Genomic DNA, 67,179 nt, shown 5'->3' on the forward strand with positions numbered 1-67,179 from the left:
AATTTGAGAAGGACATGAACATTCAGTCCACAACATCTGTTTTGTAATAAATAAAATCTCCTTTGAAGACTTCCCATTGCTAATAGGATAAAGTCCAGAATTCTTAATATGCCAGATCTACCCTAGGCTTTCTTCTTACCTCACCCTTCCTCATATTCTCTCTGCTCCCTCTGCCCTGCCAGGCTGCCTTCCTGCTTCGAATTTTCTCCCATGCTGTTTCCTCTGCCAGAAATCTTTTTTGCTCTGCACGCCTTTCTCCCCTCCCATCCTTGCCCGGTCCTCTCTCATCCTTCATGTCCGAGGTATTTCTCTGGGAACGGTTCCTCTGCCGCACGCTCTCATGGCTTCCTGTGCTGTTTTCTCCCCTGTCCAGGACTCATCACAAGTATTTGTATGATGTTTGTCTTTAACACTGGATTTTAAAGTCTATGAGGGCCAGGACTGTATCTGTCTTATTCATTGCTGAACTGCCGGCATCCGGCAGTGTCTGTGACAAAGTAAACACTTGATAATTTTGGCATGAGCCAAGAAAAGGGGTTCCTCCCTGGAATGTGAGTTTAGAAACTCGGAATTGGGGCAGAAGCTCAAGGCTTCCCTGAAGAGGAACCAACATTGAGGTCAGAGGTGATTCAGACAGGAGGGGAAAGAAATTCTGCTATAACCAGCTGAGACATGGTTTTTCTCAGAACCATGACACGGGCTGACTTAAGAGAAGGTAAAGCATTCAGGCAGTGAGTGTACTTAACCTTCTCCCCAGAGATGGCAAGTGACTTGCCCAAGGTCTCCAGCCATGGGAGTGGCGATGGGAGTGAGAACCTTTTCTGGCCTTTTCAGCATTGCAGCTGTCGCCTCCAACCTCAGGAAGAGAAAGTTGTGACCAGAAGTTGTAGGCCTCTGACACAGGGTGGTGACAAACTATGACGAGGATCTGAAGGTTCAGGCTTGTGAGACCACAAGCAAGAAATTTCTCCTCTCGGGTCTTTATTTTCACCATCTGTAATAAGAGTGTCTTAGGATCCTTGGTGAGCAGACTCAGATGGAAATTTGCATACGGGAGGTTTAGTGGGGATCAGTATCATAGGACAGTGAGAAGCAGGACTGGGCAGAAGTTGGGCTGCAATGCAGCTGCAACATTGGCCTCAGCTGATCATGAAGGGAGCAGTACAGCTGGGACAATCCTTGAGTTGTTTTGAATGGAAGCAAAGGGGTCAGGTCTTTGCATACTCCTCTCCCATCAACGAGTCACTGGAGGCGGACCAGAGTGCCTGGAGGGGCATAACCGTGAGCTTGGCTGCTCCCTTCAACTGGGCAGTTCCCAGAGAGCCACTCAGCTGAGATCCTTCAGCAACCAACACTCCCAGTGGAGTGGGGGTGTGGGAAGGAATGCGTGCTACAGTCTGGGTTGCACACGACAGAATCTGTTACAGAGGAATGTAGATTAGCAGTTTTCTAACTGTTCCATGGAGGCTTCAGGTTCCAAGAAGGTGCTTCAGTGGGTGGGAAACTGCTCTTCTTCGATGTGTTTTAGTTTCTGCAGAAGCCCAACGTATTTCTTTGGAAGAAAAGCCTCTGATGATGCTACATTGTAAATACTCTGACAGCACCTCACGTCTCTCCTTTGAGGTGCTGATCACAATTATAATTGCAATAATTAGTTGTATAATGATCTAATGTCTGACTCCTTTACTAGATAATAAATCCCAAGAAGGCAGGAGCCATGCCTGTCATGTTCACTGTTCTGTATTCAGGGCATTTACATATTAGGAGCACAACATCTGGTGTTAAATGGAAGAATGACCTTGGCATCAGAACAGCAGGGAAGCTGTTGAAGTTGCACGTTTCTGAGCTCTACTCCTAAACACGGGTCCTCTAGGAGATTCTAAAGCACAAAAAGTTTGTGAGCAACTTCTCCGTTCCACTTGTCCTAGGGCTCTGGTGAATGTTCGAAACCTGATGGAGGAGACTCACTCACCCAGCTCCTGTTTCTACCCACTCTCAGCAGCCCTCAATCCAAGCATGGCTTCAAATGTCAAACCAACCAAGAATCAAGTCACCAGAAACTTCTACTAACTCCAACCTGGGTAGACATGCCCAGGTCCTGGATTGCAGGTTGCAGAAGTCTAAAACAGATTCACTGGATCCAAACTGGAGCCAAGAGTTTTCAATTCCACATGCAAATCAGCTTGAACATGATTTTTAGAAATACAGACTGAGGGCATAGGGAGTTTGGGGACAAGAGTAATGCTCTGGATGGGACTTCCCTGGCAGTCCAGCAGTTAAGACTCTGTGCTTCCACTGCAGGGGGCATGGGTTCAATCCCTGGTTGGAGAACTAAGATCCCGCATCCTGTGCGGCATGTCCAAAAAAAAAAAAAAAAGAGTAATGCTCTGGAGTCAGACTAACAAGGATTCAAGTTCTATCTCACCTTCATGATGTTGGGCAGATGTCTGAATACCGAATGGCTCACTAGTTCAAGGTACCTGAACTGTGCGAGGTGCTTTTCATGCATTATTTAATCCACACAACTCTCCTGTGACCCTAAGTATTAATTCTGTTGCATAGATAAGGAAATTGAGGAAGGAGAATTGAAGTAACTTGCTTACGGTCAAACATTAAATGTCAAAGTTGGAATTTGAACCTGGGTCTGTCTGTTATGTTAGTGTTCCCTAGACTCTCACTTGAGGTTCCTTTTCCACATCTGTAAAATGGGACCAACACGCTTTTCTCACAGGGTTGCTGTGAAGATGGAGAGATTACTTTTGAAAACATCTGGCAACAGTCACTCAATGATGCTACCTGGAAAAGAAAATGTTTTGCCCTCGTTTTTATTTTTGGCAAACTTGAGACACAGTGAAATTAATCAACCCTCCCCCTCCCAGGGATAATAAATGACTAAGTCAGGACCAGAATCTAAGGGGAAGGGTACAGGAGAGTCAATCAGGGGAGGCTTCCTGGAGGAGACCCAGTTTTCATTTTATGACGGCAGTACTTAGAGGAAGTGGGAAGCCAGCAGGAGAGGTCTTAGCTCTTAGTCATGATGTGGTTTTTCTGATAAGCTTGCTAGAGTTCCTAGTGCCCAGAGAAGCTAAGAAGCTTGACCAAGGTCACACAGCTACTAAATGGTACTGGCACCAACTTGGAGTCACATCTAACTCCTTATGCCTGGATCTGTCTCCTTGGTGCTGGGGAGGGAAGGATGAGAAGCAAGTAAGAGTAATGTGATGAGGCAGGAGAAACAAATGGTCCCCCAGAAAGTCTCAAACATCCTCCCTCTGCCACAGGCCAAGGCCTCAGGATCAAGTTGACCCCAGTTGTAATCCTGGTTCCACCATGGACCACTGATGTGGCCTCAGCAATGTCACTTGGCCTCTGAGTCTCAATTCCCTTACAGGATTTTGCTGCGGATTCAGAGAAATGACTCCAAGTACCCAGCCCGGGGCCAGGCATAATGAGAAAAATAAGATGGCCATTATTATTCCACAATGCCAGGCCAGCCACAGATGAGTGGCAGGGCTGGACACCCAAGGGACAAAAGTAGACCTTTAGTGCCAACCACTCCCAACCCTACGGTTGTGGGCACAAGTGCTTAGCAGGGTAAGGGCTGGCAGGTCAGGTCCATGATGCAATCACAGCTCCCTGCTTATGCCAAGAGGTGAACTATGACCCTTAGGAAATGGGAAAAACAGCCCATTAACAAGAAGTACAAAACAAAACCTCAGTGAACTTTTATTTCTCATCATACAGAACTGGTAGCAAAGGCAAAGATTTCTGCACTTGAACACTGAATACTCCTCCCCACCCACCCGGGGACACGTACAGTCATCTTGTCCCCTCTGGAATCCAAACCCCAATGCTGGGGCCTCTTCTCTCCTGCCCAGCTTCATTGCAGGGAGGGCTTTGAGGCCTGAAGGGGGTGCCAGCTGCTTGCCCATGCCTGCACGGGTATGAAATGTGGCACAATGACCAGGCTCCTCTCCTGCCCCACCCCAGAGGGGAGGGTCAGAAGCAGCAGCAGCTTGGCCCTTGCCTTTCTTCAGTCACCTCCCAACTGGTCAGAGGGGAGGCACATACTGCCGGAAGAAGGGCAAGGGAAGTCATAATTCACAGCTCGTTTGCTACAGAAAGTGCCTGGGATCAGTCCTCGGCTGCTTCTGCCTTCAAGCAATCCACCTAAAACCGAGGAGAAGGGACAGAAATTGGGATGGGGGTGGGGAGGTCCTTGGTAGGTAGCCCGGAGAGACTGACTACAAGAGGGGGGGGCTCCCCAGAAGCCCTCAAGATCCTGCAAGGATTGCAGTTGGCTGCTGGCCTCAGAATCTGAGTGAAGGCTCAAATATCTCAGAAACTACCCCTCAGTCTGCAACTGTGGAAATGGAGGTTACCTGGCCAGTGCCAGGGGCCACACAAGAACCCTGGGGTCTCCTGCCTCTCCCCCTGAGCCATGTACCACCTAAACCACCTAGAAAGGCTTGCTTTTTTGGCAATGTTTGTGGCAGAGCCATGGGAGATAGCAAAGTGGGATGCCAGCTTCTGCAGGGCAGGTGCAGCTCTGAGGAGGACAGATTTTTCCCTGTCCTTCTCTCAGACACTGACTATGGCTCTAGGGTTGAGGCCCTGAAGAACCTCACCCATAAAAAACCGAAATACAGAGAATGTATAATATAATACTCCCTCTTCTAAAGGCAAAGTGACCAACAGAGAGTCCAGACTCTCTAGAGATAATCTGCTTGTTTGATGTGCTTGGTCTTTCTCCTGGGGCCTCATACCACCAGGTGTGGGAGAAAAGGGTAAAAGGGCAAACAAAGGAGGTCAAAGGAACTGAACTAGGACTGGGGCAACCAGGGGACGAGAGGCCTGCAGGCTGCCTAACACAACAGGCTTTTGGGGAGCCAGACGCACAAACCAGCTGTGACCCTGACTTTCACATTGATGGATGAATGGCAGGTGGGAGGTAATGAAGTCTGAGAATGAGGAAGCAGGAGGAAAGGCAAAGCCGCTTGGAGTGTCAGTCCCTGGAGGTGTTTGCCCCTCTCCCTTGGGGGCCAGCCAGGGACTTCCCAGGCCAGGAAGGCCAAAGTACTTGTGCTGCCCGGGCCCCTGCCTGCTGGCACACAAGTCTGAGCTCAGCCCATTTTCCTTCCTGTGCCCTTGGCCTCTGGGGGTAGGGGCAGGAAGAAGGGCCTTGGCGCCTGGAGATTTGCTAGTCCTCTTCCAGCTCCCAGGGGCAGAGCTGAGATCCCAGAGTCAGTGCAATGATCCTGTCCATTCCAGTGAGAAGGAGGGTGTGGCTCAGGGGCTGCACATCACACACAGGCCCACCACCAGAATAGGGTGGGTGGGCGTGGGACAGGCAGGCTTAGGGTCTGTCTCCAGACAGAGAAGTCCTTGCAGGGAGAAGGATGCCTCCAGGGTCAGCTGCTCCAGGCCCAGGTCCTGCACACGAGTCAGGTCATGTAGCGGGTGATGGCACGGAGGGCATAGAGCAGGGCGGCTTGCATGCGGGCCTCCAGAAGCAGCAAGTTCACGTGGACCTGGGGCGCAGAACAAGGGCTTGTTGGCAACTGATGTCACTCCTCGCCAGCCCCTTCCCTCCCAGACTGCCACTATCCCTGACCACTCATCCTTCCCCATTCTTTTTTTTTTTTTTTTTTTTGGCCATGCTGTGTGGCATGCAGGATCTTAGTTCCCTGACCAGGGATTGAACCTGTGCCCCCTGCCTTGGGAGCACAGAGTCTTAACCAACTGACTGTCACGGAAGTCCCTCATCCTCCCCTTTCCTACAGAGATGCCTTGACCTTTCCTAAGGCTCTAAGCAACTTGGTGCAAGGACTGTGTTAGAATTTCAAGCACATTTATCCCTATCACGGCTAATCTCTTCATCCCCCGAAACTAAAAACAATAGCTACCCCTGACATCTATTTGGGATCAGAGGTTTACATTCATTTTCTTATTTCATCCTCCCAGCAACCTTGAAAGGCAGGCAGTTTTTATTCCTATTGTAAAGAAAACAAGCTCAGAGAGGCAAAATGACCTGCCCAAGGTCACATGACTACCAGGTAACAGGGTTATGATTTGAACCCAGGTCCTTCTGGCTGCCACTGAGAACCCTGGGAAGCACACTCCTGCTTTACAGGTGAGTAAATGGAGTCTGAAACCACACAGTGGAGTAGGACATGAACCCAGGACAATACACCCAGGTGCCCCATCTGGCAGAACAGACTTAGTCTGGGGCACCTCACTGGGTCCCGACCCCTTGCCTCCTCCATGGGCCAGGCTGTCTGCTTCCGTCCTGCTCCTACCCTGAGAGCCTCACCTTCTCTGAGTGGCGGAAGTGCCTCCAGAAGTGGTTGTACATTCTTCGGGTGGTCTTCTCTGGATAGCAGGCCACTGTCTTGATATAGACCTTGAGGTTCCGCTCCAGGAGCTGGTTCACCTCTCCGTAGTCATAGTCATCGTATCTGGATGGAAAGGCCCCAGTAGCATCACTTACCCTCTGCTCCCACAAGTATCTCCTCTCCCCAGTCCCACCCTGCAGAAGGAGGAACAGAGAGTGGCGAGAAAAGGCAGAAGGTAGGAAGCAACTAGAAACTTCATTCCTCTTAGAAAAACAGCTGATGTCATATTATCACAGCCCACTGGACTCGTAGGGGAATGCACAGAGGGTGAGCATGCTGTACTGACCATGTGAACATGTATTCATGGCATCCTCAAAACTACTGTACACTACTGTATACAAAACTATTGTATATAATTTATTGTATTTCATCAGCCTCAATTTTACAGATGAAACTGAGGTTCAGAGAAGTGAAGTCACCTAGGTCACACATCTGGGAATGGGATTCAAACTCAGCTCTGCCTGACTCCAAGGTCATAGTCACTACTTTACAGCTGAGGCCATGCATGGAAGATGGGGCAGGAGATCAATGCAAATATTTACCCTGGAGAAGGAAGAGGGAAAGAGAAAAAGGAGCCGGTAGTCATTTTACAGATGGGCAAACTAAGGCCTGGGGAAGGCAATTAGCTTGTTCAAAGTCAAAGAGCAAGTTGGTGACAAGTCTAGAAGCCACTTTGCCACTCCCTAGTCCAGTGAGCCAGTGAGTCATCACAGATCAATGTGGATGAGGAAGACTGGTTTAATTTTTCTTTACTTTTTTTTAAATTAAAAAAAAAATTTTCTTTTTTTGGCCACGCCACGCGGCACGTGGGCCCTTAGTTCCCCGACCAGGGATCGAACCCGTGCCCCCTGCGGTAGAAGCACAGTTTTAACTACTGGACCGCCAGGGAAGTCCCAGAAGACCAGTTTTAGACTAGAGGACAGATTTGGTAGACAAAGGTTTAGCAGTGAGGGCCATGTTGGAGAGTGGAGGAGCCTGGACCTGGCAGCTGGGCAGGAACTAGCCTGTGCCGCACACACCCTAAGATGCCCGTCCATCCTTGGCCTTCGCTGACTTAGAAACCTGCCAAGGAGGTTGGCCAGAAGGAGGCTGGCCAATTAAGCACAGCTCAACCCACTCAGTGAAATATGATTTACAGCTAGTAATGCACAGAAATGCACATTTTTCTACAAGGAACATGTACCTTTTTAAAACTTTGGGGATTTTTTTTTTTGATGCTTGGAGTAATAGCTAAACTAGAAAAGCAAGAAAAAAAAATCACGTGTTCTCTAAAATATGCTCTCACTTGATTAAACTGAGTAAAATAAATACAGTAGACAAGAAAGTCTTTATTTTTGTAAAATTATATGTGTTTTGGTCATTTGTGCATGGAAAAAAGACAGGAAAGAAATATTTGACAATAATAAGAGCAGGTGGGATTATGGATGATTTTTAGTTTCTTCTTTTTGTTATCTGTTTCCTAAATTTACTAAAAATCTGGCTCTTTACAGACATCAAGCATATCTTTTAAAAAACGAAATAACAATTATAATTTCAACTATACAAAAGCAACTACATAAGAAAGAAAAAAAGCAATGGAGGAAAACATCTCAGAATGTGGATGTGGTTGTGGAGCAGTAGAATTTTGGGAAATTGTTTCTTTCTTTAATTCTTTAAATTTACCACAACATTATCAGAGTGAGGTTTGTAAAAATAAAAAAATTGTTCTGTGTATATATATATATATTTTTTTTGCAGTACGCGGGCCTCTCACTGTTGTGGCCTCTCCCGTTGCGGAGCACAGGCTCCGGACGCGCAGGCTCAGCGGCCATGGCTCACAGGCCCAGCCGCTCCACGGCATGTGGGATCTTCCCGGACCGGGGCACGAACCCGTGTCCCCTGCATCGGCAGGCGGACTGTCAACCACTGCGCCACCAGGGAAGCCCCTGTGTATATTTTTGACAAGTAATTTCACATCTAGGGTTTACCTACAAGGACTTAGGTATAGGGCTTCCCTGGTGGCACAGTGGTTAAGAATCCGCCTGCCAATGCAGGGGACATGGGTTCGAGCCCTGGTCCAGGAAGATCCCACATGCCACGGAGCAACTAAGCCCGTGCGTCACAACTACTGAGCTTGAGCTCTAGAGCCCGCGAGCCCCAACTACTTAGCCCACATGCCGCAATTACTGAGCCCGTGTTCCGCAACAAGAGAAGCCACCACAGTGAGAAGCCAGCACATCGCAACAAAGAATGGCTCCCACTCGCTGCAACTAGAGAAAGCCGACGTGCAGCAACGAAGACCCAACGCAGCCAAAATAAATAAATTAATTAATTTTTTTTAAAAAAAGGACTTAGGTATAAAACTAGTCATTGCACATGGTATTTGTAATAGTGAAAAACTGCAAACCACCTAAATATCCAACAATAGGGAAATGGTTGGATAGTTACACTTCATCCACAACAACACTATACAGTGGCTAAAAAGCATGCAAGATCTATTCACACCAACAAGGAAGGTGGTTCACAATAGATTATTAGGTAAAAAAAGCAAGTTGCAGAATATATCAAGTATGATTCCATCAATTAAAAAAAAAACTTACTAAAAAAAGATCAGAAAATACTTAGGTAACAGAATGAAAATGTAATTCATCATATACTATACAGAGACAGCCATTATCAAATAACATTTTACGGTACAGCCTTCCACACATTTTCCATGCATGTACACGCTTTTAGTTTAAAGAAAAAAAAAAGGAACAAAAAGAAGATTCTGGTTGGTAGCCAGCTTTCTTTTCTTTCAATACATTTTGACCATTTTCCCATGGCAATATAAATAAGCCATTATTATAATTTTTAATAGCTGCATAATATTTCACTGAATGGATATGTCATTATTTAAAATCCCCTACTGTTGGCATTTCTGTTGTTTTATTTATTATGAGAAGAAATGCTACTTGGAATGAAAATACAAATATAACTCTCTCTCTCTCTCTCTATATATATATATATACACACACACATACACATACACATACACACACACACATATATAAAATCTCCCTAGTTATCTCTGGGGGTCGGATTAAAGAGTTTCAAAAGGTGAGCATGGCTATTATCTTTTATAATCAGCAAAGAAATACATTTGCTTTGAAAAACAATATAGGCAGGAAGAAAGGGAAAGAAAAACAAACAGAAAAAGGAAGCAATTGTGAGCTCAGATTGAGGGCTTGCAATACACTCATGCCCTGGTCTTGCCCTCACCTGATGCCAAAGACGCAGTGGATGTAATTCCAGATGGCCCTGCGGAGCATGGAGGTATCTACTCCGCTGTGCATGGCAATGGTGTTGTAGGTGAGGCTATAGGCTGCCTGGAACTTCTCATCCAGCAGCTGCCCACCCTCGGGGTAGAGCCGCTGGATCAGTGAATAGCCATGGTCCTCCCAGGTATAATCCTGAGGAACGTGGGAAGGGGTCAGTGCTGAGAATGTTTGGGGCCCAAGGCTAGCCGGAGAGACGCCATCCTCTGGAGCACACCTTGGCTCTCCATAATGTGTCTCTCCACCCCACAGATCTAACCCGCTGCTTGGTCTGGACCTGAGAAGCTGAGGAGGATGCAGCTTGGTGGTGACTTCCTCCTTGTGATCAGGACCCCCTGAGCGTAGGGCACAGGTGGGTCCCTTCACATCCAGGGTCTCCCACTTCCCTCGTGGGATCCTGAGGGAGAGAAGGTACCCAAATCTCTAACTACACAAACCACCCACCCCTGCTTGTTTGCAAAGCAATAGTAAGACCAGTGGGGAGAGCCTACCTGGGCGCGGAAGGTGGGGGGCGCCTGAGTCCCCCGCCGGGTGAAGTCCTCGTATCCGAAAGTGGGGTCTTCCACAAAGCACAGCATGTCTGAGTTTGGAGAGGGCTCCAGGATGTCCGCTGAGGACGTCAGAAAGAGGTCACGGTGAGGCCAAGGCATGGAGCACAGTGGCCTTCACTCCTGGTTAATCACCATTAGGGGGCTGGGAAATGCAGAGTAGGGGGCCAGAGAAAGCCCCTCACCACATCGAGTGGGACCAGGACTTCGGCAGGAGCCAGGCCTGGGGGAGGAGGTAAATCAGGCCTGTGGTGGCTGGGATGTGGCTGCAGAGGTGCAGCGCATGGAGGTACCTGCTTCCCAGCAGAGGTGATGTAAGGAGGGGGCGGCCCCTGAACCTGGACACCTGTGACCCTGTACCTGAGGGGGTCACCAGCAGGCTCTCTGACTTCTCCAGCTCAAAGCGGCTCTCCATCTCCTCCTGGGAGGCCCCCTCATCCCGCAGCAGGCTCTCCTGCAGCTGCCTCATGCGCTCCATCAAAGCTTCCACGTCGCGGGCAGCCTCAAAGCCCTGCGGGAGAGACCTGGTGGTGGCCATCTACTCTTCCTCCCTGGGCCCCAGAAACCCCACACGTCTTTCCCACATGCCGGGCCTTCCTGAACGACCGTAAAGGCCCCGTGCCTCCTCTGTGACAGCCACTGCACTGGACAGCTCACATGGCCTGTGCTTCCCAAAGTGATGTTTAAGAGCTAGAGAATAGACACGGCTTCTCTGAGCATCAACTTCCCTCACAGGAAAGGGCTTTTTAAAGTATCTGTATTTTTAAAATACAAACAAATAAGCCACTTTATAGAATGAGAGGCAAACTTCGTATTTTTAAAGTTCTAAAAGCCAGTGACTTTAAGCCCACGGGGCTCCATGCTGAGGCCAGTCACATGGTTATTTCTTCTCATCCTCACAACCCTTTATGAAGTGCAAGTCTTTATCCTCATTTCCCAGATGAGGAAACTGGGTTTCAAAATCAAATAACTTTTCTAAGGCCTCTCAGCGTGCGATAGGGAAGCAGCTTCAGATAGGGAGGCGCTGTCTTCTACCCAAGGACCAGGGGCCATGCCAGCTTCCTCTCCCACCAAGACTGAAGCCCGTGACTTACCCCAGAGTGATTCAGTGGGTCCCTGCTGGGGGGTGTGCTCTGCTCACTGGGGGGTGAAGGGGCCTGGGGTGCGGGGCTTCCCTCGGGGTCCCCCTCAGGGAGGATGCCACAGCCGAACACGAAGGAGGCTAGTGAGTGGCAGTGGGTGAGGAGGACCAGGGCCTGGATGAGCTCGGCCAGGGACCAGCTGTGCTCGCCTGTCTTCAGCAAGGCCTGGAGAGAAAAGGAAAGGCCAGACCTGCTCAGTGCCTGCCCTGGGCTGCCTGCCATGCCCCAGCCCGGCCCCCGTGCTCCCTCGGGGACCCGCCTCTCTGCCCACCGCACCTGGATGTGCTCCTTGGTGATGAGCCACGGCCGATGAGCCAGCAGCTTGTTGATCTCGCTGAGCTTGCGCAGCTTCTCGGGGGCACGGTGGAGGCCAAGCAGCCACTCAGGGTCACCGCCAGTCTGCAGAAACTCAGCCATGTGGGAGCCCACCAGGTAGGAGCACTGGTGGCGGGCGGCGGCCTGGAGGTGGTGGACAGAGCCCAGGTCACCCTCTGCTTTCTGTGCCCTGCTCGGGTGGGTACCCCGTGGAGGGAACACCACAAGCCTCACTGTCACCTGAGAGGCAGGAAACTTAGGTTCTAACCCCAGCTTTGCCCCTGGCTTGTTGTCCTCCCTTGGGCAGGTCACCTGACTCCTATGTGCCTCAGTTTCCCAATCTGCAAAGCAGGCATTAAATAGGCCTCTCTTCAAAATCTAAAATTCGATGGATGGTCAGATAAAGCCAGGGCTTTGCTTTATGCTGCCTCTCCTCCTTGTTCGTGGAATCAAGCCCCCAGCAGAGAGATCTGAGCACCGAATCCCCCAATGTGTCCACCCCTACAAAAGTCAGGCTCAGACAGGCTCACCATGATGGCGATGTAGTGGCGCCAGGAATTGGCCAAGGGCCCATCCGTGTGCAGCAGCAGGTAGTGCAGGCGCCAAAAGCTGGTAAAGTAGTCGGGGTGCAGGCCCATCACCACTGCCAGGTTGTCCACCCTCCCGGAGGACATCAGCGCCTCCAGCCCCAGGTGTTGCTCGAGGCTCTCGGCTCCCTCCCGAAGGACCTGCCAAGCAGAGGTGAGGAAGGGATGGCTTCCCCTCCTGCCCTCCCCACCAAAGAGACCAACATATTCATTGCATTCATTGGGATTTTAATAGCAAGGAACTGAAGACAACCGCCATGTCCAAAAAAAGGAGAACAGGGGAGGAAAAGATATTGCATTAAATGATTAAACAAATACTTATTAGACACTTTATATAATACTGGTTGATACTTATATAATGCTCGCTAAGTGCCAAGCACTGTTCAAACACTTTACATATATTAACTCATTTACTGCTCACAACTATGAAATTAGAGACCTGTTTTCTCCAATTTTAGATAGGAGGCACAGAGATTAAAGTACGGCTTCTCCTGCTTTCGTAGAGCTTCTATTCTTTTATTGGCTGTGCCGGGTGGCTTGCGGGCTCTTAGTTCCCCAACCAGGGATTGAACCCAGGCCCTCAGCAATGAAAGCGCAGGATCCTAACCACTGGACTGCCAGGGAATTCCCCACAGAGCTTCTATTCTAATAGTGCAAATCCATGCAGTCATTGGAGGTGGGTACAAAATAGTTTACATTTCCTGAGTGATCTCTCCGTGCCAGGTCTGAGTTAGGAGCGTTCCCCGCCTGCATTATCTCACTGATTCTTCCCAGTTACCCTGTGAGGTGAATACTATTATTTTCCCCCACTGACACATGAGGGAATCAAGACCCAGAGAGATTTCATTCTGTGCTCAAGGTTACAGACCTGGTAAATGACAGAACCAGGATTCAATTCCTGATTAAGCCCAAAGCCTATTTCTTTCCTTTACTACAGAAGAGGAGTGGTTATTTATAAATGAAAAAATAAAAGATAAGAACAATATTTGAGCTTAAAATTCTGGGCTACGTAAATAATCAGCGGGTGGTTGTGTGTTTTCCACTTACAAAGGGTGGAAGGAACTGAAGGGTTTAGACGTTTGTTAACAGCTCATTAACTGCTTGGCCTACACATTTAGGAGAACAAGGAGGACAAGGAAACATTTGTCTTTGTTCACTGAAGGCCAAAGAAAAAGAAGGAAACTATTATTTTTTAATTTGTCTGTTCATGGGTTTTGAAGTTTCCCCCCCCACCAGGCACACACTGGAGTGTCAGTTCCATGATGGCAAGGATTTTTGTCTTTCTTGTTCTCTGCTGTATCCCCAGCACCTAGAACAGTGCCTGACACACATTAATCATTCAATAGATATCTGTTAAATAAATGAATGGATGACCTGACTCAGTAGATGAAAGGTGTCTCTGTTGCATTAAGTGAAAAAATAAAACATAACAACCAAAAAAAAACCACACCAAAAACCCAAATAAACAACAACAACAGAACCATGTTATAAACTATGACCTTGGCTCCGTATGAAAAAAAGTCTGGAAAACAGTGGCAAATGGTTAACAGCGATTATCTCTGTGGGAGTGGGATTGTAAGAGACTAAAGCTTTCTGAAACGTTGGAAATTTAAAAATAATGAACACATATTACTTTTGAAGTCGAAAAAAACTTTAATACACGCACAGTCAAGGATGAGAAGATAAACATGCATAGTTCTATCTTCTTAAGGAAATGCAAGTCTTGTTCTGGGAATCACAAGTTTGCTCATTACCTGGCTGTGTTATTATCACTTTATCTCTTTGAGCATGTTTCTTCCCAGCAAGATGGGGTTGACATGCTTGCCTCAAAGAGCTGTTTTGTGGATTAAATGGGTCAAGAACCTGAAGGGGTAGTTTCAAACCTGCAATTTCAAGAGACCAGCAAAGCCCCACACACACTCAACGCCCCATGTCCTTTCTTCCCAGGGACCCACAACAATTCCTAACCCCTTCCAAGCTTACCTCCTCCACTGGAATGAAGGCGCTGGGCCCTCGAGGGCCTCGCCGAACCCGGCTCTCCCTCTGCTCCTAGAAGGAAGCACATGATGGTTAGATGGAGGTAAAAGCGAGGACTAAGAAGATGGTTCTCTCTCCAGTTTTCTCCTCCTATCCGAGGGGTCACACTAAGTTTTTTTTTTTTTAGGCTGCACCATGCGAAATCCAGGATCTTAGCTCCTCAACCAGGGATCGAACCCGGGCCCCCTGCACTGGGGGCACAGAGTCTTCACCACTGGACCACCAGAGAAGTCCCCCACACTGAGCTTTTAAAATCACCTTTCTGGCTCACCTTGCATGAAGCAGTCAGGTGGAAATATATACCAGTTTGGTGGGTGAAGAAAGGGTAAAGCGACCAAGAGAGCTTACCCCACAGGCTGAGTTCTTCAGGAACTGGGAAGGGACACAGGAGCCCACTATAGAGCCCTAAGGGAAATATACAGCCACCGTGTTGCACATTTCCAGGAGGCCACCTTCTCGGCAGCCCTGGAGAACCTATAGAAGAAGCCCCCTTGTTCGTACCCTGAAGCCAGGTTACCAAGTCCCCTAGACTCCTACGATGCAGCTTCAACCTCTCTCAAACCCACAGCCTCACCGATGGTCTCCCTGCCTCCACAGCCCCGCCCTCTCCTATCCATCCTCTACCAAGTTAACAGAACGAATGAATAAATAAAACATTCTCCCCCAACCCCACCTCTGGGACCAGGAGCAGATCTAGTGAGTACATGACACTGGTGGTTTCTAAAGAGGACAAACTTGCTGTAGCCAGAGGGAACTTCCTCAAGTGCAAATCTCATTACTGGCTTAAAACCCCGCCTCTGCCTCCTGTAGCCTCCCAGACCATTAGTGGCTCAGGCCCGCCGTGCTCACACTGGTCACACCTTTTGCAGAGCTAGCTCTGTCTTCCAGGGTCTAAGAACCTTTCTTCTGATCCTCATCTGTGACCCCCCAATTCCCAACGCTTTTGCTTCTGAAAACGTTGCCTTCTAATTGTCTGAGATAGGTCTCCCTACTACCAGATCACATTCTGTGGAGAACGGTACCAGGTAATTCACACTAGTCTGTGAATGAAGAAAACAGAGAAAGCAGAGAGGCGTGGAGGGCAGGGCGGTACAACGCTGATGGCAGCAGCTATTCTGACGTGGCTGTATTGGAGCCTCTATGGAAACCACCAGTTTTATTTATCCATTTGTTTTGCTACCTGGGAGGGGGCTCTCAGCACTGGCCTTAGAAACAGTTTATCCAAACCAGAGTCATACCCTCACTGGACAGAGACGGTGTCCTCCTAACTCTCCCCTCCTCATTCAAATTTAGACTTCCTGCTAATCCTCAAGTGTCCAGGGACTAAAGATTATAATTGAACCTTCCTTTTCACATAGCCAAAAACCCCCTGAGGGAGGCAGAGCTCTGGGGCTCTGAAAGACCACAAAGGAAGGAACAAGGGTACAAAAGTCCCAGGCATGAGTACCAATTCTGCTGCCACTAACTTGCTGTGTGACTCTGAGAAAGTAACCTAAGCTCTCTGGGCCTTAATCTTGGACAAAGAAGGTAGCTGGGCTGACTGCTTAGGCCCCTTTCAGCCCATACTTCTGGGATCTACCAGGCCAGCCTGGTCCAAGTCCAGCATAGAAACCACCACAGTCCCCAAGCACTCCCGTTTCACCTTCCCTCCTCCCTCACCAAAGAGAAAAAAAACCTAACAGCTCTGTCTGGGAGATAAGGATTGCTGACTCCACAAACTGGGCCTCCCCCTCAGGGGACCTAAGGACAGATAGAAAACCACAGCCAGGTGTGGTGGGGAAAGGCAGGAAGGAACTGGGGGAGTTGGGGGGTGTGGGACAGGGAGGGCCCACCAGGGTACTAGCGAGGGACAGTGAACAGCTTTGGGAATCCCTTCCCACTCTAAAATCTGCCCCAGGAGCTGTCAAGGGAAGAAACTGATGCCTGTGGGTCTCTAAATGATAGGTCTGGATCTACCAACATTATCAGCCCTGATGAAGAAGATGATGATGATGATAGAATACTGTTAAAAGATAGGGGCTCTTGACACAAGCTGCCTGGGCTCAGATGACAACTCCACCACCTATTATCTGCTAGCTCTGTGAGCCTCAGTTTCCTCACCAGATTACGGGGTAATAGTACCTACTGTCACTGGGTAGTCATGAGGATGTAATGAGGTACTGCCTGTATAGGCCTTAGCTCAGTACATCTGTCACAGCAAGCACTTAACAAGTCAGAGATCATTAACCTCATTGTTATTTCAAACAAGGGCCTCTCAACCCAAGCTGCACATTTAGAATCCCTTTGAGAAGCTTTTTAAAAAATACCAATGCCAAGGCCCAGCAATTCTAATTTAATTGGGTGCGGCCCAGCATAATTTGCCGGGGAGGGAGGGCCATTGTTTCACACCACTTATTGATCACTTTCTCAATTATAAGGCACTGTGTTAAGTGCTTTCCAGGCGAAACCAGAATTAATCTGTTCACTCAACAAATATTTTTGATGACTACATGGCAGGTAGCAAGAGTACAGGAGTGAAAAGACAAAATCTTAGCTTTCCCAGAATTTACGATCTACAGGAGAAAGACAATAAAACAAATGATGAATAGGATGCCAAATCCTAGACTATATGGAGGGGCGGGGGAGTGTGTGCAATACTTCAGCCCTAGTAGACAGGCAAAGCCACTGAGGAGACAACCTTCAAGTTGATATCTAAATATCAAATATCTAAATGAGTTGATGGGCCTGTAAAGGGCCTGTAAAGATCTAGGGAACCAGCATTCCAGTCAGATGTAACAGAAAGTGCAAAGCCCTGAAGGCAAGATCAAGCAGATTCTACTCCAGAGCTCCAGTACCCTGAATGCCTCCCCAACCTAGACACCCAAAACTTGAGAGGAAGCAGACGGGGCAGGGGCCCACCACCAAGAGATGACACCTCCGAATCAGCCCTCCCCTACTTCCTGGGGTAGGAAGGCAATAATGATAATGGTGGGTAACAACGCTGATTACCAGTGGCGAAGCATTTATTTCATGTGCACTTTAAGGGAGTTCTACTACCAGAGCTCCCATTTTACAGATGGGGAATAAGGTTCAGAGAGGTCAAGTCACTTCCGGTCACTCAGCCAGGAAGGAGGTAGCAGAGTTAGGATACAAATCAGGTTTCCTCAACTGCAGAAACTTCCTATTCTCTAAACTTCTCAAGGTCTCAGAAGCCCCAAGGCTTTGCCTCTGAGGTTCACCAGGAATGAGAAGCTCCTTCTCCGTCTACGTTCCCAGGGGATCCACTGCCCCAATCACAGCCCTTGTCATCCTGCCTTGTTTCTTACCTTGAGAGCACACACTGGATCTAGTTCTCTGTTGTTATCCCAGAGTTTAGCACAGTGAGTCCAATAAAACTTTGTGCTATGATGAAATATTCTTTATCTGCGCTGTCCAATAAATATGGTAGCCCCTAGCCACAGTGGCTGAGCATTTGAAGTATGACTAGTGCAACTAAAAAACTGAATTTTTAATTTTAAAAAATCTGATTTATCTACATTTCAATAGCCACATGTGGCTAAGGGCTACCATATAGGACAGTGCAGGTTCAGCACACCTGATAAAGGCAAGATCCCCGCCCTGACTACGTGGATAAAGAAAGGAAAACCAGAGGGGGCGGGTGACCTACCCAAGGCAACACAGCTAGGATGGGGCAGAGGGAAAACCAATGAGTTCCAACTGAGGGGACCACACAGGGCAGCAGGAACACTGAGGTCAGAGCCGTCTGGGTGGCCACTCAACTGCGAGGGCTTCAGGCAAGTTGTAAAGAGAGGATAATCACCTCAGAGCTCAGTGCCTGGCTCTTGACTTAAGCGCTCACTAAAAGTTACCTTTCATATCAACTTCCATATTACGTTTCACTAGCACACTGGTTGCATCTAATCTTCATCAGTTTGGGGGTGGGGGTGGGGGTCTCTTCTGCACACAAGGAAAGATTAAGGTTCCAAAGGTTAAGCACCAGCTGACAAGAGGCCAACCTGAGATTTGAATTCAGCTCAGTCTGGCTTGCAAGGGTCCTGTCCACCACCCAGATCAGCCTCTTGGAGTAGCCCCAGCCTTTATTCTTGGTATCCTATCCAGAGCCTGCAACCTCCAGGACTCAGCTATGGAGACCTTCGAAGTCACTCTGCCAGCTGGGAAGGGGCAGAGACTCCCCTCCCCGTGGGCTGCTGAACTCAAGATTCTTGCCTGGGTTTACACCTGAGAGGGAGACAGAGCCGAAGCAACCTCTGATCTCCAGCCTTGCAGGGAGGGGTGTGTGAGTGGTGCATATAAACTCATATGCCCACCATGATCTGGCCGCTTTCTCACAACCAGCTGGAGGGAAATACGTCTTCTTATCCCTTCTTCAGAGACAGCTCACTGAGGTTCTTTTGGAGCTCAGATCTGACTTCAAAGCTTGCACAGTTCACAGGGGTCAGCTAAGCCAACAAGGGGCAAATAGTTACGAGCACCTATCAGGTACTAAGAACAGTGCTGGGGGTGGGACCTACAGAGTGTTTCTAGTCTAGCAAAGGAGACAGACAAGAAATTCCTGATTACACAACTGTTATACTGTAACTGGGATAATAGCTCCTGCAATGGAGAAGGGGAACAGGAAGCAGGTATGCAGAGGGGAATTATCTGGTGGGGAAGGAAAGACTTCCCTGAGGCAGTGATGTTTCAGGAAGTGATTCTAGAGCCCAAGAGGGCTCTGAGAACACACCACCAGTACTAGAGTGAAGCATCTGAAGGCCTTGACCCGGTGAAAGCATGTGTGGCGAAGTGATGGGAGTTGAGGGGACTGTATATTCCTTGTTCATACTTGTCCAACTTCCCTTGGGCCTTGGGCACCCAGCTCTGTAAGTTCAGCACCCTACTGTCTTCTAAAGATCCTGCTAAAAACAGAATTTTCCCAAGGTCCTCTTTTCTTGAGAGAGAATCTGTAGAAAGGGGTCAGATATCACCAGCTTCCCCCCACCCCCGCCTGCTGTTGACAGCTGGCTTCCACCTAAAGGCCACACCCTCAGAGCCTTCCCAGTCCACCAGGGGCACACTCTTCTCCCCAGGTCACTTCCCAGACACTGTCCCAAAGAGGGATGGACCAATTCTCACCTCAGGCAGGAGGGGTGGGCTCGGACACCCCCTTGTGAGACACTCTGGGGAAAGGGAAATATGTGCTGTGGCCACAATCTAAAAATAGCTAGCGTGTTTGATACAGGACGTAGTTGCTATGCTCTAGGCACTGTGCGTTGGCCTTTGCATGTATTCTCAGTTAATTCTCCCAACAGTCCTTTGGAAATATGTCCAAATCTCCACAGGAGGAAGTTGCTGATCACAGAAGTGATCACTTGGCCAAGGTCACACAGCAAGTAAGTGGGAAGGCTGCCACATGAACCCGGAGCATGCCTGCTCTAGTGCCCAGGTGCTCCAATAAATAAAATTATTTCCATAAAGAAGGAAACAGACAGAATAAGGTAGCTTGGTCAAAGTCACGCAACTGAGAAGTGGCAGGAGCAGTATTCGTCCCTCCACTTCGGGCTCCTAAACCATGATAGGGAAAGGTGACAAGCTAACAGAAAACCGGGGACCCCCGGAAACCGTGCTGCTCAGAGAAGTGCAGCTGTTTTTCCCAGGGTCACAGTTCAGGACTAGCACTTGTCTGACTCCCAACCCCAGTAAGACACTTGCGCCAGGCTCCATGTCTGTAAACTCAAGAAACAAGCAAAACTCTCCGTTGTGTGAAGCACACTTGGAAATCCTAGAGACACCCGAGCCAAAGAATGAGCTATTCTGCTGGGTTAGTGAAGGAAGCCTCTCTATAGCCCCTCCTGGGCGTCAATTTTCTCATCCCGTAGATTGGGGCTACTATTAATGGTATAGCTCATATTTTGCTAGTTTAATCCTGAGGACTCAGCGAAAAGGCAAAGCCGGAGCCTGGCATCCAGTAGGTGCGTAATAAATAAGATGGCCATTGTCCGTGGCGGTGGTAATGGGGGAGGGGGTGTCAGATTGGGTCCAGCCGTATTCCCAGCCTCACTGCAAAGAGAGTCCCTCCAAAACAAACTTCTGGGACGTCAGACCACTTAGTAGGGCACAGCCAAATCGGCGCTTGGCTTCTGGTGTCGCGGCCAGGGTTTTCCCCCTCTCCCCCGTGCTTTGGCCGCGGCGTACCCGGCAGCCCGCCAAGGCCCCGAAGCGCCCACGCCCCCAATCCAAATCGGGGGTGCAGGTGGGGGCGGGGGACGAGGTCGACCTCCGTTGGCCAGCCCCAAGTGCTCCAATCCCCCAGCGGGGGCACTGCAGCGGGTACACATCCTACCTAGAAACAGTTCCTCTAGCCCCAGCCTAGAGGAAAGGATCTGCGGAAGGGGGCGGGGAGGAGGAGTGGTCGGGCCGCTGCGCCGGGATTTGCCTGGACTTGAAGACTCCCTCGACTAGGGCCCAAACCCAAGATAACGTCGAGAAGGCTCCCCTCTCGTTGGCGAGGAGTCCAAAGGAGCCTTGGAGGGCTCTACAGCCCCGGGGGTAGGGGCAGGAGGCGGAGGGAGCCGAGGCTGCCAGTTGATGCAACCCCACTCCGGCTTGCGCGCTCCACTCCCCCTCCCCGAGCCGGGTGGGGGTTAGCTCACAGACTCGGCTCGCGACAGCCCAAAGCTCGGACGCGGCTCTGGGTTCAAGGGAAGAGTGGCGTCGCTCGACCGCTGCTTACCTCTCCGGCCCCGGGTAGGTAGCCCTTCAGCTCGGCGCGGCACTCGGAGTCCGCAACGATCATGGTGTGCGCCAGGACCCAGCCGCGGGACCGCCCGTGCACCCGAGGGGCTTTCGGACCGACGCGCGCAGGAAGCCGGGACTGCGGGCGGTGGGGAGGTTCTAGAGCCCCGCGGTGTCTCTCGGGGTTCCAGAAGGCTCTGAAAGCCAAGGATCCGGGAACGGCCGCCGCTGCGCTGGACTCCCCGCTCGTCTGGCTTCTGGATGGTGAATGGCCTCGGGAGCCTGGGATTGGCCGCGGCGCAGGGGTTTTCACGGCCCGGAGCGCCTCGGAAGTCCGCAGTGGCCACGGCTGCTCGCAAACCCAGCGCTCCTCAGCATCCCCACCGCGGAACTGCCAGCGATCTCCGGGCTCTGACACCAGCAGCTCCGCTCTGCCCGCCGCGGTCCCTGGGGAAGGGCGGGGACACAAAAGCCTCGCGCCGCAGCCAATCAGATGCCTGTTTCCTAGGGAGGCGGGGCGACACCTCCCTCTGGAGCCTACGGCTCAGCCAATCGGCACCGGGAAGCGCCCGGGAACTCTGGGAGCTGTAGTCCGCCCCGGACGAATGCTGCAAACTTTTGCAAGAGGGTTTGGTCAGATTGCTGGCAATACCAGACGAGAGTGACATTCCGGAGAGTCATTAAAGCTGCATGACGAAACGGGACTTCACCGGGCTGGGCCAGAGAGCCGGGTGTGAAATCCCTCTCAAGTATGTTCTTCAGCTTTTCAGTTCCTGGAGGGACTGGTTCGGGTTAGGAGAGGTAGTGCTAATTACAGAGCTGACCGCCAGATCTTTGGAGATCAGAGCACATAGCCCGGTTCCTCTGGCCTCCGGGAAGGCTCCATCTTAAAATGTACCAGACACAGGGAATCCAGCTTATTTGTGGAGTCTCTGGAAAAGCCTTCATTCATTGAAAGGTCCATGGCAACCTCTGGTCTAACCTCAGTCCCTATTGCTGCAGTTTCCCCTCTTCTGCTCCCTTGGGGCCTCCCACCCTGTCTTCCATACCCCTCTTCTAAAAACTTTGTAACAAGGTATTCTACTGTTGTTTTTTTTTTCTCACCTCTCTCTGGCCACTCCTTCTCTGACTCCTCTTTCTCCTCCCCACTCCTGGAACGTGGGTGTTCCCCTAGTTACTGTCTTCATCTTTCCTCTCTCCAGGCACACTCTCCCTCCCTGATCTCATCCATTTCCTGGCCTTCAACTCTCCATTTGGAAGTAAGTCGCTTCTACCAGCACCTCAGCACCTCAAAGCTGAATTCGTCTTCTTCTTTTCCCTTCCCACAGCCTCTTCACAGTTTTTCTTCAGAGCTCCACTTTTTGTTTCAGTTTTAAAGTTACTGTTTACTTGGGACAGAGAATCCCGACAGGAGCAAAAGTGGACTGGATGACCTCCGACATCGCCTCTGAGACTTCCTGGGTCTAGGCTTAGGATTCCAAAGACGACCCTCTGACTTGGTCTCCTGCCTCCAGTCTCTTGGGAGAAGTAAATTAATCTCACCCTCTGCTGAGCTCAGGCACTTGGGCTGGGGTTCTATTATAACACTTATCACAGTCTACCTTGGGTTGTATTTTTCTGTGTACATGTCTTATCTCACCCTTTTGATTATAAGCTTCTTGAGGACAGGGTCCACATCTTAACATCTTTGTCTTCTGCCCTATGCCACCTAGCACAATGTCCTGCCAATAACATGTTCTTGTTGACTAAATCTTCCTTTGAATTGAATTCCCCTTGAAATCACCCCCCACCCCAATATGTCAGATTCAGCTTTTATTTTCAAAATCTACTCTGTAATGTCAATGTTTAGATCAGCTTTACTGGTATTTCATCAGCTACAGAATAAAGGTCAAACCTGTAGATTGACATTCAATATCTGCCAAGATCTGCCTCAATTTACCTTTCTAGCCCTATCACGGCCACCTTCATGTTCCTTGTTTGATCTTCAAGCCTTTCTCTGCAAAGCTCTGGCCACTGAACTCCAACCCAGCAATCAATGCCTTTATTGGTAACTGTGGCCTGAATGAAGGCTTCAAAATTCTACTTCCTATAGACAGTATTGCTTCTTCAGCTCAGCTGAAAATAATCTCTCCCACTGTTCAACTCCTCAACACATTGTTTCTACCTTTTTGTACCACTGGCCTTCAAATTTGAAGCAGCATTGTTATGGGGTCTGAATGCCTTACCCCTTCTCTCCAACTAACAATGGAATATGTTATTGACCACTTTTGCAAAGTGAGGAAGCTCCAGTTCAGAAAAGTAAAACTTTGTATCAAGGTCATACAATGTCTTCTTTTGACTGCATCAGACTGTGTCAGAACTCCTTTAAGGCAGGAACTGTGTCTCTCTACCCCCACTGGCGTGTAGTAAGTCCTCAGGAAATACTTTTGAATTAATGAATATGAGTTGCTCTCCTTTGTAGAATGACCCTTTATAACCTTCAAGGAAGCGACTAAATCATTCCCAAGGCTTCACTTACAAAGTTAGTGAATTTGTGAAAAGCAAGAGATACTGATATTCTCAGTTGGATGAGATTTTGTGACCCAAACTCCTTGGAAAGAAAGCTCAGAAGGGACACAGATACTACCATTTACTGAGCTCCAACAACAGTCCAGGATACATCTGTTATCTCATGTAACTCTCACCACAATGTCATGAAGTAGGCATTATGGCCCATTTGACAGATGAGGTTACTGAAGCTAAAGAGGTGTGTTGACAAAGTTCAGACGGCTTAGTAATATGTTGAGTAAGGATTCAAACCTAGTTAGGGATGACTCCAAAGCAGAAATTCCACTGCACCACTGATGAGAGAAAGACCTGAATATGTAAGAAGCAGGCTGGCACAAGGAACTGATGCATAAAGCAGAATTCCAATATATTAATTGGGAGTGAGAAACATAATTGTCAAGTGGCCTATAATTGATGGGGCAGTACATCCCTCTTTATAGGACAGCCTCCATGAAAAGCCAAATTATCATCTGAAGGTGGCTAGGGCAGTTGGAATCTGAGCAAAAGGAGCCAGTGAAAAGATGAATCCCTGAACTAATTCCACTCAGAGCAAAACTGCTGGTTAGGGCTCCGGCTTCTTCCCTCTCTCTTTCATTCACTAAACATTTATTGACTATCTAGTGTGTACCAGGCACTGTGCTGGGCTCTGGAAGTCCAGCGGTGAAGCTTTCAGCCCAGGAGGACATGGCCAGGTGACATTGCCTGGGTTTGTTCCTCCCCTCCTCCATGCCTTGTATTTTTGGCTCGGAAGGATCCACCTCCTGTTGCCATACTCTCCACTCTTGCATCAGCTGTGTTGAGGCCACTGATTGGCCAAAGCTCTTTTTATTCCTCAATCACATTCCAGTCCTGAAGATACATCTAGGTTGGATTTGAAATGTTTCTGAGGTTTCTTTAGCTTCAGACCCTCTCGCAGATTTTAACCCTAATGGGATTCTCATCTGTTCTGTATTTATTCTTCCTAAATTAATTTTCGAATCCCCAATTCTGGGATCACTTTACTATAGTAGAATATTCTTGTACCCTGACCAGATCTGGGGCTTTGATTTATCAGTCCAGATGTAATTTTCTGAGTTCTTATTGTTTTGCCACGTGCTCCCCTCCCATCACAGAATTTAATTTCTGCCTTGGGGGAATTTCAGGAAAGAAACCCAACTCCAGCTGGTTTATTTGATAAAACCAAAGCAGACTCAACCTCTGTGGCTCATTCATACATTCATTCATTTAATTACTCATTAAGCAGGCATTTTGCTAGGTGCTGAGGGAGGTCCTTCTGGCTGACAGGTCCTGAGCTGTCAAGCTATACAACCAAAATTGAAACTGTACCCAGGAGTTGTGCATTAGGGGGCACAACAGCCACAGACTCTTGAAAACAGAGCCAACTCTCTCCTAAGAGCACTGCCCAGGAGTCAGGCAAGTAGGGTGCTAGGTTTTAGCTATGTGACCCAAAGTGAATTTTTTTTCATCTCTTGGAATCTTTTTCCTCATCGGGAAAACAAAGGAATTGAAATTAGCTCCAGAGCCACTGTGGAAAGAACTGATGTTGGGCAATACATATAATTCAGGTTCATCGATTGTATCCTGAGGACAGAAATCTTCAAAAAGGTTTCAAAAATTCACCCCTCTTAATAAATAAAACAAAAAACCCGACGAGCTCCAGTTTGGTTTTGTCGGCTGTGAGCCCTCAGCGCACCCTGCAGGTAGGACTCTGCTATAGCTCAGAATGGGCTGGGGAAAAAGGTGGATTTTTCAGTTCACAGAATCGTCAGGTCCCGAAAAGAGGTCAGGTAACAGCTGGGTAAAGATTGTGTGGTTGCTGAGGGTTCCCCTGCTGCCACCAGGAACCAGACTCCCCAAAGACCCCCAGCCCGAATACACATCCCCTTGTTTTGGCTTACTCTCATCTTACAGGCAGGAATCCTGGGGTCCAGAGAGAAGGCATTTGCCCAAGTTTCCCCAGGCAGTTGGCCACAGAGCAGTATTTAGAACCTTGGGGTCCAGGCCCCCAGTCCAGGGCCACCTGCGCCACAACAGACTGCGCCAGGAGTCTCACATTTCCAGAAAGAAGTGTTCTTGCTCTGGTGTTTTGCTCACCCTCTTTCCCCCTCTCCTCCAGGCCTAGAGGCTCCAGATATCCCATTCTCAGACAATCACCCTGAGGCCTGTCACTGGAGCAATGCCCCAGGACCTTGTCATCAACCTGTTCCACCTCTTCCTACCCTCAAAAGCCTTTCGTTACCCGCCCCCCCCCCAAAAAAAGTTGTACTTGGAAGCAGGATATCAGAGTTGAGGGTCCAATTCTTATACTTTATAGCTGTGTGAACCTAGGCAAGTCACTTCACCTCTCTGAACTTGCTTCCTGTTATGTAAAATGGGGCAATAACATTTACCTTCACAGGGACTATTGTGAGGATGAGAGTTGATACATACAAATCCCTTAACAAGGCTTGATGCAGGTTAAGTATTCAGTAAACTGTAATTATCGTTTAAATTGTTACTGTTGTTCTTATTTTAAAGTACCTAGCTCAGTGACTGGTAGGTTGTTGGGTGTTCAAGAAAGGTGGTTATCACCATTAAATTAAAAAATTTGGATCAGGAAGCCTGGCATTTAGTGGGGACTGAATAAACGATGGTTAGTAGTGTTGCTTTTTTGACCCAAGTACGTTTGCAGCCTAAAAGTCTCTCCTTAGCAAAAGCAGCGGCACTTACTTCTTTTTGCTCAGCAACAGGCCCCTCTTATGAAAACCACGGCGGCCAATGAGCAGGAAGATGGGCGGGGTTATCTGGCAGCCAATAGCAGCCCGCAGCGGCACTCAGGCTAGGCCCAGGCTGGTTTCCAGGCTGGTTAGGGAAGCTAACCCCCCAGGCTGATTGCTGGGCGGGGGGTGTCTCCAAATTCTCCTGGCTCTGCTTATCAACCGGGCTCTGATTGGTAAGGACTGCGGCGGCCCGCCCCTCCCTCCGCCCGATACCGCCCCTGTGGGAGGGGCCGCGGACTACCCCATTCGCTTTCCATTTCTTTTTTTCCTCTTTCCTTTTCTTCTTTTAATGAACTTTTGGTTTTAGTTCATGTTTTTCCCTTCCAAATTATGTGACACACATTATTGCATAAGATTGGAAAATACAGAAAAGTATAAAGAAACAAGAGAAATAATCCGAGCGCTTCCCTGGTGGCGCAGTGGTTGAGAGTCCGCCTGCCGATGCAGCGGACACGGTTTCGTGCCCCGGTCGGGGAAGATCCCACATGCCGCGGAGCGGCTGGGCCCGTGGGCCATGGCCGCTGAGCCTGCGCATCCGGAGCCTGTGCTCCGCAACGGGAGAGGCTACAACAGTGAGAGGCCCGCGTACCACAAACAAATAACCCGAAATGATATTCCTCCACCTCTCCTTTTTTTTTTTGTGGAACATAACGCAGCAAAGAAGCAGAAGGAGACAGCTCTACGTGCTCTGTTGTAGGTGCTCTACGTGAAATGAAAAGGTGTGCTGGATTTTATTTTTTTATAAATATGCTTAAAATTTTTTTTTTCTATTTCTTTAATTATTTTTTGGGGCTGTGTTGGGTCTTCGTTGCTGCACGCGGGCTTTCTCTAGTTGCGGCGGGCGAGCGGGGGCTACTCTTCATTGCGGTGCGCGGGCTTCTCACTGCGATGGCTTCTCTTGTTGTAGGAGCACGGGCTCTAGGGGCGCAGGCTTCAGTAGTTGCAGCACGCAGGCTCAGTAGTTGTGGCTTGTGGGCTCTAGAGCGCAGGCTCAGTAGTTGTGGCGCACGGGCTTATTTGCTCTGCAGCATGTGAGATCTTCCCGGACCAGGGAACTAACCCGTGTCCCCTGCACTGGCAGGCGGATTCTTAACCAGTGTGCCAGCAGGGAAGCCCAGGTGTGCTGGATTTAATGTTAGGTTAAAACAAAGAAACAAAAAACCAAGTTGCACAGTGATACATTTAGAATGATGTCATAGATATGTTCGTGATTACACAGAGGCAACAAAAGTCTGGAAGGATGTGCAGTTTGCAACAAACTTTTAGGGTCCAGTTACCTCTGAGATAAAGGGATAATAGAGAAATTATAAGACTTCATACACTACACTTGTTTAATAATTGTTTAAAAGCCAAGATGTATTACGTTTGTAACTTAAAAAAAAAAGATCCTTTTGAAGAGCGGGGGGTGGTGGGGGAAATCCCTTCGAAATTCTAATCCTACTACCAAGAGAGAATCAATGTTAACATATTGGCTTTTATTTTTTGCGTATATTTATTTATTATATATAATATATTACTATTATATATTTATTCTTTAACCTATGCTTATATTTACGGTATATAAATTATGTATGGTTGTGTAGCCTGCTTTTTCCACTTACTACATTTCGTGATAATTTTCAAAATATTAAATATTCCTTAATTTTTAAAAAATTCATAATAACGTGATTTTACTGATAGGTCATGTTGTTTTTAGTAATTTTTTAAAATAAACTTATTTATTTACTTACTTATTTTTGGCTGTTGGGTCTTTGTTGCTGCGCGCGGGCTTTCTTTAGTTGCGGCGAGTGGGGGCTACTTTTCGTTGCGGTGCACCGGCTTCTCATTGTGGTGGCTTCTCTTGTTGCAGAGCACTGGCTCTAGGCACGCGGGCTTCAGTAGTTGTGGTACGCGGGCTCAGTAGTTGTGGCTCACGGGCTCTAGAGTACAGGCTCAGTAGTTGTGGCGCACAGGCTTTGTTGCTCTGTGGCATGTGGGATCTTCCTGGACCAGGTCTCGAACCCATGTCCCCTGCATTAGCAGGCGGATTCTCAACCACTGCACCACCAGGGAAGTCCTCTTTTTTTTTAATTGAGGTAAAATTGGTTTATAACATTATGTTTCATGCATACAACATTATAATTTGACTTCTGCATATACCATAGCATGCTCACCACCAAAAGTGTAGTTTCCATCTGTCACCATACAGTTGACCCCCTTTACCCATTTGTCCCTTCCCCCACCCTCCTTCCCCTCTGGTAACCACCAATCTGTTCTCTATGTGTTTGTTTTGTTTGTTCATTTATTTCTGTTTTTTAATATTCCACATAGAAGTGAAATAATATGGTATTTGTCTTTCTCCATCTGACTTATTTCACTTAGCATAATGCCCTCAATGTCCACCCATGTTGTTGCAAGTAACAAGATTTCTCCTTTTTTTTTTTCTCCTTTTTTTATGGTATTCCATTGTATATTTATACAACATCTTTATCCATTCATCCATTGACGGGCACTGAGGTTGTTTCCATATCTTGGCTATTGTAAACAATGCTGCAATGAACATAGAGGTGCATATATCTTTTCAAATAAGTGTCCTTAAACATTTCTTTCTTTCTTTCTTTTTTTTTTTTGACCACATTGTGGGGCTTGCGGGATCTGTTTCCTGACCAGGAGTTGAACCCGGGCCATGGCAGTGAAAGTGCGAAGCCCTAGCCACTGGACTGCCAAGGAATTCCCCTTAAACATAATTTTTAATGGTTGCAGAATGTTCATGTGTCATATAATTTGTTCATTAATACCTATTGCTGGACATTTTTCACTACTTTATATCAAAATGAGATAAAACTCTTACATACAAAATATTGCATTATATTCCTGATTAGTTCCCCAGGTTAAATTTCTAGAAGCAAATCCATGAGTCAAAGGCTATGAACAAATACATTTCTCTTGATGCTAATTGTAAAAACTTTTAGAAGTTTATTTCTGTGAATGTTATTGATGCCTTCCTTAGGCCGGGCTGCCGTAACAAAATATCATAGACTGGGTAGCTTAAAAAACCGAAATTAATTTTGTCACAGTTCTGGAGCCTGGAAGTCCAAGATAAGGTGCCAGCATGTTCATGTACTGCGGAGAGCTCTCTTCCTGGCTCGCAAATGGCTGTCTTCTCCCTGTGTCCACAGATGGCAGAGAGTGAGCAAGCAAGCTCTCTGGTGTCTCTTCTTATAAAGGCACTAATCCCGTCATGAGGGTCCCACTCCCAGGACCTCATCTAAAATCACAGAATGGGAGAAAATTTTTGCTAATTATATATCTAGTATCCAGAGTATATAAGGAATTCTGGGGGCTTCCCTGGTGGCGCAGTGGTTAAGAATCCGCCTGCCAATGCAGGGGACACGGATTTGAGCTTTGGTCCAGGAAGATCCCACATGCCACGGTTCAACTAAGCCTGTGTGCCACAACTACTGAGCCCACGCTCTAGAGCCCGTGAGCCACAACTACTGAAGCCCGTGTGCCACAACTACTGAAGGCTGCGTGCCTAGAGCCTGTACTCTGCAACAAGAGAAGCCACTGCAATGAGAAGCCCTCGCACCGCAACGAAGAGTAGCCCCCGCTCGCCGCAACTAGAGACAGCCCATGCACAGCAACGGAAGACCCAACACAGCCAATAAATAAATAAATAAGTAAAATCTATATAAAAAATAAATAAAATAAAGAATTCTGGAAACTGAACAAGAACACAATCCAATTCAAAATAGGCAAAGGACTTGAATGGGTGTTTATTCAAAGAAGATATACAAACAGCCTATTGGCCAATATCATTAGTCATCAGGAAAATGCAAATCAAAACCACAATGAGCTACCACTTTTTTTTTTTTTTTTTTGCTGTACGCGGGCCTCTCACTGTTGTGACCTCTCCCGTTGCACGCAGGCTCAGCGGCCATGGCTCACAGGCCCAGCTGCTCCACGGCATGTGGGATCTTCCCAGACCGGGGCACGAGCCTGTGTCCCCTGCATCGGCAGGCTGACTCTCAATCACTGCACCACCAGGGAAGCCCAATGAGCTACCACTTTACACACATTAGGATAGCTAGAGTCAAAAAGTCAGATATAACAAGTGGTAGTAGAGATGTGGACAAACTGGAACTCTGTACATTGCTGGTGGAGATGCAAAATACCACTGTGGATAAACAATTTGGCAGTTCCTCACTAAGTTAAACATAGAATTACCCTATGACCCAGCAATTTCACTCCTAGATATGTATCCAAAAGAATTGAAAACAGGTGTCCAAACAAATACTCGTACAGGAATGTTTTTAGCAGCACTATTCAGGACAGCCAAAAGGTGGAAACAAGCCAAATGTCTATCAATTGATGAATGGATAGTCAAAAGTGTGGTATATCCATACAATGGAATATTATTCTGCCATTTAAAAAATGGAGTGAAGGGGCTTCCCTGTGGCGCAGTGGTTGAGAGTCCGCCTGCCGATGCAGGGGACACGGGTTCGTGCTCCGGTCCGGGAAGATCCCACATGCCGCAGAGCTGCTGGGCCTGTGAGCCATGGCCGCTGAGCCTGCGCATCCGGAGCCTGTGCTCCGCAACGGGAGAGGCCACAACAGTGAGAGGCCCGCGTACCGCAAAAAAATAAAAAAAAATAAAAGAAATAAAAAATGGAGTGAAGTACTAAAACATGCTACATGGATGAACCTTGAAAACCTTATTCTAAGTGAAAGAAGCTAGACACAAAATGTCACACATTGTATGATTCTATTTGCATGTGACATTCAGAACAGGCAAGTCAAGTCTATGGAAACAGAAATCAGACTAGCGGTTGCCAGGGGCTGGGTGGAGGGGTAAATGGAGAGTGACAGCTTAATGGGTATGGAGTTTCCTTTTGGGGTGATGAAAGTGTCTCAAACTAAATAGAGGCAATGTTTGCACAACACTGTGAATATACTAAATGCCACTGAATTTTACACTTTAAATGGATAATGATTCATTTTATGTTATGTGAATTTTATCTCAAGTTAATAAAAAGACTGATGAGCAAGGAGGTACCTGTGGCATCTGCTAATTGAGAGGTTGTGTCGGGTGGCACCAACATGTGAAGTGTTGGCGTACATCTCCTTGTACTTCTTTGTTCCTTTGCCTGCTCTGAAGCTTTTTGTTCCTTTCCAGTGTTTCCAATTCCTGCAAGTAGGATACAAGTGGTTTAGGAGTTTTCTGCTCTAATAAAGGACTGCACCTAAAAAGAAGAGGGAAAGGAGCAAAGGAGGGAGAGAGGCTGGAAAGAAGGAAGGAGGAAGGAAGGACTAAGAAGTAGGAAACGGTGACTGATTCAGCTTACAAATGGCCAACTCAGCCCTGGGAAGATTCATAGAACTCACCACACTTCCTCCTTCTCCCCCATTGCTCCCTCCAGGCTCCAGATAGAAAGGCTGAAGTATTGTCAGTTCCCCAGGAACCAAGGGTCTCTCTCAATGCCAGGCTTCTTCGGATGCTGTCACTCAGTCTTTTTTTTTTTTTTTTAATTTATTTATTTTTGGCTACATTGGGTCTCCGTTGCTGCGCACGGGCTTTCTCTAGTTGCAGCGAACGGGGGCTACTCTTCCTTGCGGTACGCAGGCTTCTCACTGCAGTGGCTTCTCTTGTTGCAAAGCACAGGTTCTAGGCAAGCAGGCTTCAGTGGTTGTGGCATGCAGGCTCAGCAGTTGTGGCTCATGGGCTCCAGAGCTCAGGCTCAGTAGTTGTGGTGCACGGGCTTAGTTGCTGTGCGGCACGTGGGATCTTCCCGGACCAGGGATCGAACCCGTGTCCCCTGCATCGGCAGGCGGATTCTTAACCGCTGAGCCACCAGGGAAGTCCCCTAAATATAATTTTTAATGAATACGTTTCAGAAATCTGAAAATGGAATACATAGGGTATGCAGCAATGCATATTCAAGAATAGTGGAACAACCCAGGGTCGTCCCCAATTGTCCAGGCAAGTCCCACCACCCCCAACCTGTCCCACAGTGAGGAGGTAGTTAACAGGAAGCTGAACCGCTACACTGGAACTGCAACTCAAGACTGTGGGAGCAGGAGTTCTGAAGTAAAGTTCTTGCTCAGCACAAACCTGGTTGTGTGACCTTGAGAAAGTTATTCACTATTCCCTGCTTCTGTTACCTTGGTTATAAAATTAAGCTAATGGTATGAACCTATTTACCAGAAATATCATGAGATTTAATGAGCGTAGTTGTTGCTCACGGGCTCAGTAGTTGTGGTGCATGGGCTTAGTTGCTCCGCGGCATGTGGGCTCTTCCCGGACCAGGGATTGAACCCATGTCCCCTGCATGCAGGCAGATTCTTAACCACTGTGCCACCAGGAAGTTCCAGTTTAAAAAAAAAAAAATTATTTAGGTTTTTGCCGGGTCTTAGTTGCAGCATGCGGGATGTTCGCTGTGGCATGCGGACTCTTAGTTGCGGGATGCATATGGGATGTGTTCCCCGAACAAGGATTGAACCCAGGCTCCTGCACTGGGAGTGCAGAGTCTTACCCACTGGACCACCAGGAAGTCCCATAAAGCTCAGGTAGTCTTAAATTAGGCTGCTCCAAAAATTCATTTAACCTTTTTAAGAATTCAAACTCACGATTCCTCATTTTCACGTTAAAGTTCCAACTTTTTGCTTCAATCATCATTAGACTGATTTTTATTTAAAATATAGGACAAGAGCAGATGGTACACTGCTATTGAGGAATCAACTCAGGAACATCATTCCCAATAAGGAAATTATTGATTGTAAGTCATGAAAACACTGTCATCTTCAAACTTAAGAGGTTGTTTTGTTTTGTTTTTGGCCACGTCGCTTGCGGGATCTTAGTTCCCCCATCAGTGATCGAACCTGGGCCCATGGCAGTGAAAGCAGGGAGTACTAACCACTAGACTGCCAGGGAATCGCCAAACTTAGGAGATTTTGTATGCCTTTCTTTGGTCACAAAAATGCGAAATGGAAGATATTACTTGTTCCTCAACCAATTTTTAAACTTTTCAAATTTTGTAGTGTTCTAAAATTTTAAAAAAGGTATATGACTTAATATAATCATTTCTTGCACTTCATCTTTGAGGTCATTTTGTTGCTGGCCACTAGAATCTCAGCACTCATACCTCAAGAGTACCATAAATAAGCTTTTCCTCAGTAGCATCATGGACAAGTTTTGGAAACAGCCATTGTTTCTGGTCTGCAAGGGCAGGGTCAATGACTTATCCAAGCTGTTATCACTCAGTGGCCCTAAAGGCTTTTGTGTAATAGGGTCTTACAACAAAAGACTCGTCACAATTCTGGGGCAAATGATCTACTGAACTGGAGAATTGAAAATGTCTTGCCAATGGCCCATAGGTCACTTGAAGTTTTGTTTTGTTTTTTGTCTGGATGAATTACACAAGTAGTTTGTATAATAATTTAGCTAAACAAGGCCTTAAAGTCTAATTTGAATCAAGAGCATACTCGGCAAAGCAAAATATAGCCTAAGAAATAATTCTGATTCTGTGCTGTTAACAGATTTGATTAGGAGTCAAAACACCTGGATGCCAAGGCAACACATGATTTCTAATTCCAGCCTTCTCAACCTGCGCAAGGATAATTAGAACAAGGATAACTAGTTCATATGAAGAGCTGTTTACTCCATTTTATAAATGCAAAATGGTGTGATTATTGATGGTGCCTTGAATTACACCTTTTTAAGCAATCACTCCTGTTTTCCAGGCTGCTCTTGACCTTACGCTTTGGATTGAGGTTTATTCCTTAAGAAGCTTTCTCTGAACACCTCTTGACTAGTGTCCGACAGGGAAAGGGGCCTTTCCATTCTCCATGTCACATTGGTCCCCCCATGTTGCACAGCACTTATCACACTGTGCTTTGTCTCCAAGTTCCCTACTGCTGGTACCCTGTCTGATTCATTTTAGTGGTTCAGTAGTGTATCCCCCTACCCCTCTTCAGATGGAAGGCATTAGACACAGTTCACTGATGACAATTTATTATAATTTGTTGGAAGCACACAGATAGATATTAATTAAACCAGAACTATGTCTGGTTTAAGAGAAGTGGGCAATAACAGGCAGCCATGCTATAGGGAACTGTGTGCACTTAATCATCATCACGTTTTAGTTTCTTGATTGACTGCTTGTGCCGCTCAATTTCTTTCTGCAGGTGCTCAATCTCCTTCATGTGATGAGAGATCTCATTTTCATGGTGTTTCTTCAAGGCTGCCAGCTGTTCTTTAGCACGAGCTCTACAAGGACATAGTGGCTCTTGGTTTAATCCCAATCCTTCACCCCAAAGAGACCTCTAAGCATAATCTGAAATACCTAAGGCAAAGAACAGGAGTCCCAATCCCATGGGAGTCTGGCTGGTCATCCTCGTCTACCCTCTCAAGCCCCATATTAAGAATACTCCACCTTAAGGTGTATCATTTTTAGGAGATGACCAAAATGATTCCATCTTCCTGGTGCTAGTGCCTGAAATTCCACCGCTAATGATGGATTCCTTTCAGATTCAGTAGAAAACTCCAGAGAGGTATGACTTAAGTCCCTAACTGGGGGACTTATTAGAGGAACAACCCAGAGAACAGAATCCCTTTTGGGAGGAAAAAGAGCAAAAGGTGGGGGTGGGATATACGAAGGGGCATAGTTAAAGGACAAATATATGTGTCCTATCCCAGTTAATCTAGGGCTTTCTTTACCTGAGAACTGCAAGACCCACTGTAAAGGCCAAAATGAAGGCGGGGGGCGGGGGGAAGAAGCGGTCTCTCGCAGTACTTGGCAGTCCAAGTTTAGGTCTCAAGAAGGGATGATTCAAATGTTGGTTCGGCCACATACGGGCCTCTGTTTTCCATAACTGTACAATGCAGGAGGCCAATTAGATGATCTCTAAGGGCTGCACCTTGTCTCTCTGGTATGGCAGGTGCTATGGTGGTAATTCTTAAGAGTGAGCAAGAGAGGGTGGAAGAGAAAAGATAGGTCAAGGAGAAGCAGAAGCTAGATTAGTTCCACGCTGCTCCTCACTGTGGATAGAAGTCACTGCAAGATAACTCGAGGTTGGTAAACAGGATAGGTAGGCCCAGTCCACACCATACTCCTAAAAGCTGGGCTGGGTGGAGCAGGCCAAGTCTCCGAGGAGTGGGGGATGGGGTTCCAGCCATGAGCAGCTGCTACATGCTCTACGACCCACTCGCTCAGGCCAGTTGGAGAGGTGGGCGGGGGGGTGTCTAGAAATGGCTGAGAGGGTCTGAGGAGTCAGGGAATCCATCCACGCGGGGCTAGCAAAGCTGAGGCCTGGGGTGATGGGTGGGTGAGGGCCGAGGGAGTCAGGCTCAGGGGGTCTGCATGTATTGGAATCGTCGGATCTAGACACTCTGGGAGGAATTTGGGGGGCGTTTGGCATGATGCGGGGTAAACTCCACGGGTGGGGATGGTAAAAGATTCAGGAACAGATGAGCGGTGGTTGGCGAGTTCTGAAGATCCGCAGGTGGAAACGGCTTGGGCGTGGAGGCCTTGGGATTCGGCAGCGCACGGGAAGCGCCCTACAGGTGGCGAGAGTCGGGTCCTCAAGTGTTGGGTGTAATGGGTTCAGGGGCCGGGAGTTCTACTGGGGGATGGGGCGCCCCAGGACGCCAGGGAGGGATGGGTGGGGCGACTGACAGTTGAAGGACTGGAAGGCCGTGAGAGATATAGGGCTGGATTCGGGGTCCCGTGGGCCTCACCGGAAGTATCGCTCCTCTTCGGCCTGCTCTTTTTTTCCGAAGGCTCCACCGGCGTCCCGGACCGCGCCCGCACTGGAGCCGAGATTGTCTGCCTGCGGAAAGCGACGGGGGTATTGGTAAAGGTGAGGGCGGCAGAGAAGGGATCTGCGCTCAGGGCTGGGGCAACAGGCACCGCCGGCGGCGTACCGATTCCGAGCCGAAGCCCCGGCCCTGCATGGCCCAGACGCTCCACACGCCGAACCGCGTCCGCGCCGCCAATGCCGTGGCTGCCATTGCTGTCAGTGCAGCACCCCTCCAGTGACCGGAGGTGCAAGCTTCGCAGGAGCTAAGGGCGCTGCAGGCCAGGCCGCCAATCGTTTCGCTAGAGAGGCGGGATGAACCTGGGAGTAGCGAATCACGAGAGGGAGAGGCGGGGTTCCTGTAGTTTGCAGCGAATCCTGGCCTAGAGGCGGGCCTATTCTTAGCCAACCCCTAGCAAGGGCTCCAGGGTCAAAGGACTGGAGAAAAATAATGGAGGAGATAGAAAAGCTAGAACAGAGGGGCAGAAGTCAAGAAATTGTAAACCTCCTACATCGCTGGTAGGAATGTAAAATTGTTCAGCCGCTGTGGAAAACAGCTTGGCAGTTGCTCAAAAGGTTAAATATAGAATTACCAAATTCCTTTCTAGGAAATTGTACCCCTCAAATAGAAAACTGGTACTCAACACATGTTCATAGCAGCACCAATTCACAGTAGCCAAAAGATGGAAACAACCCAAATGTCCATCAGCTGACGAATGAACAAACTAACTGTTATACACATGTGATGGAATACTATTAAGCCATAAAAAATAATGAAATAATGATGTATGCTATGCCTTGAATGAACCTGGAAAACATTATGTTAAGCGAATGAAGCCAGACACAAAAGGTCACATGTTGTATGACTGCATTTATATGAAATGTCCAGAGTAAGTAAGTCCATAAGGACAATACACAGATTGGTTGTTGCCAGGGGTTGGGAAATATGCGTACGAAATGTTGATTAGGTGCCGGGTATCCTTTTGGGGCCATGCAACTGTTCTGTAACTAGATAGAGGTGATGGTTGCACAACACTGTGAATGTACTAAAGGCCACTGAATTGTTCATTTTAAAATGGTTAATTGTATGTCACGTGTATTTAACCTCGGTTTAAAGAAGAGTTTACTTAGATTGGAGGTGTCTGGCTGGGCTTCGAGCCCTTTAAGAGTCACAAGGGGGAGAGGCGGACCTGTAAGAAGACGTGAGGTAGCGCTTGCGCAGAAGAGTCACATGGTGGCTGGGCCGGGGAAATGGCGGCTCCAGGAGAGAGCGGGGCTTCGGGTGGCGGCGGTAGCACGGAGGAGGCATTTATGACCTTCTACAGTGAGGTGAACACAGAGTGAGGGATGGCGGCAACGGGGCGACCCCGCTGGAGCTACGCTCCCAGCCGGCGAAGGCAGTGGTCCTTCTGGCGTGGATCGTTGGGCAGCTCCTCCTCTCTGGCCTTTGGGGCGGTGGGGGCTTCGAGAGTGTGTGTGCATTTCTTCCTAATATTGCGGCGCGGAGATCCCCTGGACGACAGAAAGGGGCGGGGGTCCGGCGTCTGCGGGGAGGCGGCGATCGTGGCCAACCAAGTGCTTGGGCGCGCGCAGAGTTCGCCAGGTCCGCGTAGTCGGGGGCTGGCAGCGGCTGGGAGGCTGGGCCTTCCTGGGGGCGACTTAACCGGGTTGGCCCCCGTTTTTATTCTCAACGGAAGCACTCTCTACTCTTAGTTATCTGTAGTGAGTTTTCCTGGTAGTTATTTCTGCCATTAGCGAACGCTAGGCACTGTGCATTTTGCCGTGTAGGCGTTATCTCCCTTTTACAGATGACAAACCTGAGGTTTAGGGAGGTGAAATAATTTGTGCTGGGTCTTAGACCAGATGACAGCTCGGTATCATGTTGGGAGGGAGTGAGTTTGGTGTGAGCCTCGTTTACTATCACATCTCCAGCGCGTAGAACGTAGTAGTTGCTTAATAAATATTTGTTGAGTAAACGAATGAATGAATAAATGAAGAAAAGAATGGCTTTTGGAGTCAGAGGACCTCGGATTGGATTCGTGCAAGGCAGTTAACGTGACTGTGACAGAATTCTTTCAAGCCATTGATTTTGCAATCCTCAGTTTCCACGTTTGTAGAACGAAAGTTAATATTAAAACAAGAGTTTTAATGAGGGTTAAAGGGTTTAATGTATAAGAAAGTTTCATGAAATATAAAGCAGAAGCATCTCTGTAAGAGTTAAAATAAGGCTGAAAGTGGACCTCTTTAGGTTGGCATGGATTTGAGGAATGGAGTTGCTCCCCACCTGGCTGTGAGTTACTGAGAGTAAAGCACCATGTCACATTTCATCTTTTATCTCTGGTAGTTGTAACAGGGCTTGTTACATAGTGGTTTCTCCAAAATATTAAGTTTAAAAACAAATTAATATGTCCATTTATAGTCTGTGCTTTCAGAATGTCTAATTCACTTGAAAGTGTTAATGCACTAGTACCAGTTTACTGGCTTCTCATGAGTACTCAGCAGTTATAGTGGAACTTGTTTTAATTACTCTTTCTTAGTTAAAAAAAAAAAGCAATCCTGTTTTGTTTAATTTAATGAGAGAAAGTGTCTAAAGGAGGACCCTTTAATCATCATTAATATTTATTGAGCACCTGATATGGTCTAGTGTACTGTTTAGGTCCTGGAGAAATGGTAGTGAACAACAGAGAGAAAAGTCCTGTCTTCATAGAGCTTTCATTCTATTGAGAAGGATAAATAATGAATAGATGTACAATATACTGTCAGGTAGTGATAAGTGCTATGAGGAAAAATGAGTGGGAAAAAGAGAGTGGGGGGAGGGGCTGCTATTTTACAAAAGAGTGAAGAGGGAAGATGCTGAAATGGATTAGCTTTTTATGTTACTGAGATCCTTTCCAAATCCATTTTGGCCATAGAAATAAAGATGGTATATATAACATGCCAGAGATTCGTTCCAACAAAAATTTCACTTCTGACAGTGGCACCAAGGATGTTTTCCTGGGACTACCTGGTGCTTGTTCTCTTTAGCATTGTGTTCAGGTCAGGGATTTTTCTAGCTATTAGAGATAGAAAGGTGGAGTTATTTGCTCCCTCCCACACACTTTTTTAGTGCTGCTTTGGGTGTATATTTCAGTGTAATTGTATTTTTTCTTTCTTAAAAAGTTGTAAATTAATGTGAACATTGACAAGTACATCGTTCATCATTAGAGGGGAAGCTCTTTGAAGGCAGTGGCTGTGACTTATTTATTTTTGAATCTTCTTGCTGCCTTGCTCTGGCGTCAAACTGTTGGGCTTAAAATTCTGGTTTATAAATTGGGTGATTGGGAAAAAATCTGGTTTACAGGTTGGCTGGTTACAAGTCAGTTGACCTAACTCTCAGTTTTCTTATCTGCGAAATGGGGATAATAGTGGTACTTACCATATAGGATTGTTGAGAGGAATAAACACCTGTAAAGTTTTTACATTATATTAAAATTCAGTAAATGGTAGCTGTTGTAATTATTTCTCAAAGTGTTTAGCAAAATACCTTGAACGTGTAGACACGCAAATAAATGTTTACTGAACATGTCTGTGAGTAACTTGTTAAGATGACAATTCAGAGTTCATTACTGAGCTTTACTAATGAGGTTTTTATCCCCTTTATTTTAGGTGAAACAAATAGAGAAGAGAGATTCAGTTCTAACGTCCAAAAATCAGATTGAAAGATTGACTCGTCCTGGTTCCTCCTACTTCAATTTGAACCCATTTGAGGTGAGGTATCTGATGTTGCTGTGGCCCTTGATAGGGAGCTTTACTGCAGGCAGGCTTACCTCGGAACACACACCTAATTTGTACTATGCATAGTTGGAGTTGAACTTGGGTGGTTTATTGTGAGCAGAGCTTGCTCTCATCTTTTAGTAACCCAAATATGTATGGATTTATTTTCAAATGTGAAGGAATAGCTAGCCTTGGTAAATTTAGGGTCTTTGATTTAATTTGTTAGTTAAAACTTTTCTGTTTCACCACAATAAAAAAAACCTAACAACCCAAAAATGTTCACAAGATTATAGACAAGCAAATACAAGCTTCCTTAGTTTTATAACTTTAAATATTTCCTGATTATAAAAGTAAATCATATTTCTAATAAAAATTAGAAATACAGAAAAAGCAAGGATAAAAATCATGTATAATCGTACCTAAGAAAACACCTGTTTATGCTCCAACTCTTTTTAGTTTTATTTAGAAACAAAGAGGGTCATGCAGTTCATGCTGTTTTATTTTATTTTATTTTTTAAAAATATAAATTATTTATTTATTTAAATTTTTGACTGTGTTGGGTCTTCATTGCTGTGCGTGGGCTTTCTCTAGTTGCAGTGAGTTGGGGCTACTCTTTTTTTTGGGGGGGGAGCTTCTCTTGTTGTGGTGCGCGGGCTCTAGATGTGCAGGCTTTAGTAGTTGTGGCTCACCGGCTCTAGAGTGCAGGCTCAGTAGTTGTGGCACACAGGCTTAGTTGCTCCGAGGCATGTGGGATCTTCCCAGACCAGGGCTCGAACTCCTGTTCCCTGAATTGGCAGGTGGATTCTAAACCACTGCACCACCCAGGAAGCCCCATGCTATTTTATTTTATTTATTTATTTTTTTTTAATTTTATTTTATTTATTTATTTTTATACAGCAGGTTCTTATTAGTTATCTATTCCCATGCTATTTTAAATGCTGTATTGTTACATAAACTATTTTTATACACTTTTTAAAGTCTCAATTATTATTTCAACAATTCCTTTATTGTACAATAATTAAACTAGTTTCTAACTGTCACAATTATAAACTTTGAAACGAATGTTGTTACATCTTATAAAAAACACTTATTGAGGGCTTCCCTGGTGGTGCAGTGGTTGAGAGTCCGCCTGCCGATGCAGGGGACACGGGTTCGTGCCCCGGTCCGGGAAGATCCCACATGCCGCGGAGCGGCTGGGCCCGTGAGCCATGGCCGCTGAGCCTGCGCATCCGGAGCCTGTGCTCCGCAACGGGAGAGGCCACAAGAGTGAGACGCCCGCGTAACGCCAAAAAAAAAAAAAAAAAAAAAAAAAAAAAAAACACTTATTGAGCACTTATAAAAAAAAACCCTTTTCTCCACTTCATTTTATTGTGGTAAAGTATGCATAACGTAAAATTAACCATTTGAACCATTTCTAGGCATACAGTTAAGTGGCATTAAGTACATTCACAGTGTTGTGCAATCATCATCCCTGTCCATTTCTAGAAGTTTTTCATCATTCCAAACTGAAACTTCAAACCCATAAAATAATAACTCTCCAGTCCTCCTACCCCCAACCCCTGGTAAGCTCTATTCTGCTTTTTGTCTATGAATGCCTATTCCAGGTGCCTAATACAATGTTTGTTTATGTCTGGCTTATTTCACTTAGTATAGTATTTTCAAGATTCACCAATTGGGAGCTTCCCTGGTGGCGCGGTGGTTGAGAGTCCACCTGCCGATGCAGGGGACACGGGTTCGTGCCCCGGACCGGGAAGATCTCACATGCCGCGGAGCGGCTGGGCCTGTGAGCCACGGCCGCTGAGCCTGCGCGTCTGGAGCCTGTGCTCCGCAACGGGAGAGGCCACAACAGTCAGAGGCCCGCGTACCGCAAAAAAAAAAAAAAAGATTCACCAATTGTTTCTGTTTTTTTGAAGAATATTTTTCATTTTAAAACGATCTCAGATTTGCAGAAAGGTTGCAAGTAAGTTGTCAATATGACACCCCATCTCCCTGAAATACTTTAGTGTATTTTCCAACGAACAACATTCTCCTACTGAACCACAATATCACAATTAAAACCAGGAAATAAAGGTTTTTTTTTTTTTTTTTTAGGAAATAAATGTTGATGCATTTATTTTACTATGTGATCCTCAGACCCCATTCAAACTAGCTAATTGTTTCAATGATGTCCTTTATAGCAAAAGGATCCAGTGTGGAATCTCTGTTACATTTAGTTGTCATGTCTCATTAGTCGCCCTCAGTCTGGAACAGTTCCTCAGTCTTTCCTTGACTTTCATGACCTTGGCATTTCTGAAGATTACAGGCCAGTTATTTTGTAGCATCTTTCTCAACTTGAGTTTGTTTGATGTTTCTTCACATTAGATTCAGTTTATGCAATGTTGACAGGAATAGCATAGAAGTGGTACTGCATTTTTCTCTTTGCAACCTGTAAAGTGGTACGTGATTTTGATTTATCCTGTTATTAATGATATTACTTGATCACTTAAAGAGGTGCCTACTAGGTTTCTTCATGAAGTTAACTTTTTTCCCCTTTGTAATTGATAAGTATTTTATGAGGAGGTACTTTGAGAATGTGTGAATATACTGTCCTTATCAAAGTTTCAGTTTATTCATTTGTCAGTATAGACTTGGGGTTTCCTATTTTATTCAGTGGGTTATAATTTGATATTACTTATTTCGATGCTCAAATGTCCCATATTTGACCAGTAGGTTACTTTTAAGCCTTTCCTGTCTTTTTGATATGTCTTCATCATTCTTTGATTACTAGGCACTCTTGTACTTTTCCTGACCCAGCCTGGAATTAACCATTTCTTTGAGGAGTTCTGATTCCTTTTAATGAAGAATGATATTTAGAAATCAAGATTTGGATGCTAGGTATACCCATTGCCATTGGGATGTCACTACTCCCAGACTCTATTGGTAGTTAGAGCTAAGGAGTGTGTGTGTGTGTGTACATACACATACACGTATTACATAAAAGTTCAATCCAACATCACAGGGTTTATTCTAGGGTTTTTTTCCTTTCCATGTTCATAGTTCCCTTCTCTGAGAAATCTGGCTCCCACTGTCTTTAATATATATATTTACTTAATTGATCCTCCTGTATGACTCTGATCTCGATCTCCCATTGCCATTCCTTCCCTCATGTGAATGACCTCCTCACCCTGCTTCACTCTGACACCAACACCAGGTTGCCTCACTGTGCAAAAACCTTTCTCCCCACACCTGAACTCTAAACTCCAATGCCAGGTCACCCTTTGGTGTGGGTATGTTTCTCACCTGGCTCTGCCTCCCTGTGCCTGCCCTCCACCCCCAAGAGCTCTCTTCGTCCCTCTTGGGCTCCAGCATCCTCCCCACCAAGGAGGCATGCTTCCTTCCTACCCTGCTCTGGTTTTGACACCCTGTGTCAGGCTACCTTCCTCTGGGAACACCCTCCTCATCTTTATTGGGTTCTGACTCCACACTCCAGGTCCCCCCCTGCATGGAGGTCCTCTTCACTCTGCTCATGTTCAACTGTCTGTGCCAGTTGTACTTGGGCTCCTACACCTCAAGTTGGGCTGCCCTGTTATATTGGATGCTCTCCTACATGGGCACCCACCTCACCAGGCACAGGCTTCCACACCCCATGCTAGGCTTGGGCTTTGTGGAGATGTCCTTGCTTGGGTTCCTGCACCCTGTGCCCTCCCATATTGACAGTCTCACTCTGCTTAGGTTCTAACACCCTATGGCAGGCCACCTGTCCATGGAGGTGCCCTCCTCAACCCACTTCGGCACTTTTATGTCAAGTTACCCCTCTGTGGATGCTCTTCTCACCCTGTTGGGGCTCCAGCACCACATGACTAGCCGACACTCCTCGTGTGGTTACTGTCTTCTTTGTCCCAGATGGGCTCTGACACTCTGCTCTGGGCCATCTTGACTCCTCACCCAAAGTAGATGTCTACTTCGCCTGGCCCCACTTAACATATTTGAAAGGGAAGAGGAAGACGAAAAGCTTAAAGAGTATTTAGATATGATTTTGGGGAGGGCGTAGGGGGACATAATATGTTTGAAAGGTGATAAAGAATTTGATGGTATGTCCTTTCTGTTTAGTCATATATATATATATATTTTAATATTTATTTATTTGGTTGCACTGGGTCTGTAGTTGAGGCACGCGGGCTCCTTAGTTGTGGCATACAAACTCTTAGTTGCAGAATGCATATGGGATCTAGTTCCCAGACCAGGGATCGAACCCTGGCCCCCTGCATTGGGAGCATGGAGTCTTATCCACTGCACCACCAGGGAAGTCCCTAGTCATATTTTTAAATTGAGATAGTATGTACTGTGAAAAGGGGACACATGATCATATAACTTACCCGTTTATTTAAGATAATTAGTGTTTCCTGTGGAGATCTGTTGATGAGGAGTAACAGATTGTTGGGACCAGTATGAATGCTAGGATTTTACTGTCCTACCAGTTAATGTGGTCTGGAACTTACTGCCCCATAGCTCCTGTCCTGATTATAGGAAGTGTGTTTGTTTTTTAATTTTATTTATTTTTTTCACCTCATGGCATGTGGGGTCTTAGTTTCCTGACCAGGCATTGAACCTGGGCGGTTGGCAGTGAGAGCTCAGAGTCCTAACCACTGGACCACCAGGGAATTTCCCGGAAGTGTGTTTGAATGTGTAAAGAATATGGTAAGGTTGACAAACTTGGGGAGGTGCCACATTGTGTTTGAGTGAGCAGGACTCCATCCATGACTGTCCGTTAGAACTTTTGTCTTTTCTCTTTCATACAGATCTGCTGGCCACTTTATAGGATGGGTGTCATTGTCTTTTTTTTAATTGAAGTATAGTTGGTATGCAATGTTGTGCTAGTTTCAGGTGTACAGCAAAGTGATTCAGTTATACTATATATACGTGTGTGTGTGTGTATTCTTTTTCAGATTCTTTTCCATTATAGGTTATTACAAGATATTGAATATAGTTCCTTGTGCCATATAGTAGGTACTTGTTGTTTATCTGTTTTATATATGGTAGTGTGTATCTGTTAATCCCAAACTCCTAATTTAGCCCCAAGCCCCCGCCAGTTGTCTTCTTACAAAGTTGGTTTTTGACCCTAAGTCAGAATTAGGTGTTCCTAGCAATTTAGGAAATAAGTAACTTCTGTTTTTTTATGCAACAACTACTGAGACATCTAAATGAATCAGGCTTTTCTCCAGAGGTAAGCAGACTGGTTTTTTCCTACTAAGGAGAAGTGATGCAGTAATAGCTGTCCTCTTGGCTATAAATTGAAATGCGAGTAGTTGTCCTATATACCATCTTCCTGAGCAGCAGATAGAAAAGGGACTCTGATGGGTCTTATTACAGGAATCCTAATCCAGGGGGCATTTTCCCCCGCTTCCTGCCATCACTGCACTATTTGGATGCATTTCTAACCTTCAGCCATTTTCTAAACATCTTTCTTATGCATTCTACAATTGTTCTTAGGTTAAGGGCCCTCCCCTACTTCCTTCCATAAGCTTAGATGAACCTGTGCGCCTGCTCAGCCCTGCCTTTTTCGTGTTGCTTTTTTCTGTTTAACTTTATTTTTTATAAAGATTTTATTTATTTATTTATTTTATTTATTTTTGCGGCAGGTGGGATGCGGCGCGAAGGCTTCTCTCTAGTTGTGGAGTGCAGGTTTTCTCTCTCTAGTTGTGGCGCGCAGGCTCCAGGGCACGTGGGCTCTGTAGTTTGCGGCACGCGGGCTCTAGTTGAGGTGCGCGAGCTCAGTAGTTGTGGCGCGTGGACTTAGTTGCCCTGCAGCATGTGGGATCTTATTTCCCTGACCTGGGATCGAACCTGTGTCCCCTGCATTGTAAGGTGGATCCTTTACCACTGGACCACCAGGGAAGTCCTTCTATTTAACTTTAAAGCCCCAGAAGGCAGCACCACAGACTTCGTTTTCTGTTTATCTTGTTTAGCACGTTGGAAAGAAAGGTGTTTATCTCACAGGATTCTGGAACTTGCACATTATTAACAGGTCAGAGAGTTCAGATGTGACCCAAGACTGGATTCCTCTTTCAAGCAGAAGATCCTAAAGGAGACTATGGCAGTTTATTTGAGTTCAGGAACTTATATAAATGCCACAGTCAAGCATTTTTGTTTCTGTGTGATGATTTATTAACTCTCTGAGGTCCAAGACTGTGGATTTTTCTTTGCAGTATCCCCAAAGCCTGAGACACAGTGAGAGTTCAGAAAAATCTTCCAAGAATCTGAACAGACCTGTGTGCTTCCTTAGAGCCATATTGGTTATATGGTATTTATCATTTTGGTAAGAATTATTTGTGACTTCTCTGTTCTTTCCCTTGTGGACCTTAAATTCTATGAGGACAGTAGTGAGCACAGGATCTAGCAATCCCAGGTGCTCCATAAGTTTGTACTGAATGTATAAAACTGGCTTCAAAGGGGTTTGGGCTGCAGGTATAGGCCCATTGTCTTCACTGTGTTTCATGGCCACACATGGCACCTCCAACTCTTAACGATAGAAGAGGAGTCGGATTAGCTAGCTTTGAAGGCACTCAGTGAATATATGTTGCTAGTGATCAGTACACATATGATATGACCCTTGGAAAAGTAACTTTTGTTGTGTGTGTGTTTGTGTATATTTATACATACCCTCTTCATTTTTGCCAAATCATCTGAAAGTAAGCTGCAGACATTGATGCTTCATGCCTAAGTACTTTAGCATGCATCTCCTCAAAACAAGAACACATTTCCACATAACCATAACGCCATTGCCACACCTAGGAAAAACCACATTACTGCAGTTCAGCAACGTCATCTGGCATAAAGTCCACACTCAAATGACTCCAATTGTCCTAAAAAAAAATCTCAATTATAGCTATTTTATTTTTTAACCTGGGAACCAGTCAAGGTTTAGGAATTACATTTGGCATGATTAGTTCTAGGCTATAGCTTTATTGAGGCTTTTTTTTGTGTGTGAAGGTGGGATGATTTCCGTCCTTTCACATTCATTTTGAATACCTTGTTGGGTTTGTTGGACTTCGGTTTGCTCTAGTACATTCCTTTTCCCCAGAACCAAGGAAAGGTAGGGTTCTCCTCTGAATATTTGTGTATGTACAGTTACCTCCCTTTGTCTGTCAATCGTAATGTGGCTGCATTTTTTCTTTTGAGTGACTTTTCCCCGGTTCCTTTCTCCCTTGGGAAGGTATGATGGGGTGCGCTCACTCTTGAAAAGTCTTTGTTTTAAAGTTCTTCCTTTTCCCTCACCCCAATTGTATGCCTGACATTTGAGAATGGGTATGCTCTTGTAGTAACCTTCAAAAGTCTATTGAATGCAGGGGTGATTCAGCTTCATTGCCTACCAATAACTGCGGCTGTAGGTGGGCTGTTTGAATGTGTTGAAAGCTTGCTGTAAATCTTGACATTACTTGTCAAGTTTTTCTAAGACTCTAAACATCTGACTAAGCTTGGCAGATTACTTTTCAGTTTTAATTTCTCTGGTATGTAGTTTTCTTTTTTTTTTAATAAATTTATTTTATTTTTGGCTGCGTTGGGTCTTCGTGGCTGTGCACGGGCTTTCTCTAGTTGTGGCAAGCGGGGGCTACTCTTTGTTGCAGTGCGCGGGTTTCTCATTGCGGTGGCTTCTCGTTGCGGAGCACAGGCTCTAGGGGCATGGGCTTCAGTAGTTGTGGCATGCAGCTCAGTAGTTCGGGCTTGCGGGTTTTAGAGCACAGGCTCAGTAGTTGTGGCGCATGGGCTTAGTTGCTCCGCGGCATGTGGGATCTTCCCAGACCAGGGTTCGAACCCGTGTCCCCTGCACTGGCAGGCGTATTCTTAACCACTGCGCCACCAGGGAAGCCCCTGGTATGTATTTTTCAAGATTTCTTACTTTTTTTTTTTCCTCTTTTCCCCCCTTTTTTTTTTTTTTTTTTTCCTCTTTGCCCCCTTTAATAACTGATCATCAGTTCTATTAACTTCAAGTGCACTTATTTCGGACCTCTGTCATCATTCCTTACCAGTGCATCTCAAACTGTAATATGATTGAGATCACCTGGGGATCTTGTTGAAATGTTGATTCTGATTCAGTCACACTGAAGTGGGGCCTGCTCTTCTGAATTTCTAACAGACCTTCTTACCCTCTGCCCTTCAGCACCTTCTTCACACCTTGAATACTAAGTACATAAATGTTAGGTGCTATGTTGAATCCATGGACTACACTATGAAATCCTCTGGTTTAATTGTATGTCTTATAATAAAGCCTTCTTTGAAAAACTCTTATTATATGGTAATTTAAAAAAATGTTTCCCCTGCTTATTTATCTTTGCATTTCTAGTGTATAGCAGCATGTTCAGCAGGTAGTAGCTGCTATGTAAATGTTTGAATGAATGTGTGTTTTTGTGGTGAGGGAATCAGAATCCTTGATGACGAATGTCAACACCAGGATACCCAGGGTTGGAGAAGAATGATAAAACTTATCTTTAAAACAGTGTTGCTCAAAAAATACAGACTTTGCTGTCATTTGACCGTACCCAATTCTACTAAGTTCTACTGAGCTGGAATCAGACTTTCCTGGAGTGAACCCCTGGCATGGCTCTCAGATTTCCACTCTGGGTTGAGAACTATTGAGCCATGTAAATTATAACGTCGAGCCAAGTGGACATTTCTCGATTGAGATGAAAATCAGCTGTGGGGGGGCTTTATTTGAAGATCTACAGTTCTCCCTCATTAAAAAAAAAAAAAATCAGGTAGCCAGCCTAATTATTTCCATGTTGGGTTGCTGTACTTTCTCCACATTTGCAAAGGTAAGTAGAGGGTGGGTGCTTTTCTTAATGAATGAAGGAGAAAGGCAACATTTTTCTCATGGTCTGTAAACATGTCCCTAGGTGTAGGGTAATTTATTATTTTTCTGATGGAGTGAAAGAAACCACTGAATTAATTTGAGAACCTGAAACACTACAGCTATTATTCTGTTATTGGTTTACTCATTTATATTTCTTGAACATTTTTTAGAACTGTATGTCAGGTACTGTTATAGAATGCTGAGTACTGTTCTAGATGCTGATTATAAAATGTATAATTATTGGGCATCTCTTAAATCTATAAATTCTTTTAATCTCTTTTACAGTTTTGATTTTGTTGTTGTTGTTGTTTGTTTGTTTTGCGGTACGTGGGCCTCTCACTGTTGTGGCCTCTCCCGTTGCGGAGCACAGGCTCTGGATGCGCAGGCTCAGCGGCCATGGCTCACGGGCCCAGCCGCTCCGCGGCATGTGGGATCCTCCCGGACCCGGGCACGAACCCATGTCCCCTGCATCGGCAGGTGGACTCTCAACCACTGTGCCACCAGGGAAACCCTACAGTTTTGATTTTGATTCTTCCAGGTTCTTCAGATAGATCCTGAAGTGACAGATGAAGAAATAAAAAAGAGGTTTCGGCAGGTATGATACTATATTCCTGTAATAGGTGGAGTTTGAACCTTTTAAAAATGTATTGAGTGCATGATTCTCTTAGGACTTGAGGGTTATTATCAGGGCATTCTATTATGACTTTTGGGCCAAAATTTAATCTTTTTTTTTTTTTTTAAGGCTATGTAACTCTGAAAAAAATCTTACAGTGACATACAAATCTTAAATAATTTAATGACCACAGCTTACCTGTGAATAGGATGAATTTTACATCCAAATAGAATCTCTCCAGTTCCTTAATTAAGAGAGAGAAGTACAAGGTAGAGTAGTAGAGCTTACATGGAGTCATACTTATCAAATCCCCTGGCTTCTAGGAGATTCATAACAGTGTTTTATTTTTAAGTTCATTTAACAGTGTTAAATGATTTTATTTTTAAAGTTCTATTCCTCAATAATTTTATCTTTTGCAAACTTATGTGAGTACTCAAGATACTTGGTTTAATATAGAGTGCTTTCAGAAAGTTCTCTGGGAAAGGAGATCCACAACCTCTGATTCTTGCCCATTCTAATATTTAATAACTCAAGCTGCAGAGTTTTATAGTAGCCTTTTAAAACACCCTTCCAGTTTTGACAGCTGAATAACCCCCCAGCCTTTTCTTCTATGAGTTGAATAATCGTACTCCCTGTAATGTCTTTGCAAATTGGATTTTCTGTATATTTCATGTCTTTTTTTTTAACTTTCCTCAACTTATATCTTTTATATACTTCATATTTTAATAGGGCCTGACCAGTGCTGAATATAATTCTCAGCTCCTGCATGACAGACTTGTTAATATCCAGTGTTATGCTTGCTTTTTCAATAGTCATTGCCCCCACATTGCTGACTCATGATCATCTTCTGATCTACTATTAAGCCATGGTGTTTTTATCTTTGCCTACTCAGTCATTTCCCATTATATAACTTCATAGCTTTTTTGCTTCCTGACTTCTTCTCTGCACTTATATTCAGCTTTTTCCCCTTCTTCTAAAATTTCAAGTTTTCTAATGTAATGCATTAGAAGTCTTTCCCAATTCAATAAGCAGTCATTCAAATTCATAGTCAAAACTTTTAGACTATTTATGTAGCTATATGAAGAACTCAATAAGAGTTCTTATTTAGTCATTAATAGAGCCTAATAGTTAAGAGTGTGGGTGCTGGAGCTGTATGACTTGAGTTTCTGTCTTGGCTGTACCTCTTACAAGCAGTGTGAGCTCTGGCAAGTTACTTTCAACCTTCCTGTGCCCTGTTACCTCATTTGTAAAATGCATGTAATGATGGTGGCTGCCCCCGGGGTTTTTATAAGGATTTGAAGGAGGCAACACACCTAAAGCACTTAGAGTAGGTCTTGGCCTATGGTATGTCCTCTTCATGTGCTCGCTGTTGCCATTGTGTGTTAGTATGCTAAGTTCTTTACTCATTATCTCATTTCATCCTTACAACAACCCAGTGAAATATAGGTATACAGTATTGTCCCACTTAGAGAGAAGGAAACTGAGGTGGAGATAGATCAAGTGAATTGCTCAAGGTGTCACAGCTAGCAGGTGATTGAAGGTGAAATTGGAGCCCAGGATTTTGGCTCCAGTAATGCTGGATTTAGCAGTAGATCCCTACTTGATGTCATCCCCGAGGACAGTCCCTCTGTTCAGACTGTTTCTGTCTGTCGGTGACAGTAGGTCAGTGGTTCTTAACCCTGGCTGTCGGTGACGGTAGGTCAGTGGTCCTTAGCCCTGGCTGTCGGTGATAGTAGGTCAGTGGTCCTTAACCCTGGCTGTCTGAAAGGATCACCTATGGAGGTTTTTGCTTAACTTTTTGTTATAAGAAATTTTTGTTATATTTTAAAAAGAAAGAATAAAACAATGAAAGCCCATATATTCACCATCTATATGCAACAGTTCCCTTCATTAACTATATATGTATTTTTGGCAGAACTGTAAATTACAGACACTATGATACTTCACCCCTAAGTACTTAAGCAGTTATCCCACCAAAGTAAAAAAAAAAGGACATATTCTTGCAAAACTACTTGTCACACCTAACAAATGAACACTAATTCCTTACCATCATCTGATATCCAGTCTAGTAGAGGTTTGAAAAGTACAGATGCCAGAGACTGATTCAGAAGGTCTCAGGCTGGAAAGTAGACCTCTGTATTCCTAAAAATCTGCACAGGGTTGGAACGCAGCCAGAACTGAGAACCACTGCTCGATATTAGAAGTTCTTTTAGGAAAGAGGTGATATCTCAGACCTGTTTAATCCTCTCTAGTGCTCCATGTAAGAAACATAGAAGGAACTTGGTACTTTTTGTTCTTTCCTTCCCCCTCCCAAATTATCACAACATCTTCATAATGCTAGGCTTCCATTTGTTCTCAAATAAATGTTTTCCATCTGTGCAGTTACCTGTTGGTACTTGAATTTTATTAAGGACTAACACTTCTGGGCATTTTATGATATTTATTAATTTTTTAAAAATGCTTCTGGCTGGCAGTTTTTGCCCTAATAAGAGCTTTTGGTTGTAAAGAGGCACAGTGCAGGCGAAGAGTTACTAAACGTTCCTCTTATTGACAAAGCTATCTCTTCTCTTATTATAGTTATCCATATTGGTGCATCCTGACAAAAATCAAGATGATGCTGACAGAGCACAAAAGGCTTTTGAAGGTATTTGTATATTTACCTGCTTCTGAGTAACATATTGTCAGTGCTCGGGACTAACTGTTCCTAGTCCTGGATCAAGAAAAGAATGTTACAGTTTTGTCTTCTGGTCATGAAGAAGCTGTGGTTTTCAGTAGAACGGTTGTCATTCAAAGCAGAATGTTGCTGTTTAGAAATAGACCTTAACTTTGGTTTGTTAAAACTTTTATGTGCCAACAAAGATTGTTACTGCATAGGATCATTTTTTTTCCTTTGAACATAAAAAATAATTGGAAGAATTTGATCACTGAGTTAAATCTAGATGTGGTGTATTTAACCTTGAGCATATATTTAATTTTTTTCCAAGGCTCTCAAGGAAAATCATTGCTGTAGTTGTATGTTTTTAAAGTAGTTTTAACAACAGTAAATGATTTAACAAAGTAGGGAATGCTTTTAGACGGCACAAGTCCATTTACACTGCCTGAGTATAGTTCAGACTTTGAGAGGGTGTTTGCAGAAACAGTTAATTTCAATGTTTTGCATTAGCTGTGGACAAAGCTTACAAGTTGCTACTGGATCAGGAACAAAAGAAGAGGGCCCTGGATGTAATTCAGGCAGGAAAAGAATACGTGGAACACACCGTAAGTATTTATAGTGCTGCTGTGTTTACAGGAAGTATTAGTAAGCCTTGGGCGCCTTGCCTTGTAGGAGGGTAAATGTTAGCATTAACATAGCAATGCCTGACTGGCCTGATGGGCCTGATTGCTCCTGTGGTCTCCACCACTTTGCTGTGGTGGTGAACAGTACGTGCCTGAATCTGGCATTCGCTCCTAGAGCTCAGGATAAGTGGCCAGGACGCTGCTCCTACCTCTTTCCCTAGCAGTCCCTTGTTGTGGAAAGAGGGTTTTTCTTGCTCTCTCATCGCAGTACCCCATTCTGAAAGTGGAACAGTGGAGCAGCCGTGGTGCTGCTTGACCCTGGACTTTTATTCTTGTCTCTGTGAAAGGGTTGAAACGAGGGCTTGAGAAAGGCTGGCAAGGGGATATGAGTAAATATTAAAAAAAAAAAATAGAACGAGATACATGTCTGTATTAATAATAGGGTTGGGAAGGACTCAATTGAAATAAATTCAGTTTTAGCTGTCTTTATTTTTTTCCATTACCTAAATCTCCCGAGTGGTGGGAAATGTTAAGATAGCTTCCTTGAGGTAAGAAAGGTCTTTGTTGTATTTTTTTACTTGCTAGGGCAAGAATCTTGAGGCTGTTCTTTAAGAGCAGTTTCAATTGGGAGTGAATATGGATGTGACCTTTTCTTTGAAGAGCTTTGGAATCTGTAACAACTATATAACCAATAATAGTAACGAGGCCAATTTAGATGAGGGACATGAGTAAAAAGAAGAGACAGACTGCCATAACTGTGTCTTGCTGGTCATGTGTTGGAATTTGAGGGCCAAATTCCGGTAGAAACCAGAAAAGAACCTGACAATTTGTCCCTGAATTATTGTGATAGTTACCCTTCCTCTGTATTTTACCTGTAAAGGAGCCACCCTCAGGCTTTCTGACCACAGGGTGGCAGTAGGGCCTTTTTGAGCTTGGAAGGCACTTGGCTTTTTGCCGGACTGAATGGTAATTTAATGGAGTAATGTCATTCTTTTGTGAATGGATATATTTATTTTTGGGGGGAATCTCAATGGTGGCCAAAGTGATGAAAACATCAGTTAATGTGTTGTGAAGATCGTTGGTTTAAGGAGGTTTCACTGAAAAGTATCCAGAATGCCATTGCAGAAATGCCAGAAAACAATCATATTGGATGCTGCAAATTCTGTAGCTTCTTTAAAACTTGACAAATGTACTTTTTTTTTTTGCTATAAACACATAACCACAAGCCATGAAAGATAAATGCATAATCTGTTCAATGTATCAGAGGCTCTTTGGACCTGGCCTAGGATCTGATAAGTTGGGGACAACTCCCCAGCCGGTCCCCTTGTGTTGGATTTTAGATGAGGTTAGAGAAAGGACCCCTGGTTCCTAGTGTTCTTTGATTGCGTTGCTGTTTTGGAGGGGAGGGGAGTGGCTCATCTTTTTTCAATGCAAACTTTTTGTTATACCTGTAGAAAAATGCACATATTCTATGTGTGCAGCTTAATGGATATTCTCAAAGTATGAGCGCTCATTTTTTGATGGAAAAAAATTCTTTTTAGGTGAAAGAGCGAAAAAAGCAATTAAAGAAGGAAGGAAAGCCTACAAATGTGGAGGAGGATGATCCTGAGCTGGTAAGTTAAATATGGGAAAAACCACCTCATCTCGTGTGAATGGGTTCACTGATAGGTGCGTTAAAGAGAGGGAAGCTTAAGGAATGTTGCATACGTGCTAGAAACATTTTCACTTAAAATATTAAAATGTATATTCATTCTCCTTTTTGAAAAATCCACCTTATTTTGGACATAGGGCTATGGCCTTTCCTTTGAGGGTTTGTCTGCTCATTGGAGTTCGCGGTAGACTTTATTTTATAAAACACACAGAGCATTATCCATAGTTTCTGGTTTTAATTTCTTTTGAAGAACATTGAAAACTTAGGTACCTGTGAAGCAAAGCAAGAGCAGAATCCTAGATTGTTTTTTCAGTCTTTTCCAGATGTCTCACCTGTACCTAATTCCACAGCGGTTATTTTTAGGGACCTGTGTTTGACTCTTTCTAAAGCATTCCACTTAGTTTTAAAAGAACCAACAAGCATTTATTTTTATAACCACACTCATCAATTTCTGTGATGTTTAAATCACATAAGTACAGTAGTAATTGCAACTGGGATAGACAGCTTTGGGAGCAACCACAAATGACTCTTGGTAAACAGCTGTCTACAGCCATGGGTACCCATCGTGCTGCAGGTAATAATGTGCTTCCAGGGAAATGGCAAGCATCTGTTGTTTTTTTTTTTTTAATTTTTATTTGGTTGCGCCAGGTCTTAGTTGCGGCTTGCGGCCCCCTTAGTTGTGGCATGCAAACTCTTAGTTGTGGCATGCATGTGGGATCTAGTTCCCCGACCAGGGATTGAACCTGGGCCCCCTGCGTTGGGAGTGCAGATTTTAACCACTGCACCACCAGGGAAGTCCCCGAGCATCTGTTAATCCCGTGGGTTCTTCAGTGGAGGTTGGTTAAGAGAGAGATTCTACTTATGTATTTGTGTCTGATTGCCTCACTGGCCTGAAAAATTTTAAGTCATCTTAATCTTGCCTCAAGTTAGGTCAGTAAATAACTTAATCCCCATGCTTATTTTAAAAGATTTATAGAGGAGCAGCTGTCTTACTGCTGCTGGAAACTGCTCACTGGAAACTTCCTATCAACTTCTTCCATCAGTGATTTTACTAACAGCAGCTGGTCCCCTCTTCTGTTTGGTGACACTGCTTGAGAACTGTTAGGCCATCTTTTCCACTAGCCACTTGTTTGGGGTTTACTCCATTCCAGTATTGTGGTTTTTTTTTCTCCTCAGCCTTACTTTCCTTTAATTATCCTTTAATTATTTCCTTTAATTCTCCTCAGCCTTACTTTCCTTACTTCCCTTTAATTATCCTTTTTAGTCTTTTCTGAAGACCCTCTTATAAATATTCCTTGCTCCTCCTAAGTTGTTAAGAACCTTAACTTTTTTTAGTTGTCTTTTTTTCCTGCTTATAAAGGAACACATGCTAATGCTAGAAAATTTGGAAAAAGCAGAAAAATGTAAAAAATTAAAATCACCAGAAACTGTTCATCCAGGAGCTTTTAAAAATATTGAAATATTCATTACAGATTCCTTCACCTCTTTGATGTTTGTCCTCATTAGGGGCTGGAGTTTGTCAGCATTGCTTTCATTGAGCAGTGCCTGGGAGGTAACAGTATTAAAGAGAAGAGACATTAATTTGGGGATTCCTTTACTTCCCCTTTTTTCATATGTCACTCTTGCTCCATTGTCTCTGATTTTCGGATATAAATCGTATGAAATCTGGATGATGGGTTATTTTTTATATTTCTTTGTATATTTAAAATATATTTGGGGGAAAAAGTTTTAAAGATAAGAGTTTCGTTTTCTATCTAATGCTGTGTTACCTGTTTCTGCCAACGTAAGAGTCAGAATATAAGCTCAGCTGCATACAACTGAGACCCCAAATGACAGTGGTTTGAACAAGTCAGTGACTTTTTTCTCTCCTGTGTAGTAAGTCTTTGTGAAGATGGCTGCTGGACTGCGTGTCACTCAGGGACTCAGTGTCTTCCTTTCTGTGGCTCTGCCAACAAGTGTGTTGCCTCCATTCTCACAGTCCGGGATGTGTCATCACCTCACCCATGTACAAACAGCAGGATAGAGGCATAGGGCGGGAGGGATAAGCGTGCTCCCTCTAAGAACACTCCAGAAAGTTGCTACATCACTTTTCCTTATAGCTCATTAGCTAAAACAAGTTACATGGCCACGCCTAGCTACAGAGAAGCCTGAGAAATACAAGCTTTTGCGCTGGGTGGCCATGTGCTTTAAGATAAGGGAGTGTACAAGAAGGTAGAACACGTCATGGGGCGAGGATAGGGGACAGCTAGTATCTCTGCCACAGTTGGGAGACTCCTGAGACTAGTCTGATAGCACCTGCATATCTCCAGTACCTCTCTTGGTGCCTAGCTCAGAGTAATTATAAAATACGCGTGAAAAGAAAGAATGAAAGTTATTTTTGGAAGTTCTTTGGAAGAAGGGGCCCTCCAAAATTTCAATGGTTGTGATAAGTGGGTAAAGTTTTTTTTTTCTCTTAATTGGTGCTTTTTTACCAGAGCAAGGCTTCTCTGTATCATCTGAATGGTGAAAGTGGAAAGAGCTCATAGGAGGATGTGTTATTTATCTCCCAGGAGAGAGCCAGCATCCTGAAGTGGTTCTCTCTGGAGAGTCTTTTTTCCTTGCTGGTCTAATCTGCTTTTGTCCTGGGCTCCATCTAAAAATATTTGATACAAATTGCTGGTAAAATATTTACTTTGTTTTCTTCTTAATTTTTTTGTAGTTCAAACAAGCAGTATACAAACAGACCATGAAACTCTTTGCTGAGCTGGAAATTAAAAGGAAAGAGAGAGAAGCCAAAGAGATGCATGAAAGGTATATATTAGTATATTCGTTTAAGCCATGTCTGAATACCTAGATTAACCAAGATGGTCTTCGGAGATTTTCCTGGTGAAGGAATTGTTACAGTACATCGTTTAAGAGACTGTCTAAAATAGTTATCTGAAACAGCCAAACTTTTGAATCACTAGGGTAAGGAATTCTCTCTGACTTTTGGGAAATATTGAATAGGCCTGTCCTTAGGGAGTTTATAATCAAGAGTGCTGTGTGTTTTCTTCCTGATTTCCTGGAGTGAAGTAGGCAGTTATTCAGGCCAGAGTCTTTTGTGTGACTAGTGGCTGCAGCTCTGGTGAGTATGTAGTGTTGTACAGTGTGATCACTTACAATATATTTGTTGCCGGAAAGTATGATTTCCTTTGCTCATCAGAAATCTTGAGGTTAATTTAGTTTATGTATTTTGTATTGCTGATTGGTGTTTAGCAATAACTAGGTTTTGCTAGTTGGAGTTGTGTGAAATGGCCTTGTTTTAGGGGAGGGTTTTGTCCAGAGATGCTCTTGAACAAGAACCTCTGCTATTGTCATGGTCACTCTACTGAAGTAAGGTGGCCTGGGTTCTTGAGATGGCAGGGACTGGGCCTGGAACCTGCGATTATTGTTGGCTGGGCTTTGACGACCTTGTCTGTCTCTCTCTGGGACAGGGGTATCTGTATCTTGCCCCACAGTCTGATCTGCATGTTTTAGAATGACATTTGTGCAGTGCTTTGAGCCCTTTCCAGACAGCCGTCTTTGGAGAACTCTAGGGAATTGGTTTACCTTATACGCTTGCTTTTGTGGGGAAGTGCCTAACTTGTATGGTTAACACAGTCTCCAGGTATCATGTAAATCCTATGGCCTGGTTTTCCTCCTAGGAAGCGACAAAGGGAAGAAGAGATTGAAGCTCAAGAAAAAGCCAAACGAGAAAGGGAGTGGCAAAAAAATTTTGAGGTAAGTTTCCAAGGTGGCCAGGGACTCTTATTCCAGAGTAAGAAAACTTCCCAGCATAGAAGCTTGATTCCTGGGCATTGCCAGGACTGACTGGGGTGGACAGTCGGGGAAATGGCTTATGTGGGGAAGAGCGGGGGCTTTGGGGACTGAGTCCTGGCTCAGCCACCTCTGCGCTCTGTAGCTTGGCAAGGGCATGATAGGCACAGCTGCAAGTGGGCTCAGGAACAATGGTTGACACCTCTAATTTAGGGGGTAAACGTGGAGTAGCGCCCTATTTAGAGGTCTGTTAGTAGAAACGGAGGTTCTTGTGACCCCGGTGTCCTGCCTGCAGAGAGACTTAAGGCGTGATTCCTCTTTGACATCCTGGTTATGTCCTTCAGGAGCTCAACCAGTTTCCTGAATTGAGCACCATTTGGTCTTATCTTCTGTAGGATTTAGGACTCAGGGTAAGGATTGGCTAACCAACGACGATGGCTTTGTTTCTGTCCCACTGAGTGAATGCACAGAGAGAAAATGAGTAGGCCCCTCGGTGAGGGGGAGGGATCCCAGTGGCCCTCCCAGCACAGCTGGCCGGGCGTTATGCTGGCTTCACGCCTCCATCCAGGTTTTAAGGGGCAGAAGGAAGGGGCGGGGGAAAGAGCGGCTGTACTGCTGGCAAGCCAGATGGCTTTGAGAAAAGGATGCAACCTCTGAGCCCTGGTGTCTTCGTTTGTGAAACACCAGTGGCACGACACACCGCAGCTTTTTGTGAGGGTTAGAAATAGCGTGCAGTAAGTGTCTAGCCCAGAGGTTCCCAGCAAACGATGGCTTTGTTGTGATGAGTATTATCCGTCTCATCCTCCTTTCCAGCCTGTGGCTTATCCTGCCTTCTAGGGGTGGTATGACCCTTTCCTGGGCCCATGGAAGGGGCAGAAAAGCTCTTGCTCTGTTCTACTCTTGGATTATTCCAGAGGACTGGGCTGGGCCGAGCTGGACTACAAGGGGGACGGCAGAGCAGGCCCTTCCTTTCCCTAACTGGTTTCCTCACCTCAAACCTCTTCTGTGCTTAGGAAAGTCGAGATGGTCGTGTGGACAGCTGGCGAAACTTCCAAGCAAATACAAAAGGAAAGAAAGAGAAGAAGAACAGGACCTTCCTGAGACCACCCAAAGTAAAAATGGAGCAGCGTGAGTGACCGCCTGGGGTCACAGCCACAGAACCTTCCCTCACCTGTCTCCCCTCCTGCTTTGAAGGACTCATTCTTTCCTCCCATTTTCACCCCAACATAGAGTAGTATTTGCTTTTTAGTCCATTTTGTTTTCAATACAATTTAATATCGATCAGAGTAATTCTTTTGTACATTGAAATGAGGGGCTCGGTTTAAAAAGAAACCTACCCCTACCCCTAGACCAACCGGGATCTGGAGGTGCCACCATTGGTGCTGCCTTCTCTTCCCGCAGCCTGTAACTTAATGTTTTGTACTTCACTGAATTGTGATGGTTAGAAACTTCGTGTATAGTTTGTGGAAATCATCCAATTAAACATATTGCTTAAAATGGTGTTGCCATGACTTCAGAGACAAGCCTGGGCCACCTTAGGAAGCCCCTTTCCTTCAGTTGCTTGCTTCTGGGTGTGGCGTCCTTCGAAGCCCCAGATCAGATGGGAAGGCATTGGACACACAGAGCAGTCACTCGATGTCCTGACGTCCCGTGGTGTTTGGCATGTGCTTTCCCGTCTGACTGGCCAATCCGTGTGGCATGAGGCTCCAAGCCACCCAAACCTGTTCACTTTCCAAAGAGCTAGCCATCCTCCCTGCAGTACCACTGTGTCCCAGCCTGTCTGCGTTTGTTAGTGGTAATATTCTGTATGTGTAATAAATTTTTATACCCGAACCACTGGTGTACTGTTGCTCAGGTAGTTTTCCACAGGTGAGTCTCTTGTCGGGCTTGGCCCATCCGCAAAATGCTTTGGAGTTGCATGGACCTGGCTTCTGACCCCTTACTTGCTGAACCTTAATTTCTTCATCTGCAAATGGGAATATAGATCACTGGCAGCTTTCAGGGAGGATTAGGTACAGCATATGTAAGGTAACTACCATAGTGCTCAGTGGGTGTTGCCAGGATTATTTCTGTGCAAAATGAAAATACTGATTATTTTGAGGATTAAATGAAATAACGTATGGAAGCATCCTGCTTACGGTATATACTCCAGTGTCGTGCTGGCTGTGAGAGACAGGACCAGCCCTTGGGAGGGACATAAGGTGAAAACTAGAAAGGTGACACCTAAAATGTGAAGACAGGAGAAGCTGGGTGACGTGAAGCCAGACTTTTGCATTGTTTTGTAGATGAGTAAAGATGTCCAGTAATCACAGAGGTACAATGTCTTGTATCAAGAGATCCTGCAACTTTGACTTGCTTCTCTATGGGAGGGGACGGAAGCTTGGGTGTCTTACTGTCCTTCCCAGTGCAGCTAAGCGAGTCCAAACTGCAGATGATCAGACCACAGGGGGTGGGTGGGAGGGGTTCTAGCTAAAACCTGACCGAGGCAGAGAGAGGGAACTGTTTAGTCACCCGTGGCGGAATGACACCTGTCGTGAGGGAATGCTGATCGTCCTGGCTAGGGAGGTGCCGCCCACCTCACTCCAGGGTGTGTGTGTACACACCCACCCCTTTCTTAGAGCTCTGCAAGCTCGTGAGGGCCAGGCCCTGTCTTTGTCCTCCAGGAGGTTGTACCAGTGATCAGCTACTGGTATGCTTAGGCACTCAACAAATACGCTGGCTTTGGGATAAAGTGGTGAACACCACGGGTCCCTGCTGCCGACCGCATCCTACTGGGGCGTGTGGATGGTGAACCGGTGCAAAGATCAGGAGAGGCACGATGCGTCCACCGCTTCGAGGAGGGGGCCTTTGATCCTGTTCTTAGCGGCCAGGGAGTGTTTCCTGGAGGAGGTGACCTTTTCAAAGTCGGATGTTTTCAGCTGCAGGGAATAACTAGCGTAAATGATTTGGGCCTGTTTTCTCACATAAGCCTGGCGGCAGGCAGTTTCAGGTGGTGTTCATGACCTCAACGGTGACACCGAGGAACCAGGCTCTTACTCAGCTTCTCCCTCCTCTCAGGAGGGCTTGTCATCTTCCAGGTGTAGAGTCTCAGAAGGTGGTGCCTGCACCACACCCCATATCAATTGCCAAGCGAAAGGAGTCATCCATGAAGCAAGACTTTCCCCCAAAGGTGTCGTTGGCCCCAAAATGCGTGACGTGGCCACCTCTAACTGTAAATTTGGGAAAACAGCAAAGGATAATGGGCAGGCCCTAGACCAGGACTTGCCCCTTGGGACTGGACACCAACTGTTTCCAGTAAAGTCTTGTTGGCAAGAAGGAAGAAAGGGAGATTGCCCAGCGTAGGTGAGGTAGGACTTGAGGGGAAGATGTTTCCGTCAGAGGGAACAGTGTGTGCAAAGACCTGGAAGTAAGAGCATAGCACATTCTTGGAACTGAACGCCCTTTGTCACTCCTGGAGCAGAGAAGTGGGGTGAGGTGAGACCAGGAAGATGAGAAAGTCATAATAAGGAATTTGGGTTTCAGCCGTGACATCCCCTTTTCCCAGACGGCCTAACGCCTTCCCGTTTCCTTTCTGGCAAACGATAGCCACAGACCCACTTGGAAAGTCAGCAGTGGTCCCAGCCCATTCCCATAACCCTGCTCAGAGCCATCTTTTCAGCGATGACCTGGCCCGCGAGAGAGGTGTGCGTTGGGCAATGTACATTGGGCATTGAACCAGCTGCGTTGCTCAAGATGACTCCAGGGTGCTCAAGATGACAACCAGCTGCGTTGCTCAAGATGACTCCACTGGTTCATCCCCTTCAAGGTTGAGGGACTCCTTGGGCAGGGAAGGCTGGCTGGAGGAGCGCCAGGGCCCAGAAAGAGCGGAAGGCTGGATGAGACACTTCACTCCTCTTCCTGTGGTTTGCTGTGAATAATGGGGACGATCCCAGCACTCTCACACCTCCCAGAGGGCAGCTCATTGCTGCCTGTGGGCTACCGTGGGCTGAGCCAGATGGGTAGGGCTAGCAGCCGGGCATTTAGGCCTCAGCTTCCTCACGTGTCAAGTGGGAATTGTCCCTTTAAAACGAGGTATAACCACCAAAAGCATCAGTCCAGACATCCCACCCCTGTGGCTGGCCTCTCAGTGTCAGTCTGGGACCACCACAGCTGGGCCCCCCCTTCCAGCCCTTCTCACAGGCCCCAGTGGAGGTTGGAGTGCGAGTGTGTGTGTGTGTGTGTGTGTGTGTGTGTGGTGGCGGGGGCGTGGTTGAGTCTGGGCCTGCACTGGCTGGAACCTCAGGGAAGCAGGGTTCGCCCTCTCTTTCCTTCTCCCTTTCTGCAGCCCCGCATTCATCCTAGCACATCTGTTTCATCTGTCCCCTTGCTGGAGGTCATCCACACTCCTCATTATTTGATTTAGGAATAGTGGGAACGTCCGGCGGCCCTGAGGAAAGAGCTCAGAAGGGCCTGGGAGTCACCTTGCCAAGCGCCTGCTCTGCCCCTGACTGGCTTTGTAATCCTGGCCAGTCATTTTGCCTCTCTGGGCTCTAGCTTCCTCTTCTTTAGTGAAATGAGGGTAAAAATAGCTCCTCTGTCCCTGTTCCGTGAACTCAAGTAAGATTCTGTCTATTGTAGAAAGAACAAACCTTGCAAGTGGAGGTGACAGGCCTGTGTTTGGTGTCAGGCAGACTGGAGTCTTGAAACTTCTCTGAGCCTCAGCTTCCATCATCTCTTAAATCTGTTGCCCTGAGGGTTAAGATCAGGGAACCCTCTGCCCAGCACAGCGGGGTGCACAGTGGGTACTCCTCTCCGTCCCCTCCTCCGGCAGGGTGGTCCCTGCTCCAAGATTGGGTGGAAGAGCAGAAAATGGAGGACGCCTGGGAAACTTGTTAAAAAACATTCTCGGGACCTCCCTGGTGGTCCAGTGGGGAAGGCTCCGCGATCCCAGCGCAGGGGACCTGGGTTTGATCCCTGGTCGCAGAACTAGATCCCACATGCGTGCCGCAACTAAGAAGCCCGCGTGCCACAATGAAGGTTCCGCCATGCCACAACTAAGACCCGGAACAACCAAAATAAATAAATAAAATAAATAATAAATAAATATTTTAAAAAACCCACAAAAAAACATTCTCTGGTCTCCCTGAAGATTCTAATTCAGGATTCAGGCTGGAGGAGACAGACAGCTGGATCTTTAACGAGCTCCTGGGTTAACCCCACCAGCACTGGAACGTCAGGCAGGGACAGCCAGTCCACCAGGAGGTAGGGGGTGGGGAGAGCTTGGGTTCTGCTACAGATGCCAAAATCCTTGCCCTACACCTGTGGCTCAGAGCAGGTAAGCTTGGCTGGAAAGAGCTCTTAGGTAATGGGGCTCTCCTTGCCCAGTCCCTGGCTCCCTCCAAGCCTGCTCTGACGTCCTACCTTGGAATCACCTGGGTGCTTGTTAAAAATTCATTTCCTTGGCCCCATGACTAGCACTGCTGATTCAGAATCTCTCTTGAAGTAGAATCTGAGAACCTGCTTTTTTTTTTTTTTTTCTTTTTCGGTACGCGGGCCTCTCACTGTTGTGGCCTCTCCCGTTGCGGAGCACAGGCTCCGGACGCGCAGGCTCAGCGGCCATGGCTCACGGGCCCAGCTGCTCCACGGCATGTGGGATCTTCCCGGACCGGGGCACGAACCCGTGTCCCCTGCGTCGGCTTCCCCTGTGGGGACTGCGCCACAAGGGAAGCCACTGCTTTTGTTTTAAACCTTCATTTTTAACAAGTTCTCCGACTGAGTCTGATGTGGAGAAAGGATTTGACTTCCAGTTCTGGGACACCAGGCAGGAACTTGGGTAAATAAAGTGATTTTCACTTACCGAGTTCCTATTATGTGCCCAGGTGTCATGCCAGGTCTAACAGAGGGAATATGTGTGGCTGTTACTGACCCAGGACGCTGAGGCTCTGAGCGGGCTACAGCTGAAGACCAGAGGCAGCAGTCAAAGCCCGGTCTCGTAGATTCTTAGAGTTGGTGTTTGAGAATGTCCACCTATGCCAGGGTCCAGTTTGCTTCTCTCTGTGGCCTGACACCTCTGCTTCCTTCTAAGCCCAATCTGACATTTCAGGGAGATGGAGGTGGAGATGAGGAGTAGCTCTCAGTGCAGAATGCGCAGTCGGAGTCCAGGCACAGTCCTAGGCTTTGACAGAACTCTGGTGCTTTGCCATGGTCAGACTAGGTACTCCTCAGAGCAAGGATCTATCTTCCCTCTCAGACTGGGGGTCAGGAGAGCCGGGATGCTGCATCTCCCCTCACACGGGGCTGGCTTCAGGAGGCAGAATTTTCTCTTTCCTAACAGACTGGGCATCCCTGAGGGCAGGCTGTCTCCTCCTTGGCTGGGGGCACTTGTGGGCAGGTTGTCACACCCATTGGACCGTGGCTTCCTGTGGGCAAGACAGGCTGTGCGTCCTCTCAGACAGGGGCATCTTCTGAAAGCAGCTTTGGGCGTTTTCTAGCACCGTGGGGCTCGCTGGATTGGGGCAGCACCCACTGAAGCTCAGGCTCCTGAAACAGGGCTGAGCCCTCCCTAGGTCAGGGCCCATCTCCCCCTCAGACCAGGAACCCAGTTCCTCCCTTCTCTACCAGCCCAGGCCCGGCCCTTCCTCCCAGAGGGGCTCTGCATTAGATGGACCAGCCCAGTGTTGCTGGCTGAGCTGATGTGCAGAGAGAGAGAGCGAGAGAGAGCGCGTGTCCCGGCTGGGTGTGAGTATTCTTGGTGACCTTGGAGTTGGGGCCCCACCCAAGGAGCTGGCTTCCTGGCCTTGTGCTCACCCAGCAGAGCCTACAGGCAGGGCTTCCCTAATCCTTCATCCGCCACTGCTAACCGGGGACGGCAGCCTCAAGTGAGTCACGCACCTGGGTCTGGGCCCGCCTTCTGCCTCCTTCCTGCTCCTTCCTCGCTTCCTGAGCTCCCTGAGAAGCCGGCAGGAAACATGCTCTCGGCGGCCCCAACCTCCCCCTCGGCCTCTTGTCGCCTCCTAGACCACTGTCCCTGCAGTTCCTCAGGTAAGAGGCTGGTGGCCTGGGTGACAGGGTCAGGTTTGGCTACTTTGTCTGGCTGCTCTGCATAATCCTTGAGGCAGGTCAGGCTCAGGAGGGGTCCGCCCAGCTGGGTTATGTCAGACTCCCCCCACCCCCTGCCGTCAGCACCCCTCATGGACACACAACCCCCTTTATCACTCACAGACACAGCACACATCCTTTCACCCCTCATAGACATTTAACACACACAATCACCAACAGACGTGGCATTCCCTCACACACTTCACAGAAAACACACCCTCATCACCCGCAGACACCGTTCATGGCCCCTCACAAATACACGTCATACAACAGACCCTTGACATCCACTGACCCCACCCACTACACGCAATACACACAGTCACAATTGACACAATAGTCCCTTATAGGATGTATGTTGTAACTCACAGGATGAAATACACATCCTTATAGACACAACATGTACGATAGCACTGACGCACAGAACACACGAACCCTTGCAGGACACAAGAAGCCCAGACTTGAAAGACCGTCCACTCACTCACGGCAAACAAACCTCTCCACACACACACGCACACACACACACACCCATGCGGTCACACATACATATCACAGAAACTCCTCACACCCCGAAACAGGTCCCCAAGATCCTTGGGTGGTACTGCTCAGCTGGGGCAGGGGCTGGGGCCCAGCCAGCAGCATTATCCCCACTTCTCACCTCCCCCGCGTTGGACCCTGTTTGTGTACTGGGGGGCAGCCAGGAGCAGAGCTGGGGGTCTGGGTCACATCATGGAGCGTGATGCAAGGGGCCGCCTTTCCCAGCTGTCTGAGTGCAGCTTCCTGATGGCCCTGGGACTCCACACAAGCTGATGATAAAAAAAAAACTGGCTAGCATTTATCCCATGCCTACTGTGAGTCAGACATACCGCTCACTGATTTTGCAAGTATTATTCTTATTTAATTATGTGATACCTTTATGAAGTAGATAGATACCATTATCCTCATTTTGCAGCCATGTTTCGATATAGGCTCAGAGAGGTTAAGAAACTTCCCCGATATGCCACAGCTAGGAGGCAGCAGCGGGATTTAGACATAAGTAAGTCTGACCTCAGACTCCACTTCTTTTTTCTTTTTAAATTAATTAATTATTGCTGTGTTGGATCGTTGTTGCTGCGTGCGGACTTTCTCTAGTTACGGCCAGCGGGGGCTACTCTTTGTTGGGGTGTGTGGGCTTCTCATTGCGGGGCTTCTCTTGTTGCAGCACACGGGCTCTAGGCGCACGGACTTAGGTAGTTGTGGCACATGGGCTCAGTAGTTGTGGCTCACAGGCTCTAGAGCGCAGGCTCAGTAGTTGTGGTGCACGGGCTTAGTTGCTCTGCGGTTCCTGGACCAGGGCTTGAATCCATGTCCTCTGCACTGGCAAGCGGATTCTTTTTTTTTTTTCCATTTGTTTATTTTTGTTTTTATTTCCTTTACTCTAGGAGGTAGATCAAAAAAGATCTTGCTGTGATTTATGTCAAAGAGTGTTCTTCCTATGTTTTCCTCTAAGAGTTTTATAGTGTCCGGTCTTACATTTAGGTCTCGAATCCATTTTGAGTTTATTTTTGTGTATGGTGTTAGGGAGTGTTCTAATTTCATTCTTTTACATGTAGCTGTCCAGTTTTCCCAGCACCACTTGTTGAACAGACTGTCTTTTCTCCATTGTATATCCTTGCCTCCTTTGTCGTAGATTAGTTGACCATAGGTGTGTGGGTTTATCTCTGGGCTTTCTATCCTGTTCCCTTGATCTATATTTCTGTTTTTGTGCCAGTACCATATTGTCTTGATTACTGTAGCTTTGTACTATAGTATGAAGTCAGGGAGTCTGATTCCTCCAGCTCCTTTCTTTTCCCTCAAGATCGCTTCAGCTATTCGGGGTCTTTTATGTCTCCATACAAATTTTAAGATTTTTTTGTTCTAGTTCTGTAAAATATGCGATTGGTAATTTGATAGGGATTGCACTGAATCTGTATATTGCTTTGGGTAGTATAGTCATTTTCACAATGTTGATTCTTCCAATCCAAGAACATGGTATATCTCTCCATCTGTTTGTGTCATCTTTGATTTCTTTCATCAGTGTCTTGTAGTTTTCTGCATACAGGTCTTTTGTCTCCCTAGGTA

At 46.3% G+C, this 67,179-nt stretch overlaps 4 protein-coding genes and 1 long non-coding RNA gene across 8 annotated transcripts in view; 2 read left to right on the forward strand and 3 right to left on the reverse strand.

The window, feature by feature from the left end:
• Positions 1-3,701: 3,701 nt before the first annotated feature.
• Positions 3,702-21,648, reverse strand: SESN2 (sestrin 2). 2 transcript variants are annotated; one of them, XM_027109467.1, is made up of 10 exons: positions 21,030-21,648; positions 14,267-14,332; positions 12,227-12,424; positions 11,658-11,840; positions 11,334-11,546; positions 10,600-10,750; positions 10,183-10,301; positions 9,636-9,826; positions 6,314-6,458; positions 3,702-5,531 (listed from the first exon to the last, which is right to left on the reverse strand). In XM_027109467.1, exons 1-10 carry the CDS (start codon positions 21,090-21,092, stop codon positions 5,445-5,447), a joined length of 1,416 nt encoding a protein of 471 aa, XP_026965268.1. In that variant the 5' UTR covers positions 21,093-21,648; the 3' UTR covers positions 3,702-5,444. The 2 variants fall into 2 exon arrangements, with proteins under 2 accessions (XP_026965268.1, XP_026965271.1); XM_027109470.1 differs by lacking the exon at positions 21,030-21,648 and adding an exon at positions 18,169-21,009.
• A 7,623-nt stretch (positions 21,649-29,271) lies between these two features.
• On the reverse strand, positions 29,272-31,890 carry LOC113621946 (uncharacterized). The gene is made up of 2 exons (XR_003433359.1): positions 31,373-31,890; positions 29,272-29,584 (listed from the first exon to the last, which is right to left on the reverse strand). It is a non-coding gene; the product is annotated as an uncharacterized LOC113621946 (long non-coding RNA).
• A 2,415-nt stretch (positions 31,891-34,305) lies between these two features.
• ATP5IF1 (ATP synthase inhibitory factor subunit 1) lies at positions 34,306-36,386 on the reverse strand. The gene is made up of 3 exons (XM_027109474.1): positions 36,239-36,386; positions 36,053-36,144; positions 34,306-34,582 (listed from the first exon to the last, which is right to left on the reverse strand). Exons 1-3 carry the CDS (start codon positions 36,323-36,325, stop codon positions 34,438-34,440), a joined length of 324 nt encoding a protein of 107 aa, XP_026965275.1. The 5' UTR covers positions 36,326-36,386; the 3' UTR covers positions 34,306-34,437.
• Positions 36,387-37,313: 927 nt separating this feature from the next.
• DNAJC8 (DnaJ heat shock protein family (Hsp40) member C8) lies at positions 37,314-59,838 on the forward strand. Of its 3 annotated transcripts, none has more exons than XM_027109471.1 (9): positions 37,314-37,440; positions 39,757-39,858; positions 49,230-49,286; positions 51,882-51,948; positions 52,468-52,562; positions 54,122-54,193; positions 56,930-57,021; positions 57,894-57,969; positions 59,019-59,838. In XM_027109471.1, exons 1-9 carry the CDS (start codon positions 37,363-37,365, stop codon positions 59,139-59,141), a joined length of 762 nt encoding a protein of 253 aa, XP_026965272.1. In that variant the 5' UTR covers positions 37,314-37,362; the 3' UTR covers positions 59,142-59,838. The 3 variants fall into 3 exon arrangements, with proteins under 3 accessions (XP_026965272.1, XP_026965274.1, XP_026965273.1); XM_027109473.1 differs by lacking the exon at positions 59,019-59,838 and adding an exon at positions 58,350-58,589; XM_027109472.1 differs by lacking the exon at positions 49,230-49,286.
• Positions 59,839-64,905: 5,067 nt separating this feature from the next.
• PTAFR (platelet activating factor receptor) overlaps positions 64,906-67,179 on the forward strand; it is a 34,748-nt gene continuing 32,474 nt past the window's right edge. The window contains exon 1 of the mRNA XM_027109475.1: positions 64,906-65,025. The gene's annotated coding sequence lies outside the window, so the exon portion shown is untranslated. The remainder of the gene's footprint in view (positions 65,026-67,179) is intronic.

This window comes from Aethalodelphis obliquidens, unplaced genomic scaffold (assembly GCF_003676395.1).
Source record: "Aethalodelphis obliquidens isolate GAN/ISIS:26980383/991018 unplaced genomic scaffold, ASM367639v1 scaffold9, whole genome shotgun sequence".
Lineage (NCBI taxonomy): Eukaryota > Metazoa > Chordata > Mammalia > Artiodactyla > Delphinidae > Aethalodelphis > Aethalodelphis obliquidens.

What these genes read in the sequence shown, in the direction of transcription:
- SESN2 (XM_027109467.1), bottom strand. Translation starts at nt 21,092, where the DNA reads ATGATCGTTGCGGACTCCGAGTGCCGCGCCGAGCTGAAGGGCTACCTA. An exon ending in CCTGCTGGTGACCCCCTCAG is followed by an intron (nt 10,302 to 10,599) that starts GTACAGGGTCAC and finishes TGACGTCCTCAG; the next exon opens with CGGACATCCTGGAGCCCTCT. An exon ending in CACTGCGTCTTTGGCATCAG is followed by an intron (nt 6,459 to 9,635) that starts GTGAGGGCAAGA and finishes CTTTCCATCCAG; the next exon opens with ATACGATGACTATGACTACG.
- ATP5IF1 (XM_027109474.1), bottom strand. Translation starts at nt 36,325, where the DNA reads ATGGCAGCCACGGCATTGGCGGCGCGGACGCGGTTCGGCGTGTGGAGC. An exon ending in GGGGCTTCGGCTCGGAATCG is followed by an intron (nt 36,145 to 36,238) that starts GTACGCCGCCGG and finishes CGCTTTCCGCAG; the next exon opens with GCAGACAATCTCGGCTCCAG. An exon ending in GAAGAGGAGCGATACTTCCG is followed by an intron (nt 34,583 to 36,052) that starts GTGAGGCCCACG and finishes ATGTCCTTGTAG; the next exon opens with AGCTCGTGCTAAAGAACAGC.
- DNAJC8 (XM_027109471.1), top strand. Translation starts at nt 37,363, where the DNA reads ATGGCGGCTCCAGGAGAGAGCGGGGCTTCGGGTGGCGGCGGTAGCACG. An exon ending in AAGAATACGTGGAACACACC is followed by an intron (nt 52,563 to 54,121) that starts GTAAGTATTTAT and finishes AATTCTTTTTAG; the next exon opens with GTGAAAGAGCGAAAAAAGCA. An exon ending in GCCAAAGAGATGCATGAAAG is followed by an intron (nt 57,022 to 57,893) that starts GTATATATTAGT and finishes TTTTCCTCCTAG; the next exon opens with GAAGCGACAAAGGGAAGAAG.